Source organism: Sinocyclocheilus rhinocerous, unplaced genomic scaffold (assembly GCF_001515625.1).
Source record: "Sinocyclocheilus rhinocerous isolate Xijiao unplaced genomic scaffold, SAMN03320098_v1.1 scaffold246, whole genome shotgun sequence".
Taxonomy (NCBI): Eukaryota; Metazoa; Chordata; class Actinopteri; order Cypriniformes; family Cyprinidae; genus Sinocyclocheilus; species Sinocyclocheilus rhinocerous.
Genome location: NW_015661875.1, coordinates 264,492 through 335,361, shown reverse-complemented (window position 1 = coordinate 335,361; position 70,870 = coordinate 264,492). Strand labels below are relative to the sequence as shown.

Sequence of the window (70,870 nt, the reverse complement as noted above, 5' to 3'; positions counted from 1 at the left end):
TATTCCATCTGATCTTCACTGTGCAGGGCTCACGTGTCTCCATGTGGCCACGCTGCACAAGCATCAGCGTCTCATGCGGCTGCTGATGAAGAACGGGGTGGATCTGAACATCCAGGTGAGCTGCTCGAGGCTGATTCTGCTGTGTGACGTGAAAACCTTCAGTCTTGTGACCAAACATCTGGCTGATTTCCTCATTCAGGAGGGGACGAGCGGGAAGACGGCGGTACATATGGCAGTGGAGCTCCACGACGCGCCGGCGGTGAACCTGCTGCTGAATAAAGGGGCGAATGTAGATGCTGCCATGTTCAACGGCTGCACCGCGCTGCATCTAGCCGTGGGCCGACAGGACGCCGCCATCGCTAACCTCCTGTGCCAGGCTGGAGCCGACAAGATGATCAGAAACATGGAGGATGAAACAGCCCTGGATCTGGCTGACGGCAACGATGACGTAAGGAGATCGAAATTCCCTTGTTATCTAACTTCAGCGTTTAACAGACTCTTCAGTGTCGGACTGAGACAGAGACAACTCCGTATCAGTGTTGTTATTGTTAATTAAAACTAAAACTATTAAACCGTTTTTGTTCGTTGAAATAAGGCTGAAATAAAATATAAATATTAGATGAAAAACTTAAACTGAAAATAAGTTGAAGTACCAAAGTACTCAATAGGGACTTTCGCACCGCGGGAACCTTTTCATAGTTACATTTAGTTCTGGAACTAAAGCGGTGCGAAAGGCCCTAATATAACAAAAATTACTAACTAAATTAATAATAATATTTTTGTTACTTTTCTAACATGACACTATATGTTCATTGAGAAAAAATAAATAAATAAAAAAGAAGCCACTAAAATTAAATTTACAGTTTTCTAATGTTTAAGTTTTTATTTTTAATATTTGGTACAACCTTCATGTAAAACAACACAAATGCATTCTGATCTATGATTAGCAATATTGATGTTTTGTAGCAATACTGTGCTGTTGTAAACAAGACGAGCAAATAAAACACTGCTTTGCAAACTTGTTGCTATTGTTAATCAAAACTAAAACTATTAAACTGTTTTTGTTCGTTGAAATAAGGCTGAAATAAAATATAAATATTAGATGAAAAACTTAAACTAAAAATAAGTTGAAGTACCAAAGTACTCAATATAACAGAAATTACTAAATAAATTAATAATAAAATATTTTTGTTACTTTTCTAATATGACACTATATGTTTATTGAGAAAAATAATAAATTAAAAAAATAATAACAAAAAAAAAAGAAGCCACTAAAACTAAATTGACAGTTTTCTAATGTTTAAGTTTTTATTTTTAATATTTGGTATGCTTGATACAAAACATTCTAAGTATTGTAAATAATTATTAATTTATTATTAAAAATAATAATAATATTAACTTCCATTAAAAAGTACAGTAATAATTTGCAATAAAATGTGCAATATTGCAACATTTTATACAATTTTATAAATATATTTTAAAAACTAACCTAAATAAAATAAATTAAGTTGAAGTACCAAAGTGCTCAAAAAACTAAAATGACTAAATAGTACTAAAATGATTAAAACTAAAAACTAAAAATATTTTATAAAGCTAAATAGAAATGTTTAAAAGCAACAAAAATACTGCATAACAACATGCTCAAAAACTCCCTAGAAACTAATTGAAATCAAATAATTTAAGTTGAAATACTAAAATTACTAAAACTGAAAAAAAAATTAAGCAAAATGGAATTAAAAAAAGAAACCAATAAAAATGACAAAAGCACATAACAAAATTACTAAAACGAAAATGAAAACTGAAAATATACAAATAAACGTTATTAATAATAATAATAAATACTATAATGGTATATAAATAATACTAATGCTGTTTATATTGTCTTAGCTTGAGTGATAGTTAAGTCTTGATTATTAGTGTGCATGATGTTCAATACATTTCAACAGGTTTTTTAATTTAACTGAAACATGAAATCCTAAGTGACTCTACATGCTTGCATTGATTGTGTTATTGTGCGTGCCGTGTTGACTGTAAAGCAGCATACAGTAAATGCACTTGCTCTGTAAGCTGTACATTAGAAATGGGATGATGTGGTCACTGTTTCTCCTTTTGCTTTTGCAGATTTTGGCCTTGTTCCCCTTCGATGACATTCAGATCATGGGCAGGACTGTCATGAGCTTCTCCTGAACATGTCAGCAGCACGTTCTTTGTTCTTTTTTTAAATACTGATCTGAATTTGCAGGACTTTGGTCATAGTGATGCACAGCTTTTGGAAACGTCTGCCTGTAACCTCAACTATTTCTGCCCAGCGGTGATGGTGCTGGTTGATTTGTGAAGCAGTAACAGCTTCAAGCCATTCATGCAGAATGATGTGCTGCTGCGTGGTCGGGACATGCGGACGTAACTTGTATTGTTTGTAGTCTGTTGAACAACCTTCATGTAAAACAACACAAATGCATTCTGATCTATGATTAGCAATATTGATGTTTTGTAGCAGTACTGTGCTGTTGTAAACAAGACGAGCAAATAAAACACTGCTTTGCAAACTTGTTTCATAGTGCCAATAAAAGTAGTTTTAATATTTACGTGCAGCGTTTTCTTTCTACTGAAAATGCAAGAGCTTTTTACGAAACCTTTTTTTTTTTTATTATTATCTGCCAGCAACTGTTGTTTACTTCACAACCATATCATTTACATTTTGGTTTTCAATGTTAAACGCTGCATATAATGCAAACTAAACAGACGCTGGAGACAGATTCATGCTTTGGAGTTTTTAAGAGGAAAAATGTGCTGCAGTTCTCCTAAGCATTGATACTGGGAAAACAACAATGAGCAGAACATACAGGAAAAGCCACAAAAACAAGTTCCTGGTAGATTTGTAAAAAAGAACCGCATGTCGTGAAACCTTGTCTGTGTGTGTTTCCATCACGTGCCACATCACGCTTCCTCATAACTTCCCAAAAATGAGTCCCATTCATGTAAACTCGGACGGGTTAAAACATGCTTCCGCTTCATGTGAAACAAGTAGATTTCCTTGTAAATTAATATTAATTTCCTGTACAGCATAAGATTGCCATTGTATTTGGTGACTAAATATAGCATGAAATGCTTACTTTTAGAATAAATAAATTATAAAAAAATTTTTTTTACGATATTTGATACTTCTAAATATTGTTACTTTTCTAATATGACACTTTATGATTATTGAGAAAAATAATGAATTCATAAAAATAATTTAAAAAAGAAGCGGCTAAAACTAAATGTGCATCCTAGTAAATTTACAATCTTCTAATGTTTAAGGTTTTATTTTTTAATATTTAATATACTCGATACTAAATATTATAAACATTATCAATAAGTGTTAATGTATTCTCATTGATAAATTATAATGATTAATTTTGATATTTTTAGATATTTTATAATTATTATTCTTAATAAATATTAAAACCCATTAAAAAGTACAGTAAGTTACAATAAATACAATTTCAACATTTTATACAATTGTGTACGTATATTTAAATAATATTTGATATTTTGGAATTGCAGGAGTGTTGGGGAAACAATTTAATAATAGGAATTTGGGTCTTTTTAAAAAACAAATGTCAAGTAGCTGCAATTACTGTATAATATATGTATCTGTATTCTTGAGCCCTAATATATTCATGGTAATATAACGGTATACTGATTGCAAATGTATGTGGTGAATAAATATATAAATAATCATACTTTTAGAATAAACAAAATGTAAGTACTATTGTTTTTAGCTAAATTGTATAAATATATTTTTTCAATTTTTGATACTTCTAAATAATGTTACATTTATTTATTTTTTCTAATATTGTTACATTTATTTTTGTTCTAATTTGATTATTGAGAAAATGGCTTACAGATAATAAATTAATAAAAAGAATGCAGAAAAGGCAGCAGTTAAAACTAATGTGTACCCTAGTGAATTTACAATCTTTTAACATATTTCTTTTAAATATGCATTTATGCCTAGATTTAAGTGTTACAATAAAATGTGCAATATTGAAACATTTGTATACAATTTTCTAAATATATTTTAACAATATTAAAATAATATAGAAACAATTAGATGCTAAAACTAAACGTGTGTCCTAGTAAATTTACAATCTTTTAATGTTTTTAGTTTTTATATTTAATGACAAAAATTACTTTCCATTAAAAAGTACTTTTACTACATATAATAAAATGTGCAATATTGCAACACTTTTATTCAATTTTATGAATATATTTTAACTATTAAAATTAAAAAAATATACAGAAGTATATATAATTATTATTATTCATTATAATTAATGTAATAATTCTTATAGTTAATTAATAATAATAATAATAGTTTATTTTTCATCTCTTATGTCCACTATGTATTTTTCCTCACTCATATTTTCCTACTTATGTCCACTATAATTTTTTCTTTTTCCTTACTTATGTCCACTGTGTTTTTTTTCAACTTGTTTTTTCCTACTTAAGTCGACTGTAAGTTTTATTTTTTACCACATATTTTTTCCTACTTATGTCCACTGTAATTTTTTATTTCTTTCCCACTTTTCCAACTTATGACCACTATATTTTTTATTTTTCTGCCACTAATTGTGTCTACTTATGTCCACTATAATTTTTTTACCACTTTATTTTTTCCAACGTACGACCACTATATTTTTAATTTTTCTACCACTTTTTTTTTTTCTGACTTTCATTATAATTAAAAAAAATTACCACTTATTTTTTTCCTACTTATTTTCATTACCACTTTCTCTCAGTTAAGCAATACATTGTATTTCAACCTCAACATGTATGCATTATGGTTGCAGCAGATCCTGCGTTCAGATTAAAGTACTTGTCAAACCGTCCTGCTGATGTTTGTGTAGGTCGTGGGCTTTGTTTTCCTGTCATAAAGACGTGTGTGTTTGGGAATGAATCTAAGACTGGACTGCTGGATGATGCTTCATCGGCGGCCAGAAACGAGTCTGAATCCAGTTCATCTGCTCGGCAGGCCGTCAAACTCTTCTTCTGCGCTGCTGGACTCCAGGTTATACATTTATAGTTAATAGTCTTCACAATAACATCTACAATATCGGTTGTTGTTTTTTTTTCTATATGCACAAGTTAATAGTCGTCATTTGTTCACCATGAAGGCAGTACAATATGTTTTATATCTATATATTTTTATTTTTTTTAAATTTTATTGTTTAATTAAAAAAACAATAGTGAGATTCTCAATAGTGCAATTACAGTATTTTTCTTTTATTTAAAAATATTTTTATTTTTAATAAATATTTAATTAATTTAATTAAATTTAAGATTTTTAATACTTTATAATTTAAGTAATACATCTTTTTTTGCATTTCAGTAATAAAAATGTTTTTTTTTGCATTACACAGTATGCATACAGTATGCATTGTTATTTATTTGGATTTGTTTTTGTAATTCCCATTATTCTCAGTTTTAATACTCATTCGATTCTCACTAGTGTAATTACAGTTTTTTTTATTTAAATGCTATTTTTTGGTTTAAGAAGTTATTTTATTATTATTAATGTGTGCACAAGTTAATAGTTTTCATGTGTTCACAATAATATCTATTTATTTCATTTTTTTTTTCATATCAACTATTTGCACAAGTTATCAGTCTTCATTTGTTCACAATATCTGCAATATCTTTATTTATTTTTGTATTATTTATTGTTTAATTAAAATCACCATGAAGGCAGTATGACATTTCATGTATAGTTTTGGTCCATTTTTAAAATTATTTTATTATTTAATTAAAATCACCATGAAGGCAGTATAATATTTTTTTTTTTTCTTTATTTTTAAAAATTATTTAAATTAATTCCCTTTATTATAACTGCTTTAATTAGTTTTTTTTTATTTAAATGGTATTTTTTATTTTATTAATTTGTTTGATTACTGTGTGCTCAAGAGTTTTTCATTTTTGTAATTAGTTTTTCTTTGAACTCTTTGTACAGATTAATAGTCTTCATGTGTTCACAGTTATATCTACAGTATCTATATATTTTTTCCTCTCGCCCAGGCGTCGTACCTGACCTGGGGAGTTCTTCAGGAGCGGGTGATGACGCGCTCGTACGGTGCGACCGAGGTGGAAGGCAGCGGCGAGCGCTTCAGAGACTCTCAGTTTCTGGTGTTCATGAACCGGATCCTGGCGCTGACGGTGTCCGGTCTGTGGTGTGTCCTGCTCAAACAGCCCCGCCACGGTGCGCCCATGTACAAATACTCCTTCGCTTCACTGTCCAACATCCTCAGCAGCTGGTGCCAGTATGAAGCGCTCAAATACATCAGCTTTCCCACACAGGTACAGCACTGCATTCTGGGTAAACGAGCTGTATGGTCCAGCAAGTTATGTTTATATAGCACATTTCATACACAAAGGTAATTCAAAGTTCTTTACATAAAAAGGATTTTAAAATAATCATAACAGATGATTAAGAAATCAAATTAACAATAAAAAGTCAAAACTAAAGATTCTGATATGGCCACGTTTCAGTAGACCATTAGATGTGCAGTGTTTTTCATTTTTTTGACCTGTATATATATATATATAAGGATTTATTATATATAATTATACAAAATATTAAATGTAAGAATTTATTTAAATGTAAGAATACTTTTAACAGAATATAATTTAAATGACACATGAAAAATATTTTTTTATGGTATGCATTGCTATTATAATATGTTGATTCCTGGTTTCACTCCAGGAAAATTCCGCATTGGAATTTTTGTTGATTTTTTAAAAATAAATCCGTATAGGTCTATAATTTCCGTCGTGATGGTTATTGGTCGTCTGCATCCTACATATCAGTTTGGACATTTCTGGACACCTTCTCAAATCTTGATAGATTGATTTTCTCTGAAATCACTGCACGAGCAGCAGCAGCAGTGATTGACACGTCAGCTCGTGTCGCTGTCAAATCCGTCATAAATCCGATGCCCGATGTGTTTCCGTCGCAGGTCCTGGCCAAGGCCTCTAAGGTGATCCCCGTGATGCTGATGGGCAAGATCGTGTCGCACAAGAGCTACGAGTACTGGGAGTACTTGACGGCCGTCCTGATCTCGCTGGGCGTCAGCATGTTCCTGCTCTCCAGCTCCAGCAGCAAACACCCCTCCACCGTCACCACCTTCTCCGGCGTGGTCATCCTCGGCGGATACATCGTCTTCGACAGCTTCACCTCCAACTGGCAGGACAACCTGTTCAAGTACAAGATGTCGTCGGTGCAGATGATGTTCGGCGTCAATCTCTTCTCGTGTCTCTTCACGGTGGGCTCTCTGCTGGAGCAGGGCGCCTTCTTCGACTCGCTGGCCTTCATGATGCGTCACTCGGAGTTCGCGATGCACGCCGTGCTGCTGTCGGTTTGCTCCGCCTGCGGGCAGCTCTTCATCTTCTACACCATCTCTCAGTTCGGCGCGGCCGTCTTCACCATCATCATGACTCTGCGGCAGGCCATCGCCATCCTCCTGTCCTGCTTCCTCTACGGTCACGCCGTCACCCTGGTGGGCGGCTTGGGTGTGGGTGTAGTCTTCCTCGCGCTCTTCCTCCGCATCTACGCCCGCAGCCGCGTGAAGAAGAGCAGCAAGTGGCCGCCGCAGTCGCCCGTTCAGAAGGTTTAATCCAGTGTACAGAAGCCACATTTTCGTGGTTTGTTTGTCTTTTTTTGTTTGCTGCAGAACTGTGGGTTTGTGTTTCGTACGGTCGGACGCTACAAAAAGGGATTCCTCTTTATCTTAAAGGGATTTTGCCTGCGCGTCGTGTGTGTGTGTGTGTGAGAAATGACTTCACGAGCCATCGAGCGAACACGGACTTTGATATCTTTGTAATTTGGTACTAAATTCGTTCAGTTTTTCTATTTAAAGTTTGCTTTAAGAAGTTGTTCGAGAGGAAAATGAACTGTTGTTTAGGAGTGTTAGTTCACCCATCGTTCTGTTCGCATTATATCTGGGTCATATTTCACTCCAAAGTCCAAAGGAAAATATGAAATTAATAAAAAAAACACAATAAGAAATAGAAAAGACCATGTGGCCTTTTTTTAAAAACCATTATATTTTTTGCATAATGACATTATTTTCATCAAAACTGAACACATTTTCCACTCAAATGTTATTGTTATTACTTCAATGCAATAATAAAATAGCAAATTAATAATAAAGCGTAATAAGAAATAATGATATTATGTAATAAGAAAAAAAAACTTAAAAAACACAATAAGAAAATGAAAATTAAGCATGTTTTCTGGCCAAATCCACTTTTATTACAATTTTTTTTTTTTTCATTATTATTGTTACAATAAAATATTCAATAATAATAAAATGTTAAAAGAAATAAGACAATTTAGGCTTTTTAGGAACCATTACATTTTCTACATAATGACATTGTTTTCATGAAATTTAAGCAAATGTTCTGCCCAAATAATAATAATATTAATTATTATTATTATATTTTAATAGTTTATAATTATTACCATACAGTAATAAAATTCTAAATTAATAAGAAAGCGTAATAATAAATAAAGATTTTACATAATAAGAAAAAAAAACAAAATAAGAAAAAAATTATAGCATTATTTTCATGAAAATTAAGCATGTTTTCTGCCCAAATCCACTTTTATTACTATATATTTTTTAATTTCATTATTATTGTTACAATAAAAATAATAACATTTTAAATAATAATATGTTAAAAGAAATTAGACAATTTAGGCTTTTTAATGACCATTACATTTTCTACATAATGACATTGTTTTCATGAAATTTAAGCAAATGTTCTGCCCAAATAATAATAATAATAATAATATGAATTATTATCATATTTTAATAGTTTATTATAATTATTACAATACGGTAATAAAATACTAAATTAATAATAAAACAATAAGAATTAGATTTTCATTATTTTCATTAAAATTACATTTTATTACATATTACAGTACAATAATAAAATATTAATAATAAACCATGAGATGATAAAGGCTTTTTTTAAAAGAATCATTAACATTTTTTGCATAATGACATTGTTTTCCTTAAAATTAAGCCAATTTTGAGCCCAAATACCCTTTATTTTTTTAGTAGTAGTACAATACAATAATACAGCTTTATTCATCATATAACCATAAATAGGAATACTAGATTTGATGTGAAATGTGAGCTAGACTTGACATGGTTTTGTGAGATTCACGGGTCACCTCCTCGTTGATGCCAGTGTCTCGTTTGGCAGGTGAATGAAGCTCTCTCACATTTCTGCTGTCTGCCGTATCAAACCATATAATAGTGTTTGTTATATGACAAACAAACTGATTACACTCTTTAAAATACTGAATACTCTTCAGTGCTCCAGTAAGTGAATCTCCTAAAGAAATGGCTGAAGAAAAATTATATATATAAATATAGCATTGCATTTTGCATGAATAAAAAGCATATTTTTCATTTTCTTTTTGTTTCTTTAGTTTCTCTCCAGTTGTCTTAATATAAAACAGCTCATTCTTATTACTGTAATTTCAGTCATATTTATTTTTTGCACTGCAAAAAATCCTAACAAGTCACAAATTAGGTCTTTTCTGCAAAATAAATTTTTTTTTTTAATTTTTTCCGTTTGACTTTGGGCTGAAATATGAGCTGTTTTTGACCAGTTTTCTGAGATTCTCTCTGGAAGGAAACTCTGACATTCTTCAGGTAGTAGTTTTACCTCCAAGCGTCAGGTGTGACTGTATGAAGGAAGACCGTGTCAGGTGAGTTTCTCACGCATTTTCATAACACATAACCCTTATTATGACATTAGAATCAGGCATGTTAAAGGCAAATTAAAAATGTCCTCATTTAGTCTCCCTCATGTCATTCCAAACCTGCATTACTTTCTTAAAAAGAGCAGAATATTCATCACACCATCATTTATGGACGTTGTTTATGGTGTTTCTCTTTTCAGCTTTTGGAGCTTGACCTCCTCGTTACATTCTTTCATTGTATTAAATGAAAGAATGTAATGTAATGTAATAAAGCATGAATATTTTTATCTAATTCTGCCTTTTTTTGTATTCCACAGAAGAAATCTGTGGAACCGCAAGTCGTACAAGTTTGGAATAATGATGAGGGTATTTTGGTGCACTGTCGCTTTAAGAGTCTTAGGTTTGTGTTTTTCTGGTCCGATGAGGGAGGCACTGAAAAATGTCACCGGTTTTGTAAGAGCCAGAAAGGGAAGTTCCACGCTATTTATAATTTTTTTTATAAATGATCTACCATTTAAATATGTGCAGAAGTGATAAGACAGACACGTGCGTGGTGAAGAAAAGCCAGCAATCCAGTTTTACAGTGATTCAGTTCACACGTGTTCATTTTTAGTGTTTGGTAGAACAGGATTTCTACAGATCTGCTCTCGAGCTTCAGTTGACTTATACAATACTAATGACATCCGTTTCATTTATATTATTGGAACGAATATAGCTTTTTCTTTCATTATATTAAAGGTTCTTAGGGAACCTGTTTGTTGCTGATAATCACTTTTAGTCTTTTTAGTGGGTCTAACTTTTGTCTTTATTTTTGTTTAAGTTTCTTTTTCTGTTTCTGTTTTTGAATTGCCCGTGCAATAATAATCTGCCTTCTATTACAGTTTTGAGAATAGATTTGAGTTTTTCTGGTGTTAAAAGCAGCAGGATGGATTGTTCTTGGTGGTCTGACCATGAGAGAGGATGGTAGACGTGCTTGTTTACCTAAATATTTAGGTGAAATCTCTTTCGTTCTGCATCTACGTTCTTTTGCATGTTGTAGAATTATTTTTAAACTCTAATCAGGACTATGTACTTTCACTACAGGCTGTAGTTTTAGTTAGTTTAGTGTTTTTATTTTATTTTTTTTAATTAGTGAAGCATTACCAGGTGAATCTCATGAAGACGTTTACCATTCAGTGGCCGTAAAAATTACATTATGCATAAAGAAAATGATGCTTATTTTAAGACTTTTCATTTATTTATTCTTTTTTTTTTTTTTTGCATTGACATTTTCATGGCAATTACATCAGCAAAAATTAAATCATTCTTTTTTTTAATTATTATTATTATTGCATTGTGAAATTTTCATGATGTGTCTGGATATGTTTTGATTTTTTTCCTCATTATCAAAGGTGATTTTCGTATGACCAAGTTTTATTTAAATCAGCAAAAATGAACATTTTTAAAAATATTTTATTCATCCATCCATCCATCCATCCATCCATCCATCCATCCATCCATCCCCACAATTCTGGCTTTTTTTATTAGAATTGTGAGATTAAAGTTTACAGTTCAGTCTTTTTTTTTTCTCACAAATCTTAGAAAAAACTCAAAATTGTGAGATAAAAAGTTGCAATTCTGAGAAAAGTTAGAATTGCAAAATATAAACTTGCAGTTGTAAGACAAAAAGTCCAAACTATGAGATTAACAGTTGCAAAAATGCTTTTTATTTTATTTTATAGTATAAAAAAACCTATATGGAATTAGGATTTTATTTAATTTTTTACATTTTATTTCTGCAACCAAATTATGTGAAAAAGTCAGAGTTGTGATAAACTCAGAAGTATAAGATAAAAAGTCTCAATTCTGAGGAGAAAAGTTTGAATTGTGAGATATAAACTTCCAATTGCAAGAAGAAAAGTTTAAAAAAAAATCAATTTTTTTATTTTATGGTAGATTAAAAAAACTATGGAACTAGCATTTTTATTTCATTTTAATTTAATTTTTTCCCACCTTAGAATAAAAGTATTAAAAAGGTAGTTGCAAGTTTTAGTTCACAATTCTGACTAGTTTTCTTACAATTCTGAGAAGAAAATGTTAGAATTGTGAGAGAAAAAGTTGCAAAAAAAAAAAAGTTTTTTTTTTCAAATTGCAAGATGTAAACTGAGCATTCTGACACAAAAACAAAACCAACAACAACTCAACTGTGAGATAAAAAGTTGCAGTTACGGATCTATCTATCTATCTGTCTGTCTATCGATCTGTCTATCTATGTACAGTGATGCACAATGAAAGAAGAATGAAAAAGATCAGCAAAGGGACGTTTTAGGACACATATTATTCTAATACCACAAGTCACCTTGTGAATATCTTGTAAATACCATGGTAGATGAATCAGTCTGTACCATGTTGTTTATCAAAAAGTAAGTGTGTAACTGTGCCAGGCTCTCCCAAAGCAGGCTGTACCTGCATTAGACTGGCGTGCGTCTTTGTGCATCTGTGCTACACGCACTTGCAGTCGAGTTTCCAGGTCGATCAGTATCTCTGCGGTCGCTCCCCACACTCAGCCTCTCTGAATGACTCGATGAGAAGCAGTGTAGTAAGACACCCACACGGACAGCAGCCTTTATCAGACATCCTCTACAGTCACCTGGGCTGAAATGAATGTTAAACCCCTCCTCAGCAATGTCTGTTACTGCAACACATGTGACTTAGAAGAAATCGAGATGCAATGACTGAGTGTTTGGACCATTCAGCAGAAGAACTGAAAAGGTTAAATGTTTCCTTAATACCGTGTGAGCAAAAAAACAAACAAAAAAACAGATGGTCTTGATGGAAGACACTCATCTCTGATAATAAAGCAGGTCAGACCACTTCCAATAAATGCCATGATTAACATTTTCTGCTGGGTGAAGGAAAAATGTTTACTGACACAGTGTTTACTGTAAGGTCCACTTCTCGTATCATAGTTGCTTATGAACCTAGTCTTTTTTTTTTTTTTTTTTGCAAACATAAACTAAACATGTACGTGTCAAATTTACCAGAACTTCAACAGGGAAATAGGAAAAAAATATTTTGAATAAAGAAACTGAAGAACAATTTTATGACCATAATAATAATAATAATTAATATTATTCATTATTTTCATAAATAAAAACATTCCTACTCCAGTGACTAAAAGTCTTATTATAAGTCTTGGAAAAATAAAAATACTTTATACTTTAAATACTTTAAAATATATATATATATTTTTTTTAAATGTGAAGTACAATAGTATTTGCTCTTTATGCAGATTTTACTAAAATTGTGTTGAAATTATTTGTGTGTTACTTACAGTAATAAGAATTTGATGTGTTTAAATAAAAAAAAAAAATTAAAAAAAAACAAAAAAAAAAAAACGAAACAATATTTGTCTCTTAAAACAGCTTCCTTTCCTTTATGCAAAGTACTTCCTATTGTTTGACTCTGCGGTGAAATACAGGCAGAACACAGAAACAGATTTAACCCTATAGCGCCGCTGTCTGAGGTTGTCAAACAGAGACACCTGGCGGATAAAAGCGGAACTGTCGCTATTGTTACAGAACTACAACTACAACTCATATATTCATCCGCTTATGTTTATTTATTTATTTATTTTTATATATTTATTTTTTCCCCAACAGTGGAACACAAAATAATTCAGCTGAATGTCAAAAACATCAAAACAAGCGTTTAGGCATATAAACATTTAATACATGTTTGCCCATATGTAACGTTCATCCCGTCCCCAGACTTATCTAATTGGTCCATTGTTACTAACATCGTTCCATTGCGTTTTATAAATTAACATATTTTAACTCATCACAACTTATTAAACAGCGTTCATGGCGTGAGACGCTTAAAATACGGCAAACTCGTCGCCATATAAAGAGGAATAAGGATAACAACATAAATGTCCTCATAAAAAGTTATTGTACTTTTATATAGTGTTTCTGGCAGCCGTTCATCCTTTGTGTTCTACGGTGCATACAAGACCAAATGAGGGTGAGTAAATCATTTTAGGGAGCATCTGACAGAAAAGGCTATCAAGAATGTAAAAATGTCATATTTCACCCCCAAATCAAATGTAAAAAATTTGCCTTAGCATCGAAGGTTTTAAACAATAATTTAGCTACTGGGTCAGCAGAGGGAATATCATTTACTAACCGTCTAATGCACAGTTTTTTGCAGGTCTTAAAAAGTCTTAATTCCTGCTTTCACAAATTAAGGTCTTACAGGGGTCATATTTGTGTGACGTCACACAGACAGGCATCTGAGATCGGCTGGATTTGAAAAAGGGGAAAACATTTAACCAGATTTTAAAAAAACACCTGGTGGATTTTTATCATTATAGGGTGGTTGTGTACACGCACTGCCAACACACATTTCAGTTCAAACAACTTGTAAAAGTGCATGTAGCATCCGATGACCCCTTTAAATTGGCACAGAGTCATAAATTAACCCACGTCAAAAAATACTATAGTAATTTATAGGAAATACTATAGTGTTTTTGAACCATACTATAATAAAGTGTATTATACTGTATATATTATAGTATTTGCTATAAATTACTATAGTATTTTTTCATGTGGGAGGTCATGGCATTAAATGTTGCATGCGCTGCAAAATAAATGCATGAATGAATACATAAAATTCTTTCTGAGTATTTTTGTTGTTTTCCAGTACAAATATTGATTTTTCTGAGCCCATTGGCAGATATTTGTTCTTGTTTTTTTGAACTCACTTCATTTTGATCAGTTTCTCAGAAAACAAGACTTCTTATTATAAAGTAATGGAGATATGTTGGAAGTTGCAAATTTTGGAATTTCAAATTTGAAGCAATGCTGAGACGTTTAAAGACCTTTTTGTGTTCCATTTAGTTTATTACTTAAATTTTCTTGGTCTTAAGTGTCTTAAATTTACCTTCATAAAAGCTGCAGAAACCCTGAATCCAATGCATCTGTTTCTATGTTTTGAACTAAATAATGTGAAGAGAATCAGTGGCTAAAGATCGAACAGAGAAAATCTCACTATATTAATTAATCCCATATAGAGTAGTGGTTCTCAAGGGGCCTCCAAGAAGTCTTAAAATTCTTCAAATCTAGTTATATTAATATAATCTTAATTAAAATGCAATAAAACATTAAAAATAATAATATACAACAGTACACCGACATAATATTAAGTTTATTTTTATTACCAGAGAAGTACTTCGATAGGAGTTTCTTTAAATATCCTTTTGGACAAACGTTGGGCCTTGGTGTCAAAAAGGTTAAGAGCAACTTTATCAGGGAAATTGGCAAAATGTTTTTGCATACAATTTAATCTAGGAATAGGCTATCTGAAGAAATTTTAGGAATGCTGAATAAAGTTAACTGGGAAAAGAAGGCAAAAGTATCATACTAATACATTAAGTATTGTTAGTCAGTGTATTTTTAACTAAAGCATATCTAGTTCATGTGAGCTAATGCATTATTTACAAATGAGACCTTATTATGAACTGTTACTATGTTGTGCCAACTTGACTCAGTTTAATAAAGTCTGAAAGTATATTCACAAGAATCATTGAAGTTGTGGTGCAGACTTCGCTAACTGGCCTTTAACAGAACTACTAATTCATAAACTATATACTTTAGTCAGGGTAGAGCCATATTGAATTTAATAGGAATGAAAACGAGGCTGTGAGGGATAGAATTGTTCAATGTACTGTGTAGCAACCTACTGAGGACTTTCAGGGATAAATTCTGTAGAAAACTACATTTGTTTCTAAAGTTGTGAAAGTTACATGATCTAGTACCTATATTCAGTGCATGCGGTTTTAAAGACTAACAAGTCTATCCCTCACTGCTTAGCTTTCATTGAATGATTCTAGTGTATTCGGTTAAACCTTTATTAAACCAAACAAGTAAGGAAGCAAGAGACAACGCCAAAATTCAGGTTTCACGTGTTTTAATTTCTGAAAAACAAGACAACACATGCCTGCAGTCAGGCAAAGGTCCTTCCCCTTCCATGCAGAAAGAAACCATGCTTGATTCAATCCAGCAGACTCAGTATCAGAGAAACACAGTGCTTATTGTGCTCAGACAATACTGGAGCAACCCATTGATCCATGAACATCTCATTACGTAAAAAAAACAAAAAGGTACATTACGGCTCAAAACAGAGCAAAAGTTGACAGTATGCTTTAGTTACATTGATTCTTTCAGGAATCATTACTGAGATCAGGTCAACCTTCTACAGGTCAAAGAAAAGGACAGGATGTTACGGAATGATTACGGAAAAAGTGACTGGGGAATTTCAGACAGATGGATTTAATCGACTTCCTCCATGCGAGAAGCGTCATCTTCTCCTTCCAGAGGTGGAATGTCTTCGGGAGCAGGAGCGGAGCTTGGCTCTTCCACAGGTACGTCTTCATCTTCATCAATACCTGAAGACAAAATAGGAGAATTAGTAACCGACCCAACTATATCAGGACTGAAACAAGAAATAAAGCTAGATCTGTCATGACAACTCTCGGAGGGATTGGCATGGTAATGTACATGACAATGTTATTGTTTTTGGTCTTGGCGGAATAGATCTGCTACGCTGCTGTGGCAGAGCAAGTACCGAGACTTGCTACTGCCAATATATCCACAACATGCTGCTGTGAGCATGTAAGAAATATTGCTGCTGCAAATATAACATGCATGAATCACCTCGTAGCAAATCTATACAGGTGGAGCTGGGGAAGGTGGAGAGTTTCTGAAGCAAGCTGCAACTGCAAGCACTAGTCATATTTAAATGTTGAGCAGCGAGCTCATTGGCTATCGATACAGGAGAGGACCAATCAGCTGTGCCATGTGATAATGATGTTATTAGGTCAGATTGAGTTAGACCTATCGGACTGCGCCATCTAGAGTTTCATTCCAGAACTCTGTATTTAAGCTTACCCAAACCCAGCTTGATCATTCTGTAGATGCGGTTCGAGTGTGTTTGAGGATCGTCCAATGAGAATCCAGAGGAAAGCAGTGCGGTCTCGAACAGGAGGATGACCAGATCCTTTACAGCCTTGTCGTTTTTATCCGCATCGGCCTTCTGCCTCAGGGTCTCCATGATGGGATGATCGGGGTTGATCTCCAGGTGTTTCTTGGCCATCATGTAGCCCATGGTGGAGTTGTCCCTCAAGGCCTGGGCCTTCATGATCCTCTCCATGTTGGCTGTCCAGCCGTAGGTGCTGGTCACGATACAGCAGGGAGAAGAAACCAGCCTGTTTGATACGGTGACCTGGAAGAAGAATCGCATCGGCATGAGAAAGGCAAGTTCTGGCTGATCACTTACAGTTGCTCATCACGGTTAGATCATACAGAAAACTCGTTAGTCACTCAACACCAATGCATGTCATTTGAAGAAAAAATGGTTACGAAGACTCAAGGAACACGCAGTAAAACTGGAATCATGTTTTTTTAACACATTTGAGTCTGCAAGCGAAACGCGAGGACACATCCGTTACATAAACTCACCATCTGTGCAACTCGGATGAGGAATCCTGTTTATAACACAATTTGGAAGAATTCATGCCTAATAAGGGTGGATTAAGACCAAAATAAACTAGGTTTCAGTTTGGTTCTTATGAACAGCTGCATTACGCAAAGACACACCTTCTCTACTTTCTTGTCCAGAATCTCCTTCATGAGCTTGCAGAGGTTCTCAAACTTGGCCTTGTCTTCCTCCATCTTTTTCTTCTCGTCTTCATCCTCGGGCAGCTCCAGACCCTCCTTGGTGACAGACACCAGAGACTTGCCGTCGAAGTCCTTGAGTTGCTGGATGCAGTACTCGTCGATGGGCTCGGTCATGTACAGCACCTCGAAACCTCTCTTGCACACGCGCTCCACGAAAGCGGAGTGGGCGACCTGGTCTTTGCTCTCGCCTGGGGAAGAACGACAACATCGATAGGAATAACTAAGTATATTTGATTCTTTAAAATAGGATTTAAGGGGGACAAAAAAAAACAAAAAAACAAAAAGGCAAAATCTATTAAAAAGTTTAAAAATATTTTATTTGGTAGTTAAGATTACTATTATGAGCCAAAAAAAAACGACTAAAAACAAATAAATGTTGTAATTTCACTGCTAAATAAAATAAAACAACATTACAACTGTAAAATTATTAGTGCTGTCAAACGATTAATTGCGATTAAAATCACATCCAAAATAAGTTTTATTTACATAATATATGTATGTGTACGGTGTTTATTATGTATATATAAATACACAGTGTATATTTTGAAAATATTTACATGTATATATTTATATAAACGTAAAATTTTTCTTAAATATATACATGCATGTGTTTGTATTTATATATACACATAATAAATATACACAGTACACACTCATATTACGTAAACAAACTTTTATTTTTGATGCGATTATTCGTATTTCCAAATGTTAGTCCCAGAAAACCCGTGAGCCCTTAAATCTTTTATGAATCGCCAACTACAAGTACAGGAAGATGGTTGGCGCATGTTGAGTTCCCAAATGCACGTTAATGTCACACTAAGCCATATTGTGGTTTTGATTTTTTTTTTTTTATTAATCGTGCAGCCCTACTTTAAATCACAGGCTGATGCTGATGAAGTCTTACCAGTGATGTAGTAGATGGACTTCTGGTTGTCCTTCATCCGGCTGACGTATTCTGTGAGGGAGGTCATCTCGTCGCCGGACTGCGAGCTCTGATAACGCAACAGTTCTGACAGCTTCTTGCGGTTCTGAGAGTCCTCGTGGATGCCCAGCTGGAATTCACAACAAACGTGTTAATACCGCTTTCTATCACGTTCTTAGAGGAAGTAACAGGAACAAAGTCTTGGATTCTTACTTTCAGATTCTTGGAGAAACCGTCGTAGAACTTCTTGTAGTTCTCCTTGTCCTCGGCCAGCTCGGCAAACAGCTCCAGGCACTTCTTGACGATGTTCTTGCGGATGACCTTGAGAATCTTGCTCTGTTGCAGCATCTCTCTGGAGATGTTGAGGGGCAGATCTTCAGAGTCCACAACACCACGGATAAAGTCTGGAGGGACAATTATTGGCTGTTAGTGAGACTCTGCACCATTTGAAACCTTCAATCCCACGATGTTTAGCTGCATTTGCAACGCATTCAACTTTAGTAATCATGCAGAAAGTATCATCAGCAGGAAATATTGTGGAGCAGGACCTTTTATAATGGACTGGACCATGAATAGACTATTATTCGACAACTTTACACAGAATTGATTATGTCAGCAGAAATCCAAAAGCAAAGGGGCAATTTCATGTTGAATTTAAGGGATAGTTCACCCAAAAATGAAAACTGCCATGTATTCATCCTCACGCCTTTCCAAATTCTTATGACTTTGGTTTATCTTTGAAACTCAAATTAAGGCTTTATTGAAAGCAGAGAGGTTTCGGTCCATTGAAAGTCCAGGTAACCAAAAAGGTCATAAAGGCATCATAAAATGTATCCATATGAATTGATCGGTTTAATCTAAGTCTAGTAAAGAACTATGATCGCTTTATATGATTTAATTTAGGCTTTTTGGATCTTTAAATTCGGGTCACCTGGACTTTCAATGGCAAAACCTCTCAAGTTTCATTAAAAGCATCTTATTTTGGGTTTTGAAGATGAACCGAAGTGTTATGACTTTGGAACGACATGAGGGGCGAGCGAATGGCAATTTTAATTTTTGGTGAACTCTCTCTTTAAATGCAAAGCTACTTACTCAGATACTCTGGGATGAGCTCCTCACAGCTGTCCATGATGAAGACCCTTCTGACGTACAGCTTGATGTTATTCTTCTTTTTCTTGTTCTCGAAGAGGTCGAAGGGGGCCCGGCGAGGGATGAAGAGCAGAGCGCGGAACTCCAGCTGACCCTCCACGGAGAAATGCTGCGGGACAATGCATAAAAGTCAGTATTTCATCAATTCTCTCAACACTGTTCTGCAGAATCCATTGTTACCTTGACAGCCAGGTGATCTTCCCAATCGTTGGTCAGGCTCTTGTAAAACTCTCCGTACTCTTCGTTGGAGATGTCGTCAGGGTTGCGGGTCCAGATGGGTTTGGTTTTGTTCAGCTCCTCCTGGTCGATGTACTTCTCCTTGATCTTCTTTTTCTTCTTGTCCTTGTCTTTGGAGTCCTCTTCATCATCTGAGCCGACATCTTCAATCTTGGGTTTGTCTTCACCTTCCTCCTTTTCCTCTTTCTCCGGCTTCTCCTCCTCTGCCTCGTCGTCGCTGATCTCCTTGTCGCGTTCCTTCTCCACCTGCATGGAAATTGGTATTTTACCATCGTTCTTTGCAGCACTCAACTACCAGAACAATTTGATCAGAAAAATTCAACTCCACTAATTAAACCGAATCCCACTCACGAAGAGGGTGATTGGGTATCCGATGAACTGCGAGTGTTTCTTGACCACTTCCTTCACTCTCTTCTCCTCAATGTACTCTGTCTGATCTTCTTTCAGGTGAAGAATGACTTTGGTTCCACGGCCGATGGGCTCACCTGGAGATCGACAGGTGTGTGAACAAAAATCACTCTTGATATTGCACTTGTGTGATCAAAAATGAGTTTGTAACGTACCATGGTCCACCTTGACCGTGAAAGAGCCGCCAGCGGATGACTCCCAGGTGTACTGCTCGTCATCGTTGTTTTTGGTGATGACCGTGACTTTTTCAGCCACCAGGTAGGCGGAGTAGAAGCCCACTCCAAACTGCCCGATCATTGAGATATCTGCACCAGCCTGGAGAGATGAATAGGGAACATTAGAGACTAAATCCAATGGAGAAATGCTGATAAATAGGGATGCAGCTAAGGTGGCATTTTCGGTTTTCGGCCAAAAGAGAAAAAATACGAGCTGAAAATATATGGATATATATTTTATTGGCTTGCATTTATTTTTAAAATTCAGTATCATTAAAATTATTCAGTTAAATTAAAGTCGGGACTTACGTCAGAGGCATTGGAGATGAGCTCCCTGAGGAAGATCTCTTTGTTGGAGTAGAAGGTGTTGATAATGAGAGACATCAGCTGGGCGATCTCTGCCTGGAAGGCAAAGGTCTCGGCCTCCTCCTCTTGGCGCATTTCTTCAGGCATCTGAGAAAACCAATTCAGTTCATCTTTATTATATCCGTCAACATGATTTAACATGACTACAAACTATATACTTTAACATAAGTGCACATTACGGATTCATTTTGGTTTATAAATGTCTAAATTGGACAAAATGTTAAATGAAAATGAAAGCATTTATCCACTTCCATCAGTTGTAGTACAGTTACACAAGAAAAACCGGCGCATAAAGGCCCCGGATGCGGAAGAACATGGCGCAGAAGGACAATGAGCTGAACACGTGTTTTACTGCTGAAATCCTTGAAATTAAACCGATTTAGATACGTATTGCTTTTTTTTTTCTTTTTTTTTTCAGCGGAATAAATCCCATTTCATGACACTTTTTCCAATAACTTTAAACGCAAAACGACTAACTAAAGAGATTTGATTGTATTTGATACACCAACACCCCATTCGGAACATCTGCGGTTCTTGGCAGTGTGGATGCAAGTATATATAGATATGAATTATAACGACAAATTGAGAAAAAGATGCTTAACTATAACAAGCATCGGTTATATAGCATTGTTCAACCACTGCACCTGCTCACCAACTCCTTAAATAGAAATAAAAACAAATAAACATTACAAACTACAAAAACGTACGATTTATTTCAAAAGAAGAAAAAAAAGAAAGAAATCTTATGAAAAGATGACCGCGTCTGTAGATCGGAGATAAGTGCGCCGGTTAAATAGTGAATGAAATAAATAGATTAAACAACGTTCTTTTAGTCTAGATTAATTCCTGAAGTTATAGGGAATCATTTCAAATGGAGATCGATGGCTTACCTTGGTTAGTTTCGTTGGTTTTTGATGGTTTATTCGCCACAGAAACAGCTGATCTCCCCTACGCTGATACTCAGGGAAGCAGAGAGGAGAGAACCCCGCGTGCGCGGCTCTTTTCTTACTTGCGCGGCTGTATCCCTCCGCGCTGACGCACTCTGCAGTGTTGCCAGGTCCGCTTCTTTAACACTGTAGGCGCAGTTGTTTTTCATGTCCGTGGGTTGAAGCGACAGCAATAATGTGATATTTAGCACCTGGAATGTTCATTTACCAGGGGAACCCGCCAAAAAACCCGTGTATTTTACCCTCGGAATGCGATTTGCACCGGTGGAACCCCCAGAAACGCTATTGGGTTAGATTGGGTAGTTTTGTTGTGAAAACCTGGCAACCCTGACACTCTACACTGTTTTATTTGTGTAAATCGCATTTATTCCCAGCCACAAATGCAGTATTTTACTAGCTGCATCAGATATAAATAACGTAAAAATTACGGAAATAATATAGTAATACATTAACTATAACTTAACTTATACATTAACTTATAACTTAAGAAACGCTTAATAAAAAAAACAATAAAAACAAAATTTAGAACTTAAAATACTTCTAGAGTCAGTTATTTTAAGATTCGTATTAAATTTTCCTGCAAGAAAGGACCCGGAATTAGTTAAACAATTCCGTTTCGTATTAAAAGCCAACGATTTCCTTGCACATTATTATAAATAAACAGTAAGCATGTTTATATGACTCTTTGTAACTATATTAAAATCTGTGATATTTAATAAACGCTAGATTGTTCGACAGGGATTGATCGATCAGGCTGATTCGGTGGAACAGTTATAAAAACAGGTAACGTTTGGTAAGATGCGGGCAAAATGTGTGCTTCCCTGATTGGAAACTCTTTATACAATTCTCACGTTGTCAAAATAGATATTTTTATCATTAAAACATGAAGTAGTCAAATAGTCAGTGTGAGAAATGCACATAACAAGGCGTAATCGACTGCACTATGTTCTGCATCGGAAGAACATCAGTCGTTGGAACTAGCGGTGCTTTGTCTCTTTCCAGCACTTTCCATCAAAGTCCCGCCTTCGCTGACGTCACCTGTCACTCAAATGCAGTTTGCAGCGTAGAAGGGCGAATCTGAAGAAACGTCTGGTTAAATTTCACACCAAAATCAAAAGAAAAACAATACGAAATTATTTCTGAATGTCAGCGGTGCTTTGTCTCTTTCCAGCACTTTCCATCAAAGTCCCGCCTTCGCTGACGTCACCTGTCACTCAAATGCAGTTTGCAGCGTAGAAGGGCGAATCTGAAGAAACGTCTGGTTAAATTTCACACCAAAATCAAAAGAAAAACAATAAGAAATTATTTCTGAATGTCCCTAAAATACGTTTAATTCCCCCCCCTGGAAATTTATTGACCGTTTTGTGAGATTCACAACTGAATTTGAATATTTTCTTGGTGTTGTTCCATTTCATGCGCAATTAATGAAATACAAATATAAAACCTTGGAAGTGAATGAACAATTCTGCTGTGGCACATTCTGAGTTCATGTTTCATTTAGAATCAACAGAGAATATGGTTTGCAATAACACGCAGTAAAACAATAATAGAAAAACTATTTATAGCCAAATGACTACAATTAAAAGGAGAGGAACTAAATACTTCTATCATACTATTTCGAAATTATTTCAGAATGTCCCCCCCCCCCTATAAATAGAAAAACTATTTATAGCCAAATGACTACAATTAAAAGGAGAGGAACTAAATACTTCTATCATACTATTTTTTTTACATTTGCGATAAATGTGCAATTGTTTTGCAGACTTTTATGAAGTACATGCAGAATCTAATTCTAATAATTGTGAAAGATCATATTATCATATCCGACACCAAGAAATTCTAAGAGCAAACTTGTTGTATATTTTCATTAAATTTGTTATTTGTTTATTTAATTTAGATTTTTTTTTTTTTTTTAATCAGAGTTCTTTTAACTTGCCCGTTATTTTCCCACAATTCCATTTCACCGGAAACGGCAGGTTCGATTGCGCGTTGCTTTTACCACGGATCCGGTGAACTTTCCGTGCGAGAAGCCAGTTGATATCGATTTGGATTGAGTGAGTACTATTTATTCAAGTATTAGTTATCTTTTTGAGTTCATATTGTCATAGTCTCGTACAGGACTTTGATAAAACGAGTTAATCCGTTGATAGAGGTCAGAATAAAGGCTTTTTATGAACGTTAGCTCGCGGCTAGCAGTTGCCCGGTCTGACACAAATGTTTCCCGCTGCTATTTTCTGACAAACCGGTCTGATTTATGGGTTTAAAATGACTACATTTCATATAAGCAACACAATTTCCGCGATTAAGCGCGTTAGTTATCATACACCTGCTTATTTGGTTAGCTAACGTCAATGGTTAGTCACGTTGGGAGACGTTACACCAACGTGAAATCGGCCTTTAAGTAGTTTTAAGATCTTTCGTCTGATTTCAACACTTTCAGTTAATCTCAGATTGATTTCAGTCCTTCAAGTTCAGTTCAGGTTGATTTTCAGTCCTTACAACATTTCAAGTACTTTCAGTTTGATCTGTCAGTGCATTGTTGCTTATTTAGAGGACGATTTATTACAATTTAGGTAATTTCATGTCTTTTAGAATTACTTAAGCTTTATTTCAAACCTTTAAACTGATTTCATGTTGATTTTAGAACTTTAAGCTGGTTTCAGGTCGAATTCAGGCTGATTCAATCATCCTGAAATCACCTGATTGGTCTGTCAAGATTTTCTGTTTTGGTGTATATGTATTTATGATTTTTAAAAATGATTATATGCTATAAATTAAAGGGATAGTTCACCCAAAAATAAAAATTCTGTCATTAATTACTCACCCTCATGTCGTTCTAAACCCGTAAGACCTCCGTTTACGAAGATGTTACAGAATTTTCATCTTTGAGACTTTAGTCTTTGCAAATTTACAGATCTTCTTTATGCACCAAGAGCTTGTAACACTCCAAAAAGAAAGGAAAAAATGAAATCGCATCATATGACCCCTTTAAAGTCAAATTTAACTGCTTTAAACATGGGCTCAAGTAATAGTACTATAGGTACTTACTATTGCAGAACTAACTTACGAGAAGATCTTGATTGTGTAAGCGGAGCAGTGTGTGTATCATAGCAGCCTAAACGTTATGTAAACCCCTGTTATTAAAGTTGTTAATAATGTGTTTCTCTTCTGTGTAAGGTGGGTGCTCTGCCCAAGATGTCTTTCCCTCCTCATCTCAACCGGCCACAAATAGGCATCCCAGCGATGCCGCCAGGAATCCCTCCACCACAGTTTGCTGGGTTTCCACCGTCGATGCCTCCCGGTAATCAAGATAAACTAGATATGTCATACATATTAGTGCTGCTGTAGCTCAACTATTAGATCATAGAGTTAGCAACAGCGAGGTTATGGGTTCGATTCGTAGGGAGCATGAACTGGCAAAATGTATCTACGGCTATGTGTAGTAAATGCTGCTCCATCTGAAAGCACGTGATGATGATTTCCTGCTGATTACAGAACCGGCTTTTTTAACAAAATGCGCATGACAATCGCATTCGATTAATCGTGCAGCCCTACCTGTAAGTTGCTTTAGATAAATACGTCAGCCAAATGCATACATGTTGATTATAATGGCAGGATTCATTGGAGTACAGAGCATTCAGTGAGCTTTTATGAAGGTGTCAACTGTTACAGCTTGATTATAACAGCATGGTGTTGCTTGCTTTGAGTATTCAAAGTTTGAATAACAGGTTTGTTGTCATACTGCTAAGTAAGTGTGATAAAGTTAATTAACTCATAACCAACCAATATGTATTTGGAGCCCTATTTGAGTTAATGTAATATTTTCAAGCTAGATAATGGACTCTTCACTTGTTTTTGAGAGGCCACATAAGATCTGTTAAGCATTGCTAGATGAGCAGTTTCTATGCTAAATGGTTTGGGCCTAAATGATTTGCATTATAAAATGTGACTTGCATGAAAAATTCAAATTAGAGTGAATATTTTCTGATGTTGTTGATTTTTCTCCTTTCTAGGAACCCCAATGATTCCTGTCCACATGGGGATTATGACTCAAGCCCCTGCGGTAATGTTATTTAATTCTAGAACAATTTAGTTCTTTGAGTTAGTTTAGTCATTTCCAGTCTAAATGTATGTATGTAAGGAAGTATTTATTATCACTATAAAAAGTATTGCTATATTATAGAGCTGGGTTAAAAATATTGATATCCAAATTTTATTTGATTTTCATCATGAAGAACCTATATCGATTCTTAAATCCCAAGAATCGATAATTTAGTGTGTTTTTATTTTATTTTTCAGTTGATGCATGAATAAAACGTCACTAGTCATTGTGTGCACATCCCATATAATAATCGCAATAAGCTTTGTGCTTGGTTTCTTTTGATATGAAAAAGTCTCAGCTTTCAAATCCTGTCAGTTTTATCACAAAATAAAAAAAATAGTTTTGTGTGCGCTTTAATGTGGTGTGACAGAGCGCTGTATCTGCCTCAGTTCAAGCAGCACGTGAACTCATCTCTTCCTGTTTAGTACAGCACAAAATAAACATCAATGAACATCAGAAGGTTTTTAAAGAAACAGAACAACTTACTGAAATGTATCCAGTTTCATGTAATCGCTCAGTGTTTCAATGAAACAGCTTGTAAGCAATGTCACATGACATCACATTTATTTTAGCAAAGGCATTCAATGTCCATAATTTTGTTAGTTAGCTAGAAAAATAACTCTAGAGAGGAGCCTTTTGCTAAATCTGTGCAATGCATAATTAGAAACATAGTTATATCATTACAATATACAGTGAAAAACATTCTATCATTACAAAATTGATCTAAAACATAAATGTAAAATGTCTGTATTCAGAAGTTTTTCTTTGAGTGTTTTATTGTGTCTAATATAAACAGATATTGAAATTGGTACTCTGTTGTTCGTTTTAACCTGACAGGCATCTCTATAGTTTAAAGCATTTGTTGAGAGATTATTTTCTTTAAGAAAATTTCACATGTACTGTACCTGATATACAGTATATCCAAATGAATTGATATTGAATTGAATCAAAATCGAATCAGTTTGTGAAATCTGTGTTAATACCCACCCCTAGTGTTTTCCTTTGTTTCTCAAGTATCTATCTCTATTCATGTATCTGCTTAGATTCCATTGCTTTGAAGTAAATTCAAAGTGTTTAAAACCGTAGAATTAAGTAATAATCTCATTAAAACAAGGCATGTTTTTCAATAAATGAACACAAGGAATAAAGATATTTAACAATTTATTTATATGCAACCATGCACAGTAATAAACAGCAATATTTACTTGCATATGTTTGTACAAAAATATTTTAATATGCAAAAAATACTATGCCGATGCTTTCTGTTGAATCAGATTTTCATATAGAAGCTAAATCTCATTTTAATATATGTCACCATCATGTTTTTTGTCACATGGCTGCATATTAATTGTGATATGATGTATCAGGTTCTCGTGCCCACGGCGATGTCTGTGGTTAGTAAAGTTGCTGTTCCTAGGAAGGAAAGCGCTGCTCAGGCAAAAGACAACCATGACAGCAGCGGCCCCACGACCACCGTGTTTGTGGGCAACATCTCTGAGAAAGCGTCTGACATGCTCATCAGACAGCTGCTGGCCGTGAGTAGCACATCAGATCCAGTCACTCTAGTCTCAGAGCTCAACCAATAATAATCACAGTTCAGACTTATGCATTCTCTATGCATTCAGCAATGTGGAGATCCTTGCGTCAGAGATGGGAAAAGCTTCACTTGATAATAGTTTGAGTTTTGCTCTAAAGTGAAATTTAATGTTTAGTGTTATTGATATTAATTGATATTGGATTGAATATGAATTGATATGGATAATAATCACTTGTTTTTCAGAAATGTGGTTTGGTATTGAGCTGGAAACGAGTTCAAGGTGCCTCAGGGAAACTCCAAGGTAAACATTTTTTTAACACCTAGACTCATTTCTTTTCAGCCCAGTTAGTTTCACTCAAAATCAATATTGTGATAAGGTTTAGTGCGAGTTGATTGAATTAATGCTTCACTGGTCTCAAGCATGGTATTTACACGCGTGTTGTTCATGATTCAGTGACTCAGTGTTCCAGTGTCTGAGAACGGCTTCGTTCATTCACGTTCTGAGCTGTTCTAAGTAGGGTTGGGTATGTTTTTTTTTTCTTTTTTTCTCGATAACGGTGCCAAATCAATACTTGTTAAAAAATAAATAAAATAAAAAAATCCCCCCCAAAAATGATGGATTGGCCAATAGCACTATAAACACATGATGTCTGTTTCATTCATACTGGACGCCAGAGGGCACACTCGCACAGAAAATCCACATATCCAGTCACAGAAGTAGAGAACTGTGACTCTCCAGGAAATCCCTTATAAATGATAAAACAAAGACAATAAACACTCGACTGCGACAATATAGTTTATCTGTGTTATGTAAGCCATCTCTGGTATTTTCACAATAATTAAGTATATTTATAATAGGGTGAACATTTTAGTTTAGGTACCGGTGCCATATTGGTACCGGGTTTCGGTACCCAACCCTAGTTCTAAGACACTGATATCATGAACTGCTTGCATGTAAATGAACACACAAAACTGAGCTTCACTATGAGATCAGCAGTGCATATTTTCATTTGCCTGTCGAATCTAATCAAAATAAAAGCTGGAGGATGGTTTACTGTTTGAAAATGAAGAAATTAAGTCATAAATATTAGTGTTGTAATTTTACAGTAAAATGTCAATTTTACATTATTGTATGTATTACAATAAATTTCTTTATTTTAATATATTTATAATATCTCAATATTATAATCAATAATCAAAATAAAATCATGACAATTATTATTTTAGTCATATTGAATTGGTCAAAAACGGCGAGAAGGAGGCCTATGAAAACTTGAGTGGAAATATTTTTAAAACTGAAAACTTTGGTTACTGAAAGAGGCTTGAATTGGTTCTTGTAAAAGGTAAATCCAAGTATGAACACCCAAATTTATAAATTATTTCCCAAATCTTGCAGCCCGAAAAGGATAAAAACATTTAAAGTAAAGCCTTTATTTAAAGTCATTTCATTTTCAATGCAGATACACTCCCCAACACTAACTTTAGAACGATTCATTCTTTCTGAATATAGCTATTCAAGTGATCTGCTGAAAATTCCTGCATTTTTTCAAATTGCAAATTATCTAGCAGAAAAAGAAAATATTGCTATGTCAGGTTTTTTTTTTTTTTTTTTTTTTTTTTTATCATATGGCCCTAGTTGCATTGCCTGTGAATTGTGAATATGCCAGACTGGCTCCTCACAGACATCTTTTTTGTTCTTTGCTTTCAGCGTTTGGTTTCTGTGAGTACAAAGAGCCTGAATCTACTCTACGATCTCTACGGCTGCTGCATGAGCTGCAGATTGGAGAAAAGAAACTTCTGGTCAAAGTCGATGCCAAAACCAAAGCACAACTGGATGAGTGGAAAGCAAAGAAGAAGAGCATCAGTGAAAATGGAGTAAGTGTAACAGTTTGATGTCAGGTTGATACTAAAATAAAAACGTACTGTTCACTTGTTGAGAAAAATGTTATATAAAATTTTCAGACTGCTGATTTTGTGACTGTCTCAGATGCTGAGTTTTGATCTGTGTGTCTGGCAGAATGGCAAGGCAGAGGATGGTGCTGGTGAAGAGGAAGAGGAGGTTCTGGCTGAAGAAACGAAGAAGCGGGACCAAATTGTCAAAGGTGCCATTGATGGCCTGATCCGGGAGTATTCAAACGAGCTCAACGCTACATCACAAGACGATGAGTCGAGTCGCCGCAAAAAGAGGAGAGAAAAGAAGGACGAGGTTGGCTTTAGTTCATCTTGGCCTTTTGTTCTTGAATGTTTTTGCCGGTTGTTTGATGTACATGTGTGTTTAAATATTTGTTTTATTTTATTTTTCTTGTGTGTGTGTGTGTGTGTGTGAACAGTTTGATGTCAGGTTGATACTAAAATAAAAACGTACTGTTCACTTGTTGAGAAAAATGTTATATAAAATTTTCAGACTGCTGATTTTGTGACTGTCTCAGATGCTGAGTTTTGATCTGTGTGTCTGGCAGAATGGCAAGGCAGAGGATGGTGCTGGTGAAGAGGAAGAGGAGGTTCTGGCTGAAGAAACGAAGAAGCGGGACCAAATTGTCAAAGGTGCCATTGATGGCCTGATCCGGGAGTATTCAAACGAGCTCAACGCTACATCACAAGACGATGAGTCGAGTCGCCGCAAAAAGAGGAGAGAAAAGAAGGACGAGGTTGGCTTTAGTTCATCTTGGCCTTTTGTTCTTGAATGTTTTTGCCGGTTGTTGATGTACATGTGTGTTTAAATATTTGTTTTATTTTATTTTTCTCGTGTGTGTGTGTGTGTGTGTCTATATATATATATATATATATATGTATATATATGTACACACACACTCACATTTAATTTTTGAAAATACTGTGTACGCAATTTTACACGAAATTTAAAAAATGACGTATGTTTTAAAAAATATTTTGGTTGGACTTTATTTTACAGTACATGTACTTTCAGTGTACTTACCCAAAGATAGTACTGTTAGTAGAAGGTAACTACATGGGTTAAGGTTAGGTTTAGAGGTAGAGTCAGGGTTATTACCTAGTTGTTACCCAGCTATTGTGATTGCTATAATAACAACATGGTATGTACACGTGGAACAGGACTGTAAAATAAAGTGCTACCTATATAGGGTACATTACAAATTTGAACCATGTTCTCCATTTCTTTAGGATGACATCAGTGCCATGGAAATGGAAGATGATAAAAGAGATCTGATTTCCAGAGAGATCAACAAATTCCGCGATACACACAAGGTAAAATACTTGCTAATTTACTCCATATCACAGGTAGAGCACAACAGCCTCTTACACCTAGTTTAATTTGACAACATACCAGCATGAGTAGATGCTATTTAGCCTGTCAATTCCATTTAGCTCAGCAACACTTCTATTACATTTAAGCTTTAAATTATATGATATAGTGCAGCAATATATTAGTTTAAGACTAGGCCTCATTTGGGTCCACAGCATTTATATCAGTGGTTTTGTAAAAACTGTAGTGTGGCCTTCATGTTAAGGGTGGGAAATGTAGTCACACATACAATGCATGGACGTTCTGTGCACTTCCCTAAAAGCTAATCTATTCATTAAACCCCACCATTATGATAGAGATCATATGGTGACTAAACCAAGATGAATCTCTCAGCTTTGGAAAAAGTTGCAAGGATAGGATGTAAGTATGAGATTTCCATTTTTCTCTACTTGTACTGGGCGCCCCCTTCTGGAGGACTCGCACAGGGGCAACTGCACCGACTCGCTCTGAAATTCAGCTCATTCGTGTGGTTTTAATATCAAAATAGATATGGGGGTGTTCGGTCAACTCTGCAGTGTTTACTAAGGGATAAACTGCTAAACGACACATTTTCTGGTTCTTTGAGACATGGGTGGCCAGTGAACCTGTGTGGGTCTGCTAGTAAAAGTGATGTTGGTGCTATAATAGATCATGCTGACTTGAATAACAGTGAATTGGCCGATTCGGCTCTTGTGAAAGTAGGGGGCGCCCCTCCACAGCACACGGACTTTCTGAAGATTCTACAGGTATGAATTTGCTTTCATTTTTGCTCTTCATTCCTGCTTGCTTGCACTATTTTATTTTATTTTTATTTTTTTCATTTTAAGTGTTTCTTTGTTTGTGTGTGTGCTCTCTCAACGTCATCTTAAAGTATTCTTTTGTTGTAGAATTACTACAAAACCCAGAAAATAGAGGCTAATATTTAATTCATAAAGTCGGTCTCATAACACTAAGTATTATACTTTTACACGTCACGGACACAAATGAGTTCTCAAGTCATACAGCTTGAGGAGAGATTACATTTATCAAAAGTCCCCATATCTAGAGACCAGAATAGACTTGTCATGAGCTCTTTTGAATTGAACCATTTAGTGACCACCCACATCACCATAGCAAGTGCGTAGCAACATTAAAGAAAGAAAATAAATAAATAATAATTTAAAAAATAATTTTACACACAATTTTAAAGATATTAAAAATATTTTTTATAATATATATTTCAAAGTATTCAGAATTGGTGGGTGAAAATCTGTAGTTCTTGGTCTACAACAGTGCTATTTTATTTATATACTATTTATTAATCTTTTGGATTAGATATTAAATATTTGGAGTTTCCATTTTAAGCTTTAGAAATGTGTGCTTTTGTAATTTTTATTATTTATTTATTTAGCTTTAATTTGTTTTTGTTTCTAATTTTAGGAATTTTATAACTTCAACTTAATTTTTCAATTATTTGCCAAGGCAACATAAAAAAAAATAAGTTTAAGTTTTTCAACTTAAACTTAAAATTACTATCTATATTTTATTTTATTTCAGCTTTATTTCAATTACTTGGACCATTAGTAACCACCCACATCACCCTAGCAAGTGCATATACATTGTATAATATATTTTACAATATTTAAAAAATGTTATATAATATAATTTTTTGAATTTAATAAAAAAAAAATGTTGAGCTACAAAATATATATATACCAAAGTATTCAGGTGTAGTGGGTCAAAACAACATAATTTATCAACTATTATAGTTTTTTTTTATTTATTTTTTTAATAAGTTGTATTTTTGAGTTTTAGTAGTTTGAAATTTTAGTATTAGTAGTTTTTTTAAATATGCTTTTCTCATTTGTAATACTTGTTATATTCTGTTTAGCTTTATTTTTGCTTTTAGTTTTAGTCATTTTACTTAAACTTATTTTATTTCAGTTAGTTGCCAAGCAACATTTCACATTTTCTAAAGGTTTTTTTTGTTCATCTACTATCTATCTTTCTATCCACATAGCAATACTTTTAAATGTGCAGTAGTTTTCATGAGATTGAAGACTTCATGTAAAATGTGATTCATTTTGCTGATCTAAAGATTTGTGTAGCTTACCAAACTATCCCGTTTAATTCACCAGCAGAAATGTTATTTAAAAGCAGCATCACTTGTAAATGACATGCGTTTATGTAATTATTTTCAGCGAAATGCCTGTATCCACAGTTTTTGTTTTCCTGTCTCGTCTTCACCTCCTGTTGTACATGTTTATTTGCTGCTGCTGCTCACAGTTGCGTAACACCCACGGTTCAGCGCTAATGAAATAGTTTCGTATTAAAATTAGACTTTTACATATATTTACAATGAATTCAGGAGACTTTAGTTTTCTGGGAAGTAGAAGCTGTTGATAGATGACACTCAGTTGGATTGAGTCTAAAGCGGTGGGTGTCATGCTGCTCTTCAGTGCATTTCACAATCGCTCAGTCTGATCCCCTGAGAGCCTGTCATCTGCAGTGGGGTAAGCAGTCTCTACACCTTCATTTGTTGCCTTTTCTGTCCAAACCACAAAGAAAAAGAAGCAAATCTAACAAATACAGTATGCAATGCTCCTGTCACAGCGTTTTCAAAATGTCTGGAAGTTGTCTGTGAGATTGTTGCAAGCAAAGAGAATAGTTTGTTTTTTGTTTTTCCTTGTGAATCCTTTGACCTGCTTTTCCTCCCAGGCCTAACAATAAAGGCTTGTAGGGCCACGGAAGCGCTGTGAGTCGCTAGTCAACACCTGTAAGTGCACAAACAACTAGTTTCACAAGGATTGAAGCCTCTTTCTGTTGATCATGTGATGAGACGGAAATTACAGCGCCCTTAAATGGTCTGATCTTATTCATTTTGCAATGTCTGATTAATATCTCGAAAGTGGTTTCCAGGCTTCCTTTTATTAATTGCTGAACAATTTCTTGATTTACTCACTGTTTCGTCTAGATACTGTCCTCTGTCATCATGCAGGGCGATTCAAAAGTCATAAAGAGTCTGATTCGTTTAAATTAAGTTTTAGGAAACTTTTAAAATAAAGTCATGACATGCATGTATGCAAGCCCGTTTCCATTGTGGAATATATAAAAGAAAAGGTAATCACAGTTTTAATTTTTTTTCTCGTAATTCAGTTTATATCTCAATCCAGATTTTTTTTCACGCATTTATTCTAGATATATAAGATTGTGGAAGAAAAAAAATTCTGAATTGAGGGGAAAAAAAGTCTGAACTCACAAACCTATGAAATAAATTTATGAGATAGTTCAGCATATTTCATATTAAAATTAGACTTTTTCTCCTCATAATTCTGAATTTATATCTCACAATTCTGACTTCATATATATATATATATATATATATTGTGAGATATAAACTCAAGTAGTTTAGCATATTTGTTATTAAAATTAGACGATTAAATATTTTTAATGAAGCACGGAGACTTTTTTCTCACAATTCACAAAAGTTTATCTCTCACATTTCAGACTTTTTTTTGCAATTATATAAGATGTGTATAAGATAGCGAGATAAAAGTTGGCAAGTTTATGAAATCAAATTGATGAAATAGTTCAGCAGACTTTATGACTTGCAATTCCAAGTTTATATCTCGCACCTTTTTTTATTTTTATATTCTATTTTTTTTTATTCTCAATTGAGTTTATATTTCTAAATTCAGACTTTTTCTCGCAATTATAAGATGTATATATGATTGCAAGATATAAACTCTGAATTTGACTTCTCGCAATTCCACGATTATATTTTGCAATAGATTTTTTTTCTCTGAATTCTGAGTTTCAGTTTTTTTTTTTCACCACAAACTAAAAAATAAAAAAGGTAATTGCGACTTATTTCACAATTCCGACTTTTTTTTTCAGAATTGTGAAAGTTGCAGAAGCAAGCCCCGCCAACAGGAATTGCAAACTTAAAATTAAAAATCAAAATTACAGACTTCACTTTTAAAATTCTGCATTATTTCTCTGTTTCTAATCAAATAGGTATTTAATCATGTGGCTCTTTGTAGATGTTTTTGCTTCCATTGAAGCTAAAGATGCTCTTGATCTCAGATCAAGCTGGAGAACATGATCATAAGGTTTTGTTCATGTAGTGCTGCTGGCATTACAAAAATCAAATACTGAGACGTTCTCAAATTCATGTTCATTTCTCAATTCAAAATTTGACTCGTTGTAATGCTGATAATATAATTATTATAATTTAAATACTCTAGTGATCTCAGACTTTAGGTGGCTGTATATGAGTGCATATGTGAATGAACTGTAAACCACTTCCTCATAGAGTGATGTTGTGTCTTGGACTCTTGTCTTGTGCATGAGCAGTCGCTAATCTGAAAACTTCCCTCCCCGTTTTCCCACAGAAATTGGAAGAGGAAAAGGGGAAGAGAGAGAAGGAGAGGCAGGAGCTGGAGCGGGAACGCAAGGAGAGAGACAAGGACCGCGAGAGGGAGCGCGAACGACGAGACCGCGAGCGGGAGAAGGACCGAGAGAGGGAGCGGGAGAGAGAGCGGGAGCGCGAGAGGGAGAGAGAGAGAGATCGAGACCGTGAGCGCACGAAAGAGCGCGAGAGGGAGAGAGACCGAAGCCGCGATCGCAGCGAAGACCGCAGTCAATCCAGGTACACGAAACGCCACGTTGTCAAGTGCTTGTTGTTTTCTGAATATATTCATGGGCTTCACATTTTCCACCCATTTCCCCATCAGTCATCACTTGTGCTCAATGGTCTATACATTACCTTTTAATAATTGTTTATTTTTAAATATATTAACATATTTTAACTTAATCTTAACATTTATATTTATCTTATTTTATGAACGCACACATATATACACACTTGTTTATAAATATTTATATTTATGACTATTTATTATATTTATTTATTGTTGATCTGTATTTGATATCTTTCACCAAGGTATTTATTCAAATTTTTATATTAACATTTTCTCAATTATATTCATCTCAATTTATCAACATTTAAATTTCTATTTATTTATAAATGTCTGTTTACTTATACAAATCAATTGAAATATTGATACCTTTTAGCAAGGTATTTATTCATAAATGTATATTTCTAGTGACTTTTCTCATTTATATTCATCTCATTTTCTTTATTAGCATTTCTTTTTCTATATATTTTTACATTCATATTTATGAATATTTATAAATAAAAACAGACAAATTGCTGAACTGTATTTGATAACCTTTTAACAAGGTATTTATAATAAATATTGATGCATTTATATTAACATTTTCTCCTTTATATTTTAATATTTTATTTATATATTTTTATATTTATACATTTATATTTTTGAATATTTATTTATCAGTGTAAATATACAAATTGTTGTATAAAATTGTAAATTTTTATTTATACTAACATTAAATTATATTTAATTTATTATTTATATTTAATTAGATTTTATCAACATTTTATACATCTCATTTGTACAACATTGAATTTATTTATATTTAGACATTAATAAAACATTTAAATAAATACATAGATATACAAAATGTTAAGGTATTTATGATCCTTTTGTTTACAACAATTTTATTATTACTATTGTTTTTTTTTTTGTAGAGCTACAAAATGTATATGCCAACATATTCAGTTTTAGAGTCAAAAACTGAAGTTCTGTGTCTACAATAAATGTCAAACTTCAGATATCACGTGATTGGGCGCTGTCTGCTTTCAGAGAACAGAGTCGCGATAGAGACCGAGATAAGGAGAAGAAACGTGATCGTGAGGAAGATGAGGAAGAGGCGTACGAACGGCGTAAACTGGAGAGGAAGCTGCGAGAGAAAGAGGCGGCGTATCAGGAGGTGAACGACGTCTCTGACTGTATTCAGTCTCTCTGATCACATTATTGAATGATTAGCTGTCTGGATAGATGATTTACCTTCTTTAACTACTCAACAGCGTCTGAAGAACTGGGAGCTCAGAGAGAGGAAGAAAGCCAGAGACTACAGCAAGGAGATGGAGAGGGAGGAGGAACGCCGGCGTGAGATGGTAAACTACTTTTTTCTTAATCTATTTAAATCGGCATTTCAGCCTGATCTAAAATATATGGATAATATGGAGAATGTTTCCAAAATAAATTGATAACTGTATTCAAATATTGCATTTAAATATTACATTTAAATATTTAAATATTATAAATTTTATTATTCTAATTGTATTAATGAATAATAAGTTGATAAATATATTCAGATATTGCACTGTATTATTGTATTATAATGTATGCAATGTATTTTAATTATTTTGGTAATTATACATTTTTTTTATTGATGGAAAAAATGGATAAATATATTCAAATATAGTATTGAAAAGAATTATTTTATTTCATTATTTGTAAATTATTATTTTTATTCATGGAAAAGTAAATAGATAAATATATTCTAATATATAGTATTTAAATTAATTGTATTATTTCACTATTTTCATTTTAACATTTTTTTCATTAATTGATGAAAAATAAGTTGGTAAATATATTCAAATATAGTAATTAAATGGTATTTAATTGTTTTTCTTTTTATTATTTATATAATGAAAAATTTACGAGAAATATATTCAAATATAATAATTGAATTATTTAATTTAATTGTTTTTATTACATTAATGAAAAATAAATGAATAAATATTTTCAAATATAGTATTTAAATGAATTTTATTATTTCAATATTTTATTATTTTTTATTTAATGAAAAATAAGGTGGTAAATATATTAAAATGTAGTATTTAAACGAATTATTATAATTTTTTTTAACGATTAAGTCTTTTTTATTATTTAATAAATGGAAAAATAATGTGGAGAATGTTTGTGTTTAAATTACTGAATGTTTCTCTCATATCGTTTTCTCAGGCTAAAGAAGGGAAGCGGCTGAAGGAGTTTCTGGAAGACTATGACGATGACAGAGACGACCCAAAATACTACAGGTGAGTTCTCTGCACCACATGTATGCTTTGCATCGGTCGATTTCAGTCGTCTCTTGACGTTTTGAGTACAGTATGGTGCAGACTGTCTGTGAAACTGAGACTGTGACCCAGATGGTTTGTTTCTCTGCTCTGCCTGCAGGGGCAGCGCTCTTCAGAAGCGTCTGCGGGACAGAGAGAAGGAGACGGAGCTGGATGAACGTGACAGGAAGCGGGAGAAGGAAGAGCTGGAGGAGATCAGGCAGAGGCTGCTAGCAGAAGGACATCCTGATCCAGACGCTGAGCTGCGCAGGGTGAGTCCACGAGACCGCATTACTGCTCCATCCAGATATACTTCAGATATTCAGATGCATTTATTGAAATGCACTTTAAATACATATCAATCAGATAAAAATATAAATTGATACATATATATTCAAATGTAGTATTTAAATGATTTTATTTCATTATTTTCTTATTATTGACAATTTGATACATAAATTCAAATGTAGTATTTAAATGAATCACATTATTCATCTAAATTATTTTAGTAATTTAGTAATAATTTATTAATGAATGAAAAATAAATATTCAAGTGTAGTGTTGAAATAATTTAATTTCATGTTTCAATTTTATTAATTGCTTTTATTAATTATTAGCTATTTAGTTGATACTAATATTAATGTGTAGTATTTAAATAAGTTATGTTACTTATTAAGTTATGTCTTCTGCTTTTCAAATACTTGTTTCAAATCAAAGTTTGTTTAGTGATTCATCTCAGTGCTGACTTGTGTATCGTGGCTTAAAGCCTTCTTAGTACCTCTGGAGCCAAAGTGCTATTCATCTAAATTATTTTAGTAATTTAGTAATAATTTATTAATGAATGAAAAATAAATATATTCAAGTGTAGTGTTGAAATAATTTAATTTCATGTTTCAATTTTATTAATTGCTTTTATTAATTATTAGCTATTTAGTTGATACTAATATTAATGTGTAGTATTTAAATAAGTTATGTTACTTCATTTAAATTATTAATTTGTTATGAATTAAAAATAAATTAAATCTAATCAGTTATTTTATTCAATTGTAATTTTATTGTTTTAAGGATTGAAAAATAAATTGATAAATATATTCAAGTATAGTATCTAAATGAAATAATTAATTTTATTATTTTTTAATTTATGAAAAATAGATTGATAAATATAATATTTAAATGTTATTATTTCATAAATCTTATGTGTGTGTGTGTATATATATATATATATATATACATACACACGTTTTTTCTTTTTTTTTGTCATTTCCAGTGTTTCATGGGACTATTTGTCGTCTTCTGCTTTTCAAATACTTGTTTCAAATCAAAGTTTGTTTAGTGATTCATCTCAGTGCTGACTTGTGTATCGTGGCTTAAAGCCTTCTTAGTACCTCTGGAGCCAAAGTGCTCACTGTTTTGCTTTTGTGTTTGTCAGATGGAGGAGGAGGCAGAGCGTCTGCGGCAGCCGCCCCTGAAGCCCGAGCCCGAGGAGGAGAGAGAGCACAAGCCCTCTCGAGAAGAGCTTGACAGAGGCAGGGAGAGAGACCGGCGCAAGGCTCACGCTCACGCTCACGTTCACGCTCCCGTCCCCTCAGACGATGATGTAGAGGAAGGGGAGGAGCTAGAGGACGAAGAGGAGGTGAAACCCTGCCTCAAACCCACCATGCGGCCCATCATGTCCGCCCCCTCTGTGTCTTCAGCGAGCGGAAACGCCACGCCCAACACGCCCAGAGAAGAGTCGCCCTGCGGCATCATCATCCCTCACGAGAACTCGCCGCCGGAGATCCCGCTTCAGGAGGAGAACCGGCCCAAGATCGGCCTTAGCCTCAAACTAGGTGAGTTTGACTTCACAAAGGTTTCTGATCCGGATGTTATGGCCAATAACAAATACGAATTGTGCAACTGAGTCGAGTCACTCTCTTACTTCTGTTTTGTAAATATACGTCAAATATTCATTTATTTAATTGCAATTTGTGTTTAAATACATTTTAATCAAATGAAAAATATAAATTAAAAATAAGTATATTCAAAATTAAAATGAAAAAATATATTCAAGTATAATATTTAAATTAATTATTTTATTTTCCTTTTTTAAATAATTTTTATTAATGAAAATTAAATTGATACATTTTCCAGTATAGTATTTAAATGAATAATTTATTTATTTTTCTAATGATAATTAAAAAGAAATATATTCAAATATCAGTACTTAAATGATTTATTTTATTTTCCTTTTTTAGTTAATGAAACATAACTTTATAAATCTATTCAAATGTGGTATTTAAATGAATAATTTTTTTCTAATGAAAATTAAAATAAATGCATTTTAAGTATAGCATTTAAATTAATTTATTTTTTCTTTTTTTTTATAATGTTTAATTAATGAAAACTAAATGGATAAATATATTTAAATATAGTATTTTAATAATTTTTTAACATTTATTTTTGTAATGAAAATTAAAAAGTTAAATATGTCCAAGTGTAGTATTTAAATTTATTTTTATTTTCATGATTGATTTATTTTTATTTATTAATGAAAAATAAATTGATAAATGTATACAAATATATTATCTAAATGAATACTTTTTTGATTTTTATTAATGAAAAATAAATGGATAAATATCTAAATATTGTATTTAAATTAATCATTTTACATAGTTATTTTTTCATTGTGCATCCATAATTTTCTGAAGACTGTCGGTTTCCTTCAAAAATACAGTGATATAAAAACACCCGCACCGGGTTTCGACTTTGACACGTGCAGTGCTCATGTTTATTCAATGAAAGCCTTTTGGAAAATCTATTTGTGGCGGTTTTTATTACCACCTTGAGGTTCCAAGTGAACCGTACCGTTACCAAAACGTGACGTGTAAACTCTGCTGATCACGGATTGGCCGGAGAGAATCGTCACTACCTGCGTCACTGAACTTGCGACAAACACAACAGAACCGCTAGATTTAAATCAGCACAGCCAGCGAAGGATCGAACGCAACTGTTTTGAACAAGCGCACCTTTTTTAACAACCAAAAAGTGGCTGTTTCGTTGTCTGTTGAGGAAGTACAGACGTTCCTCTCGTTGATAGCAGAGGAGCGGATCCAGCGAGAGCTTGATGGGGCGACGCGGAATGAAAACGTTTTTCAGGAGTCGCGGCAGTAGAGGCGGCGCAACTATAACGACATGTGAATAATCCCGCCCACTCTAAAGCGGTACTGAACTGCAGTGGAAACGCAAACCGAGCCGTGCCGTGCCGTGCCATACCGTACTGAGCCGTGCCGAGTCGTACCACGCAGTGGAAAAGTGCCATAAAAAAACCTGGTACCGTAACGTTTTCATTTTTTTGGTACAGAAGTACCGGGTCTTTTGACAACAAATATATATTATACAACAATATATCGTATAACAAATAAAACTAGTTCTTAGTGATATTTGGCTCAGTTTGTTTTTATCCCATCATAAGGTTCAACCGGTAGCCCAGGACAGCCCAGCGTAGCCAAGCGGAAGAAGCTGGCGGTGGAGAGCGTCTTCAACCGCTTTGACAATGACGAGGTGGACGAGGCGCCTCGGAAGAGGAAGCTGGTGCCTTTAGACTACGAGGATGAGGAGAAGGGAGTAGACATGAGCATGGTGGCCGGCGGCAAAGGAGTCAATACAGAAGAGAAGCGCAAACACATCAAGAGTCTGATCGAGAAGATTCCCACGGCTAAACCAGAGCTCTTTAACTACCCTCTCGACTGGTCCGTCGTCGACACGGTGAGAGTGATGCTTGTTATTAATCAAAAAGCACATCTGATTGTTAAATCATGAAAATTAAACAACTAAACAACAATTAAGTAGAAGTTTAATATCAAAAATACATTAAAAAGAGTTTTATAAGTCCTGTTTTATATTTTCCCATATTCTGTTAGTTTTTATTTAGTTTTAATAGTTAAATATAACTATGCCCGATAACCGATATGCAGAACTGATATTTATTTACTGTTATAAAGTAAATAAATGACTGAGTGAAGTAAGAACATACTTCACTTTGGTTTTTCCTCCTTTGTCATCTTTTTTTTTTTTTAAGTGTTGAAAATTAGCAGTCAGTCATGTTAAATTTAATCTTCATATTACAACAATAAAAAACATTTTATTTATAAAAAGCATCAACAGCAAAAACACTAATATTAACAATAAGCAAAATAAATGTAGAAGGTCTAATGTTTTCAAATGGAGAAAATAAATAAAGGACAGGAGTCATATCAACTTCATTTTAAACTACAGTTTAAGTGATTATTACGTTTTGAATATGGATATTTTTCTTACAAAAACGCATCGATTCGCTACAGGAGGCCTTTGTTCACCCCCCGGAGCCGTGTGAGACACTTTTTTTTTTATGGAAAGGTGCTTTTTATTTCACTGTCTTTTGGACAGAAGCAATGCAACACCCGCTGAGTGCAACGATAGAGCTTGAAAGATCAAAGACGATTTTTAATATAACTCCGACTGGATTCGTCTGAAAGAAGAAAGTCATATACACCTAGGATGCATCGGGGGTGAGTAAAATGCAGCCTAATTTTCATTTTTGGGTGAACTAACCCTTTAAATAAAGTTTACTAACTACAGCAAATCAAGTACCTGCACCATGCAGTTGTTGTCTCGTCTCCCCTCAGACGCGCTGCAATGGCGATCCTGCGCGCAATTCTCAAAACACCCACAAGATGGCGGAGTTTATCGGTGAATCCAATATTACAAAACCGATATACGATTATGGTAAAATGCTTAAATATCGGGAAAGATATCGGTAAATCGATATATTGGTCGATCTCTAATTAAAATTTTTACAATAATGGGATATTAAAATTATACAATTTAACAACAATTTATTAAAAGTGTAACAAAAAATAATAATTTTTAGGTCTCTAATAATTTTTTTTATTTTTCCCAAATTTTAATTTTTCAGGGTTTCATTTTAATGGTTTAATTATTTTTTTAAATAATCAAAAGGGCATTTGTAATAACTTCAACAGCTTAATAATTAACTTTTTTACAAATGTAATAGGGCTCTATGAATATTTTTTTTCTTTTTTCAGAAATTCTGTATTGTCTTGTTTTTTCAGGATTTATAATTTAATACTAATTTATTATCAAAAACTTGTAATCAAGTGAAGGCATAAAACATTAACAGTTTAATCTTTTTAAAGGTAATCAAATTAAAATTGAACAGTTCTTTTAATTTTTTCATAAAGTGGGGCACAACAGTTTAAACATGAAACATTTCACATTAAAACATGAAAGAAAATTGTGAAATTCCTAAAAAAAAAATGCAGATTTAATTTTATTGTTACTATTGCATAAAAATGTATTTTTTATGACTGAGTTCCAGGATTTAGTCTGTTTTCTCCACATCGTGGAAATCATAGGGCCATATATTTGTGTTTGTGGGCTTTTCTTCTTGTTTTAATGATTGTTTAATGTATAACTTGTGTTTTTGAATATTTCCACCGTTCACAGGCACTTATGGAGAAGCGTATTCGACCGTGGATCAATAAGAAGATCGTAGAGTACATTGGTGAAGAAGAAGCCACATTAGTTGACTTTGTTTGCACCAAGGTAAGATGTTTTGTTCGGTTTCTGAATGAAGAAAGAGGCTGAGCGCTGAAGAGGAATAATTGCTACATCTTTCAGAATGATAGTGCACAGAACTACTCCGTCATACGTCCAAATCGTTTTTTGAAACTTTGGTCATGTTCAGCATGAGAATCCAACTCTACTGCATGAAATAGCATTAGACCTCCCCTTTAAATGCTGTAGTTGATTTATAAAATAGTAAAAGAATTAAAGAATTAAATGTATACGAATGGTATTCAAATGAATTATTTTATTTCATTTTAAAAATGCGTTTACTATTTATTAATGAAAAGTAAAATATAGTATTTAAATTCATTTAAAATAATTTTTATTAATGACAAATATAGTATTTAAATGTATTTTAAACATTTTTGTTAATGAAAAATAAATTGACAGCGTGTTTTCACAGTATTTAATTGAATAATTTTATTTGATTATTTAAATGGTTTTTATTAATGAAAAATAAAATAGTATTTAAATTAATTACTTTGTCAATTTATTTTTCATTAATCAATAAAAAAATTAAACATTAAAATAATTCATTTAAATACTCTTATTTTTCATTAATAAAGTAATAAAATAATTAAAAATAAATATTTTAGATACAATATTTGAATTTGTTTATTTTAATAAAATAAAAAATATATATAATTCATAATAAATTCATTTAAATACTATATTTGAATACATTTATGAATTTAATTAACATAATTGCTAATAAAATGAATGAAATTTTGAAGTAGAAATACTGAAATTATTTTGTTTAATTTAGTGTTACTTGAATCAGTTTTGATTCAGAATGAGCCTTAAATCCAGTAGATGTTTGAATCTCAGCAGCAGATGAAGACTGTAAGACTGTCGCTGCTGTGTGTCCTCAGGTAATGGCCCACAGCACACCTCAAGGCATCTTGGACGACGTTGCGATGGTAAGTTTGCTCTTTCGCAGTTATTAAGGCATATTTCCACAACTACACAATCTGAGCTCTTTACCTCCGTCTCCTCAGGTGCTGGATGAAGAGGCTGAGGTCTTCATAGTTAAAATGTGGAGGTTATTGATTTACGAAACTGAAGCCAAGAAGATCGGCCTCGGGAAATGAACAAGCAGCGAACGCCCATGAACTTTGCTTTTTACTTCCCCTTTGGGCCGGACAGCTCATCTAGGTTTCAAAACAACTTGGGAAACTCGACCATTTGTGACCTGTGGAGTTAATTCATATTGAGCCGCGTCCCAGACGCCTCCGTAAGAGCAGCAGCAGCGACGAGAACCGAGAGGAAGAGGTTTGGTTTCTCAGGGCCTTCCTGTTGAATCCGTCTTCAGCGTAGTGGGCCGGACAGCTCATCTAGGTTTCAAAACAACTTGGGAAACTCGACCATTTGTGACCTGTGGAGTTAATTCATATTGAGCCGCGTCCCAGACGCCTCCGTAAGAGCAGCAGCAGCGACGAGAACCGAGAGGAAGAGGTTTGGTTTCTCAGGGCCTTCCTGTTGAATCTGTCTTCAGCGTAGCTACGTCTCGGCCGCTTAGCGCTTCTTTCTGTGAGGAAGTCATTGTAAATTGTTACTGTAATGATTGCCAATCTCGTCTGGGTTGTGATTTTACCGTGTCTGTTCTTTTGGTCGCTCTCACCAACCGAACCAAAGAGTTTTCCCCAGTTGTTTCGCTAAAACTAAAGCAGTTGTGATTGGACCCCGACTCTGTTCAGAAGCTCTCGCTAAACTGATTGACATCAAAACGATTGATTGTCTTTGTTTTTGTACTTATCAGTGGCTGTGTTTTGAATAAAAGTGATTCATTTTTTTTTTTTTTCTTTTGGTAAAATCTTTGTGTGCATTTTAATGTGTCCTGGTTTCAGCTTGAAAGCTGCGCGTCAGTCCATGCATGTTTACTTGTAACGGTAAAATTATTGAATATTAACTTTGGCATAAAAATTGACACTGCATGGTTTATTTTCAGGGTGTGAAGTGATTAATTAGTATACTTAAGGAAGATTTGCATTTTACACACGTGAATTCTTAATTTATATGCCATTTTTGCATTTGTTTCCATAAAAAAAATTATTTGTTTCGACTTATAATGCCATTATAATTTTCACTATTTTAAGTATTTTTTACTATTTATATCAGTTTTAGTTAAGTTCAAGTTCAAATGAAAATTACAAAAGTTGCCTTTGCAACTAGCTGAAATTTTAAGTTTATATATATATTTGATTTTATTTGTCAGTATTTATTCCAAGTAAAAAAAAAATGATGGTCTTAGTAAATTATAATAAACGTAAAAAGCACAGGAAAATCTTGCAATACATTAAATGGTTTGAAGTAAAATTTGTGTTTAAGTGAACATGATTAAATATGAACTAATTATGAATTTAACATTTTGTTTTTACCTGTGAGTGGATTATAATTACAGTAAATACTGGGTAACAATTAGGGCAGTCAAGCAATTAATCAAATTATTAACATTAGATGCTGATTTAATCACAAATATTTGCTGGGAAAAAATTTTTCCTGCTCAACCAAACCTTGGTTTTGTCTAACAAAACATTTTAATTCATTCATTTTGCATTTGAAAATTTAAAATGCTTAATTCCGAAAATGCTCTAGTTTTTAGTTTTGCTAGGTTAGTTAAAAAAAATGCTGAAATGTCACTTAGATACTGTATTTGAAAACTTTTAAAATTAATATATATTATAATGTATAAATTATTTGAACTAATTATGAATTTAACATTTTGTTTTTACCTGTGAGTGGATTATAATTACAGTAAATACTGGGTAACAATTAGGGCAGTCAAGCAATTAATCAAATTATTAACATTAGATGCTGATTTAATCACAAATATTTGCTGGGAAAATTTTTTTCCTGCTCAACCAAACCTTGGTTTTGTCTAACCAAACATTTTAATTCATTCATTTTGCATTTGAAAATAATTTAAAATGCTTAATTCCGAAAATGCTCTAGTTTTTAGTTTTGCTAGGTTAGTTAAAAAAATGCTGAAATGTCACTTAGATACTGTATTTGAAAACTTTTAAAATTAATATATATTATTATAATGTATAAATTATTTTTAATTGGATTTTTATTTTTGCTAAGTACAATGAAAAAGTTTAACAACTTTTTTTTTTTACTTTCATGTTTTTGACTAGATATTTTGAATAAAATTTTCACTCGGTCCATACTTTCAAGTATTATTAAACAGTTGCTTTGCAGCATGTCAATATGTAAATACAGATGCAAAAGAATACAAAACTTCCAGCAACTTTCCAGTATTTTACTGAGATTGAAGCAGAGCGAGAAACAGGTTTTACTTCAGAGAACATCACAGTCTTCACTCTGCATTGTTGAATCAGCTTAAATGTTAATATTCATCAGAGCTGTGAAGGGTGAAAAGGCCACCGGTTCATAAAATCAGCTTTATGATGTTTGTGTACAAGTGAATTCTCTGCAGCATCAGTTCGTCTGAACGGGTTTCTGTGCTGAAGGAGTTGTTGATCTACTCGTCTGTTTTGGCCTCCATCTCCTCAGCGTCGTCATCGCCGTCCACCTCTGCGTTTTCTCGCTCCAGACGCTCCAGCTGCCGCTGCAGTTCTGTCTCGTCTGTGTCCGTCACCACTTTGGGCTGAAGAGAAACATCCATGCATGAGAATGCATTCAGAGTAAACACTTTAATAAAATGTGCTTATATATTGCATTGGATTTTTGTGCTTTTTCTACTCGCTATAGTACTGCACTATGTATTAATTTAATTAAATCCAATAAAAAACAAAAAAAGGACAAAATACAGTTTAAGAAAGCATTGCTTCATACAGTGTTCAATGGATCTGAAAGAATAAAAAAAATATATATATATAATTATTACACTGTTTTCTCTAAATTTTCTCTATATATTGCATTGTTTTTGTTTTCTACTCACTATAGTACTGTACTATATTTATTTATTTTAATCCCATTTTTAAATTGTTTTAAGTTAATCATTTATTTAATTAATTTTTGATGTATGCATATATTTTGCATTGTATTTTTTGTTTCATTAAATTTTTTCTACTCACTATAGAACTACTATACTACTTTATTTTAATCCATTTTTAATGAATCCATTTTTATTTTTATTAATTTTATTATTATTTTTAACCCATTTTTATTTTAACATGTATTTTGTGTTTCTTATTCATATTTATTTATTATTTTAGGTATTTATTTTTATTTAGTTTATATCATAATCATATTTTCTTTTCATTTATTCATTACACCGTTTTCTTTACATTTGGTCTTCAGGTGCCAGTTTGAAAACCCTACTGTATTCTGTGTATTGTAAATAATATCTTGTATACTGCATGATGAGAAACATTCATGCATGAGAATGCAATTAGAGCAAATACTTTTATACAATGCGCATATACAGTATACTGCATTATATTTTTGGTTTTTTGGTTCTAAACTCAAAAACAGTGCAAAAAGATGACGTGTATTCAGTGCGATTTAGTACATTTACGAAGCTCTAAAGTGTCTGACCTCCATCTGGACATTGAAGACTCCTCGCTTCTCCTCGATGCGCTCCTTGATGGCGGTCATGGCCTGGTGGAGCACTGACAGACCCTCGGTGCGCTCCAAAGTGGTGGTGGTCATGACGTATCGCGGCGGTGCAATCAGGTTTATCTGAAAGCAAAACGACGCACTTTTAATCACAGAGTCTGCAGCACATGAACCTGGCAGAGCAGAATATAAAGGAAGCTGATCGCACCTTGATTGGCATGACCTCTGTGGAGCAGTTAAGCCCCGCCCTCAGAGCGTCTTTGACAGCATCAATGCCTTCATATCCATAACACGCCACCTCAATGTCTGTCCACGGGATCAAGCAAACATCATGCTAAACATACATGAACGTATATATGGCACATATGAAAGGGAGAACAAAATAGTTTTTTGAACTTTGTACTATGTCTTAATTTTAATCATGTTTTTTATTATTTTAATCCATTTTAATTTTAATTTTATTTATTTAAATCTGCTTTTTATGTATTTTAAATTTGTTCTTCTTTGAACCTTAAAATACATTAAAAAGAAAAGCAATTAATAAAAAGCGTGGCTTTGTAGAGTATTTAATGTATCTGAGAGAATTGTTTTTTTTAAAGAATTAATTATTTATTTTTTATATGTATTTTTATATATAAACACTTCTGTTCAAAAGTTTGGGGTTCAAAAATATTTTTAAGTAATATTGTGAAATATTATTACAATTTAAAATAGCTGTTTTCTATTTATTATTATCAGTGTTGAAAACAGTTCATATTTTTGTGGAAAACTTATTTTGGATGCAATTAATCGTTTGACAGCACTAATAATAATATAAATTATTATTAATAATAAATAATTATACACATAATTGCAAAATAATTAAATAAAAGTTTAAATTAAATTAAATAAAAAAGTTTTTAAAAAATTTTAATAATTAAATAAAAGTAAAAAAATGTTAAAATACTTTTAATTACTCTGCACTGGAATTATCTGCATTGTGAAAAGTGCAACAGATTTTTATGATAAATACCCGCTCTGATTTTGACAGCCTGTGGAGTGAGGCGTCTGTTGATGTTGTCGATGAGCACGTCCCTCTCCTCCTCTGTCAGATCCAAACCGTCCAGGATGGAGGGATCGCTGGAAATAAAACAAGAAAATAAGCAAAACATTTTCATGTTCACTTAAAAGTCTTTCTCCGTTTAGTGCTTGAACACTCACGACACGGCCTGTTTGAAGACGTCATAGGCGCCGTATCCAGGCTTCTTGTATTTCTCGTCAAACACCCAAGCGGTTCGCTGGAACAAACTCTCCAGCTGTTCGTCCTTAGTGTACTCCAACACTTCCGCCACATGTCGTAAAATACTGTACACCTGCAGCACACGACCACAACATCTTCAAACCACAAAAAAACAGCATTTTACTTCCATTTTCTAAAAAATGCATACTCACGGTTTTAGATTTGGTGAATTTATCCTCACACTTGATGGCTTCTTCCGGAGACACTCTTCTCTTGGACAAATCAATGTATCCTAAGGAACAAGAAAGAAAAACACCTCGAAATGGTCAAATGTGGGGGCATACATAAATGTGGTCAAATTAATGGGGGCTTGTGACAAAAATGCCACACAAATACAAGATAAAGGGGCAAAAATTGACCCTGCACAACTGAATTAAATCTATTAGGACTGTCACGATTAAAATGAAATATGAAAATGAATGAAAACTGTCAATTTGCGGAATTACATTTAGATATGCGCACGTTGCATTAGACTGGACTAACAACCAATCACACGTGTTTCTGTTGAGCTTATGGATGCAATGGCCAATCAGAGGCGTTCCGGTTAGTCAGCGATGACAATGCGCTGTTTAGTTTGGTCAAAGTCCCTTTAAGGCAAGTCATTTCACTCGGCGGCCATCTTTGGGAATGCAAGTGCAGCTCCTATCGCTTTCTCATCTCCTATCTCATCAAATTCTCCAAAACTGTTCACCAAGCTTACAATTAAATTTCATATTTGAAATCACCAATGAAATCTGACAACAACTGTTGTTTCTTTTGCTCAAATAGCGTCAAAAAAGCGTATTTTTCTCAGAACGCTGACGGTTCCTATAGCAACCGGGACTTATAACGGCAGCTGCAGTGACGCGATGACTTTACCGATTAGTGATTGGCTCTTTTACTCAGAAGGCGGGGCCATATTGAGCGTTGCATTTTTCCCCATTCGAAACTATACGACTGACACGCATTGAGTATCGCATACTTCCCTACTATATAGTATGTGAAAAACAGTATGTGAGGCGAGTAGTATGTCCGAATTCATATATTTCCAAAAACAGTAGGCAAGAATTAGCTGGTTGACCTACTAATTCACCTGGATTCTGAAAAGTGCATTTGATGGACACTTTAGAGTAGAGTAGAGCAGAGCAGAGCAGAGCAGAGCAGAGTATAGTAGAGTAGAGTATAGTAGAGTATAGTAGAGCAGAGTAGAGTAGAGTATAGTAGAGCAGAGTAGAGTAGAGTATAGTAGAGCAGAGTAGAGTAGAGTATAGTAGAGCAGAGTAGAGTAGAGTATAGTAGAGCAGAGTAGAGTAGAGTATAGTAGAGCAGAGTAGAGTAGAGTATAGTAGAGCAGAGTAGAGTAGAGTATAGTAGAGCAGAGTAGAGTAGAGTTTCTTTTGCTCAAATAGCGTCAAAAAAGCGTATTTTTCTCAGAACGCTGACGGTTCCTATAGCAACCGGGACTTCTAACGGCAGCTGCAGTGACGCGATGACTTTACCGATTAGTGATTGGCTCTTTTACTCAGAAGGCGGGGCCATATTGAGCTTTGCATTTTTCCCCATTCGAAACTATACGACTGACACGTATTGAGTATCGCATACTTCCCTACTATATAGTATGTGAAAAACAGTATGTGAGGCGAGTAGTATGTCCGAATTCATATATTTCCAAAAACAGTAGGCAAGAATTAGCCGGTTGACCTACTAATTCACCTGGATTCTGAAAAGTGCATTTGATGGACACTTTAGAGTAGAGTAGAGCAGAGCAGAGCAGAGCAGAGCAGAGCAGAGTATAGTAGAGTAGAGTATGAATTCATATATTTCCAAAAACAGTAGGCAAGAATTAGCCGGTTGACCTACTAATTCACCTGGATTCTGAAAAGTGCATTTGATGGACACTTTAGAGTAGAGTAGAGTAGAGCAGAGCAGAGCAGAGCAGAGTAGAGTAGAGTAGAGTAGAGCAGAGCAGAGTAGAGTAGAGTAGAGTAGAGTAGAGCAGAGTAGAGAAGAGTAGAGCAGAGCAGAGCAGAGTTGAGCAGAGCAGAGCAGAGTTTAGCAGAGTAGAGTAGAGTAGAGCAGAGCAGAGTTTAGCAGAGTAGAGCAGAGCAGAGTAGAGTTGAGCAGAGTTTAGCAGAGTAGAGTAGAGCAGAGTAGAGTTGAGCAGAGTTTAGCAGAGTAGAGTAGAGTAGAGCAGAGTAGAGTTGAGCAGAGTTTAGCAGAGTAGAGTAGAGCAGAGCAGAGTAGAGTAGAGCAGAGTAGAGTTTAGCAGAGTAGAGTAGAGCAGAGCAGAGTAGAGTTGAGCAGTTTAGCAGAGCAGAGTAGAGTAGAGAAGAGTAGAGCAGAGTAGAGTAGAGTAGAGTTGAGCAGTTTAGCAGAGCAGAGTAGAGAAGAGTAGAGCAGAGCAGAGTAGAGTAGAGCAGAGCAGAGTAGAGTTGAGCAGTTTAGCAGAGCAGAGTAGAGTAGAGAAGAGTAGAGCAGAGTAGAGTAGAGTAGAGTTGAGCAGTTTAGCAGAGCAGAGTAGAGTTGAGCAGAGTTTAGCAGAGTAGAGTAGAGTTGAGCAGAGTTTAGCAGAGTAGAGTAGAGTATGTCTTTATTGTCCACCAAGTTGGAAATTTTTCTTTGGCTCACCAATACATAAAAAGACTAAACAGACAGTTTAAAAAATATATATATATTGATAGACAGTTCATGCCACTATCAGTCACTTGCAGAGTTGAGGATTTTAATGGCATTAGGCATAAAAGACCTCTTAAGGAATTCGACAGCACCTTCCATTCTTCAAAGGCTCAAACTGACTAAAGAGAGGATGAGAACCATCTGCTAGAATACTCCTCACCACCTTCTTTGTCCTTTCAGCGTAGAGTTGTGTTAAGGGCTTCTGTATTCTGTCCTACTATTTTACTTTACTATCCCATGAGGCCACGGGAGAGGATTTATGAATGGCAGTGAAGCGACGCAGCTGGCGCTGTGGTAGGTCATGTGACAGTAACAACATGGCGGATGTAGTGCCAAAGCCACCAGAAGGCAAGCCTGCAACCTTTGGCAGTACGTGGGAAAGGAGACCAGAGGCCGTTTTTTTTTAATGGATGTCAATGGAGGAGAGGCTTCACTACGCTGAATAAACAGCTTTTTAGATGAAACAGCTTATCATTTAATGAATCGACAGCCTGTTGGCTAATCTTCAACAATGCTTTTGGATTGAACGATTTTTAGAGTTTACACCGAAAAAAATGCGGTTTTATAAGAGAAGTCACTGACTTTTTGCGACAGCTGGGATTCAGCTTACGGCATTTCTCATTCATTCCTATGGGATCCGTAAACGGTGATTGAGTGTCGCACAACTCTGAAATTCAATGATGTCAAAGCTGTAATGTGATTGGTTACTAAAGCACACGTGATCCAAGTTGACGTTACGCTTTCTCCAATAGTAAGTAACACAGACCCTCTCATCTCCCTATAGTAAAACAATCTCTGGTACCCTCATTCATACTATATAGAATGTACTTTTTTAACGGTTGTGAAGTAAATTCAAATTCAAATGTAGTACCTTTAGACAGTACGTGGTTTCGGACGCACCGACCGTTTGGTTTGGTCAGCTCTGAAAACGAGTCAACCGTTTAAATTGTTCAGCACTGAAATGTTTTGTTAAATGCGCGCGTTCACTGTCTGAATTCTGCGCGCTCGCGAATTCTCTCATCATAAACAACGAAGTGCAGCTATGATGCAAATAATAGATTTATTTCGAGTGATTATTACGGGATTTTTTGCATAACTTGCGCTAGACTAGACTAACGTCATGAACCGACGTTAGCCAGAATATGACGTGCCGTTTCTACATATGTATTCTATTAATCAACATTAATGAGCATTATTACACCATCAAGAGCAATAATGATTTTTATCATAATATTGTAGCCCTGTGAGCTCCTGCTTTTTAAAAGTACAATTTATATACAGTTTTAAACAGTTGTTTGTTGTTATGGGTAACAGTTTAAAGTATTCTGATGGATTGAAGGAAGTGGTTAAAGGGGTCATATGATGCGATAGCTGGCCAATCACAGCACACCTCGCTTTTTCAGACCGATGAGCTTTGTAAAAATCGACGCGTTTCAGAAAGGCAATGTACAGTATGTGGAAAATAATGTGTTTTTTGAACCTTAAACTGCATAAACACATTTCATTACACAAAATACTGTTCTTTTTAGCAGCATCATATGACCCCTTTAAAGAAAGACAGCACATCCTCACCCTTCTCTTTGTCCACTCTGATGACCACCACACATTCGTTGCGTCCGATGCGGATGAGTTTGTTGATGGAGCGGATGCGTCTGCGGGACAGTTCGCTCAGCAGGATCATGCCCTCGATGTTGTTGTACTCCAGCAGACTGACATACGCGCCCATCTCAGCGATGGAGCGCACGTTCACCATCACCACATCCTCCACCTCCGGGAAGCGGTGCTGATAAAACCTACAGCTGAGGCCCGGCATCTCTACGCAACACAATAAATGCACAACATCATACCTACACTTTGATTTGAGATATTTTCATTTATTTTATGTGTTGACGTGTATTTTTTATAAATTATTTTTATTCATTTAATTTAAAATTATTTTCAAAATAATATTTTTTGAGGTTTTTGAAATGTGTATATTTTTGTAAACGAATTGCAAATATTTTTTGAGTTTGAAGAGCTTGTTAAAAATATACAATGAGAGCATATCAAAACAATGCAGGTGATAACTAGCAATGCTTTATTGAGCACGAGACTGCATTCATTTTTATCAGATCTGATGTCTGATTTATTTCCATTAGTCCTATTAGATATACAGTCAATTGGTTTTTAGTCTTTTAGATGCCACAGAAACCCAAATATGATCATTCTGAAGTAAGGGACACCCATTCTAAAATTTAAAAGGCGGCTATATATTTGCATCTATAAAGAACCAATTTATACTGTAAAAAAAAATATTTATATTATAAATATGATTTGGAAAATATTTAGTTTGTATTAAGTTAAGGTATTAAGTTTGTTCCTATCCTACACACTATCAGAGTTATTATAGTTAACAAAAATGTTTTTTAGTATATTTAACTAAAAATGAAAATGAAAACCATAAAAAAAAAACATTTTCATTCTTTTTATTTCAGCTAGTTGCCAAGGCAACATTACTCATTTTAATTTAGTTTAACTTGATGTACTAAAATAAAAATTTATAAAACTATATTACACACACACACACTAAATTACTAATATATATATATATAAATTACTAAAAATGTAACTAAATGAAAAACAGAAAATATAAAAACTGATTCAAAATATTAATAAAAACTATAATAGCATCTCAATTAATCTGAAATAACACTGTTCACTATAGTACAGTACTGTGCATTATTTTATTTCAATCGATTTTTTTATTTATCCATATTCATTTTTTATTTGTTTATTCTAATCAATTGTATTATTTATTTTTATTTTTTTTAATGTCTTTATTATTTTAATCTCAATTTTATTTGTCAATATTTTTCTCTAAACTTGAAAACCCCTGGTGTACAGTATTCTGTGTATCCTCCTGAAAACCGTAATAAACAGTTTTGTAAATTTTGTTGTTTTTTATGTCATTACATTAGTTGGAGCATTAAAAAACAAATGTAGAAAAACTATATTTAAGATATTTTATTCATATAAGTTATTAAAAAATATATATATATAAATAAATAAAAATATAAAATGCATGTATAGGCAAAAACAATGACTTATTTTTTTCATTCACCAATCAGTTTTTAGGTTTCAGGCTATTTTTAGCCAAACTTTGTACAAAGATGATTCTCAACTATGTTATGAAAGATATAACAGAATGATTTGATATACTGCTATACTTTATGGAATATGTGCGTAAAATGTCCATAAATTGGTATTCCGATGCATCTATACATTGCATCTAATTTGCACATTAATGTGTTCTTGAGGCAAACCATAATGAAAAAAGAAGTGGTATAATGGGAGTAATAAATTTTCATAAGAATATCTCATATTTCATAGGAATATTGTTCTATAATTTCTTGTTGTGTTTCCCCAAAATGCCTGATTAACAGCCGTTTGTCCTGGTGTCCTCTACAGAAGACCTGTATGAAAATTATGCCCTGTTTCGTAACAAAAAATCATATTCCGATTTGAAACCCAATCACATTTTTCTGAGATGTTTATTCACGACAAACAATTTGAAAATTAGCCAGATATATATGACAATTGCTAAATATTACCATATTTCCCTAAGAGTGCTAAATTTGATCATTCTGTCAATATCAGTCATATTTAAAGACCAAGCAGATAGAGTGTTTATGATCAAACCTCCAAACATTTGATATCTCTAAAAAGCCCTGAATGTGCTCTGTACAGGACATCCAGACCGAAAACTGTGGTCTCAGGGAAATTCACTAATGTCCTAGTCTACAGAGAACAGAAGTATATGCCATTGCCTGGTTTATAATGTATTTATACTGTAAATAATATGTTGTATTATATGTTGTATATCTTGTATATTGTATAATGTGTAGTTTATGTTCAATGTTGCACTGTTCACCTCATTTACACAATGTTTACATATTTCCCTGAAGATTTCAAAAAGTACATCTAGCTAGATATCAGTTAAGGCATCTATTGTATTAAGCTGTTTATTGCTCAGTCTGTCTGATCTGATCATCAGTGAAGAGCGCATGCGGCACATGCTGTTTGACAGCAGTCATTCAAACCCTAGTTTCATCTCAAACACGAGCTCCACATGAGCCCAACGATCACAGAAGAACAGGTAACTCATTCCCACCTGACACTTGTCACAATCGGCTCACTTTAGACCCTTTAAATGACCAGAAACTGTAGTTTTCAGCGAGCGTTAGTTGCCCATTGATCCTGCGAGCCGAGAAAGAATGAAGTAGCAGCGACCAGTGAACACAGCAGGATGTTGCGTCACCGCGGCCGCCGTCAATCACACTTCAGAATAAAAGTCACGTATGCACGTTTTTAAGAGGAGATTTCACAAATAAAGTTATATAGAAACAGATTCTTTACAAAGTAAAATCATCTCTGGCAACATTTTCATAAGAATATCTCATATTTCATAGGAATATTGTTCTATAATTTTTTGTTGTGTTTCCCCAAAATGCCTGATTAACAGCCGTTTGTCCTGGTGTCCTCTACAGAAGACCTGTATGAAAATTACGCCCTGTTTCGTAACAAAAAATCATATTCCGATTTGAAACCCAATCACATTTTTCTGAGATGTTTATTCACGACAAACAATTTGAAAATTAGCCAGATATATATGACAATTGCTAAATATTACCATATTTCCCTAAGAGTGCTAAATTTGATCATTCTGTCAATATCAGTCATATTTAAAGACCAAGCAGATAGAGTGTTTATGATCAAACCTCCAAACATTTGATATCTCTAAAAAGCCCTGAATGTGCTCTGTACAGGACATCCAGACCGAAAACTGTGGTCTCAGGGAAATTCACTAATGTCCTAGTCTACAGAGAACAGAAGTATATGCCATTGCCTGGTTTATAATGTATTTATAATGTAAATAATATGTTGCATTATATGTTGTATATCTTGTATATTGTATAATGTGTAGTTTATGTTCAATGTTGCACTGTTCACCTCATTTACACAATGTTTACATATTTCCCTGAAGATTTCAAAAAGTACATCTAGCTAGATATCAGTTAAGGCATCTATTGTATTAAGCTGTTTATTGCTCAGTCTGTCTGATCTGATCATCAGTGAAGAGCGCATGCGGCACATGCTGTTTGACAGCAGTCATTCAAACCCTAGTTTCATCTCAAACACGAGCTCCACATGAGCCCAACGATCACAGAAGAACAGGTAACTCATTCCCACCTGACACTTGTCACAATCGGCTCACTTTAGACCCTTTAAATGACCAGAAACTGTAGTTTTCAGCGAGCGTTAGTTGCCCATTGATCCTGCGAGCCGAGAAAGAATGAAGTAGCAGCGACCAGTGAACACAGCAGGATGTTGCGTCACCGCGGCCGCCGTCAATCACACTTCAGAATAAAAGTCACGTATGCACGTTTTTAAGAGGAGATTTCACAAATAAAGTTATATAGAAACAGATTCTTTACAAAGTAAAATCATCTCATATCCTCCGATAACACATGGATGTGCTGAAATCAGAAAAGACAACGACAAAAAGCAAAGTAAAATTAATAATAATAAAATAAATCATATTAATAAAACATTAAAGGGGTCATATGATGCCCATTTTCCACAAGTTGATATGATTCTTTAGGGTCTTAATGAAAAGTCTGTAACATAGTTTGGTTAAAATTTCTCAATGGTAGTGTAAAAAACAATTTTTTTACCCTGTCAAAAACAGCTCTTTTCAGATCAAGCCGTTTTTGTAGCATTTCCCTTTAAATGTTAATGAGCTCTGCTCCAGCGGTGAAACAATGGAGGACTGATGACAGCTCACTCAGAGCGGGTCTGAGGTAAGACACCAGTCCAGTCTGTGCTGAAACGCTACTGTCAATCAAACTATCGTGGGAGGGGCCTGTCTGTGTGACGTCACACATACAGGCATCTGAGATCAGCTCGATTTGAGATTTAACCAGATTTTAAAAAAACACCTGGTGGATTTTTATCATTTTAGGGTGGTTGTGTACACACTGCCAACACACATTTCAGTTCAAACAACTTGTAAAAGTGCATGTAGCATCCGATGACCCCTTTAAGCAAACTATATAAAATAAAAGGTCAATTTCTTTTTAGGGAAACAAAACAAGAACGAGCCCTTATTCCACGGATAAAGTGAATAATCTCACGATGACCATGGGATACTGATATTACAGTTGTCTCTAGCTGGAGACTCAATCGGGTTACAAAAAATGACGTCAGGAAACGACACTGGCCATTTCTTTGGGTCGTTTGTAATGTCACAGATACTGTACGGACAATACAGCTCAGTTTTTTTATGTATCTTGCTCTGTTAAACGGAAAAAGTGACTTTACGTAGGCCATACTGGATTAACATGCATTTCCTGTCAGCGGAAAAGCCGCGCCCCCAGCTATGACATGACCCCGACCAAGTCCATGGTTGACACCCTCTCATTAGCATGCTGCTAATATGGATGAATATGGAAATATGGAACTACATTCAGAAATAAATGAGTGATCAAAGGATAATAAATAGGATGAGTTTAGCATTTCCTTAAACATTTTCCATTTGTCCACCAATTTATTTTATTTATTTGCCTACTTTAATCACATGTTTAATTATTTCTATATGTATTTAAACAAGAATTTGTGTATTTATACAGACATTTATTTATTTATTTGCATATTTATTTATTTATTTGTGTATTTATTTATTTATTGTTTTTGCAGGTTTCGTCCTCCATAGTATGTGATGGAACTAAAATGATAATAATAATAATAAAAAAAATAAAAAGCATTATTTTGAAATGTGAAAACCGCTACGTACGGATATACACGCACGGAAGTGACGCGACCAATCGCCGCGTTCAGGAGGAATCACGTGACCTCCAGTCAGCTGATCAAATCTTACGTCTTGTATCCAGGGGTCATAGCGATGGGATTATAATCATTTAATCGTGATATTAAATAAACTGTCACTATATTTAAACTGTCTATTTGACGATTTCAACAGCAAAGCGTCTCAGTAGTTTGATACAGTGTTTAAATAAACAAGAAAGATGTCCGGAAAAGATCGGATCGACGTATTTCCCTCTAGAATGTGAGTATTACGGCTCATAAAGGCAAATCAGATTCAATATGTTTAATCACGCATGAAAACAAGAGAGTGACAGCATCTGATTCATACATATTTGATCAGTTTATGGTTTTATAAAGCAGGTACGATCTCAAAGCACGAACTAAGATCATATTAAATGCGTAATATGATAAATAAATAAATAAAATCGTGCATCTTTAATATTTGTATAGAATGTGTTGCTTTGTTGTGATGTAGTTACACATTTTAAATATATGATGTATTTTATATACATTTCGTATGTGTTTAAATATCGCATAAACACGCATATCATATTTGTCAATATATTATAATGCAGATGCATTTTGTCTAATACATATATAACTCTATATGATGGATGACAATATTTTGGATGTGTTTTGGATGCATATAAATAATGTGAAACTAAATCGTGCAGTAATTCATAAGAGGAAGTGATATTATTCACAGTCATGCGAGCCCTTCTATAACTGAGAGATACTGAACAAAAATGCATAGTATATATATAACCTATAATAATGCAATTTATACAATTAAAAAAATCACATAAGAAAAATAAAATAAAATGTAAAAAATATGTGCATATTTAGGAAGTATGAAAATTTAATCGTATGCAAATTGCATGGCTAAAATGTCATACTTTTCCCTTAAAATGTATGGCCTGTATTATATAATTTTTTGTTGCATCAGGGCTCAGACCATTATGAAAGCTCGACTGAAAGGAGCTCAAACTGGCCGGAATTTGCTGAAGAAGAAAGCCGATGCTCTGTCCATGCGATTTCGTCAAATTCTTAGGAAAATCATTGAGGTATAACATCATACCTGTGCTTTTTAAAATGTATTTTATATGTTGTATATATGGTGTGTTTTTTGTCAGTTATAGTTTTTTAATTGAATATTATTTTTCGAAATTTTTGAAATGATGATGTGACTATTTTAATCTTTCAGACTAAGACGCTGATGGGAGAGGTGATGAGAGAAGCCGCCTTTTCATTAGCGGAGGCCAAATTTGCTGCTGGTGACTTCAGGTAGTTAAAAATCACATTAAAGCAATGCTTTTCATAAATATGATGCATCACAGGACGAACCTGGCACCAGATCTCACCAAATTTTGTCCCATCAGTACTACAGTCATTCAGAATGTGAATAAGGCCCAGGTGAAGGTCAGAGCAAAAAAGGACAACGTTGCAGGTTTGCGAGCTAAATGAAGTCTTATGTGAAAAACTGGCCGATTTCTTCTTTAATTGATCGCCTTGTCATGAGCGTCACCTGTGTTTGTTCTCAGGAGTTACTCTACCGGTGTTTGAGCATTATCAGGAGGGAGGAGACAGTAAGAATCATATTCCGTTTATGTTCTAAAGGAACAGTTCACCCAAAAATGAACGTTTGCTGAAACTGTGCTCACCCTCAGGCCATCCAAGATTAGTTTGTTTCTTCATCAGATTTGGAGAAATGCAGCATTCCATCACTTGCTCAGCAATGGATGCTCTGCAGTGAATGGGTGCCGTCAGAATGAGAGTCCAAACAGCTGATAAAAACATCACAATAATCCACAAGTAATCCACACCTCTCCAGTCCATCAGTTAATGTCTTGTGAAGTGAAAAGCTGCGTGTTTGTAAGAAACAAATCCATCAAGGCAATTTAACTGTTGCTAATATTATGGATTATAGACTCGTATTTTGGCCGGAAGCAATGGTTTGATGTTAAAAGCGTCTTAATGATGGATTTGTTTCTTTTGGCTTCAAAAGACATTAACTGATGGACTGGAGTGGTGTGGATTATTGTGATGTTTTTATCAGCTGTTTGGACTCTCATTCTGACGGCACCCATTCACTGCAGAGCATCCATTGCTGAGCAAGTGATGTAATGCTACATTTCTCCAAATCTGATGAAGAAACAAACTCATCTACATCTCGGATGGCCTGAGGGTGAGGACATTTTCAGTAAAAGTTCATTTTTGGCTAAACTATTCCTTTATTAGCATATACCTGTGAAACTGGAGCACGTTTGAACACTTTCAGGTGTCATTTCAGGCATTTTTTCTTGTCTGTAGGTTATGAGCTCACTGGTTTGGCCAGAGGTGGAGAGCAGCTGTCTCGGCTGAAGAGGAACTACGCCAAAGCAGTCGAGCTTCTTGTAGAGCTGGCCTCACTGCAGGTATGAATATATTTATTCATATCCATAAAAGAAAATGGATTTTCTTTGAAAAAAAAATCCAAAATGAATTTTTTTTTTTTTACATTTAATACAAATTTCTCAATGTCTTATGTGATTCATTCACACACAGACCTCTTTTGTGACGCTGGACGAGGCCATTAAGATCACAAACCGCCGTGTGAACGCCATCGAGCACGGTGAGATCTCACAGCCGCCTCGGAATGAGAATGAAACCTTCAGGCTTCTTGTAAAGCAAAAAAAACTAGATAATGTGACTCTCGTGTGTTTTTCCTCTCAGTGATTATTCCCAGGATCGAGCGCACGCTCACGTACATCATTACTGAGCTGGATGAACGAGAGCGAGAGGAATTCTACAGGTGAGACTGTAGTGCAATATAGCCAGATCATGTGACAACAATGTAGCATACTACTGCTTCAAACGCTTATTGCTTTATCTACATCAGTGTTATTTTAGTATCATTGAGATAATATTATAGCTTTAAATTAGTTTGTTTTTATTTTGTTATTTTTTATTTTAGATAAAGTTTTAGTAATTTTGTTGTGTTTTTGTAATTTTATTTGTATTTTGTTTCTTTTTAAATATATTTAAATATATAGTTTTTTATTTAGGTTTTAGTTAATATATAAATTAAAGTGAGAAATATTGCCTTGCCAACTAGTTGAAATAAAATAAAATACATTTTTGTTATTTTATGTTTTTTCTAGTGCTGTCAAATGATTAATCGCATCCAAAATAAAAGTTTTTGTTTACATAATATATGTATGTGTACTGTGTATATTTATTATGTATATATAAATACACACACATACAGTAAATATTTTGAAACTATTTACATGTGTATATATATATATTTATATTATATATATAAATATATTTAAAATATAAACATAACATTTTTCTTGAATATATATATATATATATATGTGTTTGTATTTATATATACATAATAAATATACACAGTACACGCACATATATTATGTAAACAAAAACATTTATTTTGGATGTGATTAATCACAATTAATAGTTTTTTCATTTAACATTTATTTCAAGTAACTGAATTTTTTTATGGTTATGATTTTAGTTTTAATTTACTATAATAACCCTCATCTATACATGAAATTGGTTTATGTATCAAAATATCAATACTTATTAGAGGTCGACTGATATTGGAGTTTGCTGATACAATAATAATTAGTTTGAAGAATTGTAATAACCGGATTATTGTGCTGATACAGGTAAAATCTATATATAAAACATGTTAAATAATATTCTTATTCTTTCCTGCCCTGTTAATGATAAACAATCCCAAAATGCAATGGGACTCTTATTTTGAAAAGTCATTGTCTCACTACTTCCAGCCGCTCATTCAGAATGACCAGGGAAATAATATATGCAATCTTACAGCTATCTACAACAAATTATAATAAAAACATAATTTATCATTTTAATAATCAAATTAGCCCATATTGCGATTCCTGTTTTTCCGTCCCCAAATTTAAGACTTCTTAAAATTATTAATATTTATTGTTACTTCTGTTACCATTTATTTAAGATTTTTTATGACTTTAAATGTAATAAAACTTGACTTTTTAAGGAACCTGATACAAAGAATGCCGCTCTTAGCAGTCCAAATGAAATATTATATTTTAATATAATATTTATATTAACATTATATAAATAAATATATATTCAGAATATCCACCAACCCTTCATCATCCTGCTTTCCCGTCGCAGGCTCAAGAAGATCCAGGAGAAGAAGAAGCAGCACCGTGAGAGGACGGAGAAGGAGAACGCCCAGCGTAAGGCTCAACTGGGCCCGATCGCCGAGCCCCTGAACATGCTGAACGATGAGGCCGACGAGGACATGCTGTTTGAATGAGATCTGTGCTGAACCCACAAACCACATCATATTTATTCTTTGTGCCTGTAAGGCCGAGCTTCACGGGAAAAGTGGAAGATCTTGTTTTGTGTGTATGTTGGTGCCGTGTCACTTCTTTTGTTTAGGATGAATAGTACATCACAGATGCTGCAAAAATGTGCAGGTGGATCATCTGAATCCAAAAACCATTTCAAGTGGAAGTTTTTTTATTTTTTTATGTCTGAACAGAAAAGAAAACCTGTAAAATAGTTCAAATGAATTAAAATGATCATCCCATTGAATTGTACTTATAAGCATGCGTGTTAAACCAGTGCAACCTTCTCCGTTAGCTAGTGTGTGATAACCGAGAGTATTCTGTGGTCAAATAGTTCAATGTTGACATAATCCTTACCGAACATCAGCCCAGATTCTTCCTCATGCCCAGTTGCTGGTTCTCCATGCAAATGTGTACTCAAATCTCACTTCCTGTGAATTTAATTTCAATAAATGTTGTACATGGTCATTTGCTTGGTCATTTGTTGATTAGTTAGTGTGATGAACACAAAATGGGTTGCAAATGCAACTTTTAAAATCAAACTTATAGCTGAAGCTTTTCAAAGCTTGTTTCTGACACGGGATAAAAAAAAATGTAAAAAGGTAATAGCCCCTTTTTTAATATCACAATTGTGACATTTTTCTTTTATATATTCTAGAATTGCAGTATATATAAACTCACAATTCTGAGAAGTCGCAACTGCGAGAAAAAAAAGTTTAAATATATATTCTGTGGCAGAAACAAAAAACTCAGGCTACAATATTACATTACTGTAATTTACTTCAAAAAAAAAAAAAAATCTAATTCACATATTCACTAAATTTCAATGTAGAAATAAATGTTAAATCACGAAATGAACATGTGCTTCAGTGGTTTTGCACTCAAACTGTTAAGCGTTGCATATATACCATTACGCCAACTTTTTTAATGAAAAACAATTTTAACATTAGTTTTGGCTTAGGTATTGTCAAATCATACATTCAACACGTTTTACATTCAATGTCAATGTGTAACATGTTACCTTACTGATATAAGAACACTGAAACAGATTTACAGCTTTATGAAACTGCTCACAAATATCCTTTATGATGAGGAAATACTTTAATATGTATCTATATTTAGAAAATAATTTCAATGCTTTTTTTTCTTGAAGGTGAAATACTTCAAGCACAAAATATGGTAAAACAATATTGCAAAAATCTCCACAAAACTTATGGAAGTCCATATTGCAGCAATTCAGGCCTGTTTGGAGTGAAAAAATACTGTACTGCATACTGTGCACAATGTACAGCATACTATATTTATGTGAATACATCAATTGAATTTATGTATACACATAAATAAGTATGTTTAAAAGAATAATTCACCCAAAAATTCAAATATGCTGAAATGTACTCACCATCAGTCCATCCAAGATGAAATGTAGCATTGCATCAGTGTCTCAGCAATGGATGCTCTGCAGTGAATGGGTGCCGTCAGAATGAGAGTCCAAACAGCTGATAAAAACATCACAATAATCCACAAGTAATCCACACCACTCCAGTTTTTGCTTGTAAACGGTGCTTGATCTGTGCAGATTTCTCTCCTGATTCAGACCAGATGACTTTTTAACTGGAAGAAGCAATATTATGGATAGAAGCAACAGTTTGAAGTTAAAAACGTCTTGATGTATTTGTTTCTGTCAAACACGCAGCTTTTGTCTTTTCAAGACATTAACTGATGGACTGGAGTGGTGTGGATTACTTGTGGATTATTGTGATGTTTTTATCAGCTGTTTGGACTCTCATTCTGACGGCACCCATTCACTGCAGAGGATCCATTGCTGAGCAAGTGATGCAATGCTACATTTCTCCAAATCTGATGAAGAAACAAACTCATCTACATCTCGGATGACCTGAATGGGGAGAAAATTGTCAGCAAATCTTCATTTTGGGGTGAACTATTCCTTTAACAAGTAGACACACACAAAAAGGAAGCACACTGTGCACAATATCCATACTGCAAAAACAGTATGAGCAGTATGGTGGCCATTTCAAACATACCGCTTGTTGCTCCTCATCAGAGCAATTCTAGCCTTCAACAGTGAAAACACATTTCTTCTGAACTGAAAGTGTTTTTTAGCTGACCCAGGCTGAAGGGACCCACTGCGGCTCGATGTCCAGTTTGTCAATGAGTCTCAGCAGCTCAGAGACACTCTTGTCCTGCTCGATGTTTGTGATGACTGCATCGAACAAGTGACCGTAGCTGTGCTCCATCTCACGCGCTTTCTCCAAGGTCTCTCTCACATCCTCGGGCTGCGCAAAGAAAATTACATGATAATAATTGGTTTGTCAAATGCTCAAAGAGAAACCTAATGTGAAATATGATTTAAGTGTTTTCCCATTATACACGTCTCTATATGCAACTGTACATCTAGCAGTCAAAAGGTTTGGACGCACTTAATAGATTGATATTCCTTGTGTTCTCAAAAACCTTTTGATCTAAAGGCTTTTACTTAAAAGCTTCAAATATGAAAAAATATATCATTAAATGAATAGTGCATGCATTTTATTAAAAAAAATATTTTTTTGTTTTTTGAATGAATTGGATCAGATTAAATTTAAAGCAGCATTTTTACTTTATATTATATATATATATATATATATATATGTGTGTGTGTGTGTGTGTGTATAGTTGACTGCTAGTGTAAATTATCTAAATAAAAAATGTGTATCATGAAGACCATGTGTTTCTTCACTCCTCTGGTCAGCAGGGTGGAGAATCGCTCCTGAGGAGGAGGAGGAGAAGGCCTGATGAAGATGATGTACGGTTTAAGATCTGAGGAACACAGCAGTCGCAGGGACTGAGAAATACAAAACACAAATGAAATGTAAACCAGAAAAAGAAACAAATACAAAACAAGCTCAGTACGGATGGTCTAAAAATCTTAATGTACTGAATATATTGTAATGTTCACTGTCTAATAGTCTGAGACGGATCTTTTTTTCAATCTGCAACAAATACCAAAATCCTATGAATGGACATCATAATTAAGATTTCACAACTAAGATTATTTTCCTGGCAATTAAGCACATTAGCCTACAAATTCACATTATTGTATGTCACGTTGTTTTAGGTGTTCTGATTATTATTATTTTGTAATTAGACTTAAGTTACATTTTTTATATTATATTACAGTCAGGGTCACAAATTAATGGAGAAATTAATTAATAGAAATTAATGGAAAAATTCCAATAATTCCCACTGTTCTAGATATAGATTCTGATGTTGACATAAAATGAATTTTTTTATATAATTTTTCATATTTTTTATAAGATTTTCTAGATCATCTTGTGCCTCAATAACTTTAAATTGAAGATGAAACATCACTACTCAAGTCTCATCTTTTATAGCACCATTAGGTATTTTCTGCAGGTTATTTTATCCCCAAATAGTACATAGAAATCTCAAACTGCAATTGTTTTTTGAAGTTTGGAATGAGCGCACAAACTGTATTTAAATCAGCAAATATCAACCTTTAAAAATGAACGATTAAAGTCATAATTAATGCTGTCAAATGATTAATCACATCCAAAATAAAAGTTTTTGTTTACATAATATATGTGTGTACTGTGTATATTTATGTATATATAAATACACATGCATGTATATAATATATGTGTACTGTGTATATTTATTATGTATATATAAATACACATGCATGTTTATAAGAAAAATGTTTTGCTTATATATAAAATATTTATATATAATTTAAATTATATATGAATATAAATATATATACACATGTCAATATTTTAAAAAATATATACATGCATGTGTGTGTATTTATATATACATAATAAATATACACAGTACACACATATATATTATGTAAACAAAAACTTTTATTTTGGATGTGATTAATCGTTTGACAGCACTAGTCATAATACAATGTATTCTGTCATAATGTGTGCTTTCTCTACAATTAAGTCTAACCTACAGTTAGAATACTGTAATTTTTGTGCCACTAATGTCACCAAACACAATTGCAAAAAGAATGATTGTTTTCAACCTCAAATTGATCAATTATTCGATAACACCACCATGTTACACTTTACGGGGGAAACATCATGCTTATAGTAGATCAATTTGGACTGGGATACCACTATGTATTTTAACATACAAAAAAAAAAAACACACTTCAAGTAAACATTTCTTTTGATGATGAATATTGGATTTCAGCAGTGCCCTTTTGGTAGAAAAAGCACCTGATAAAAATGTACGCAAAGTTGCAAACAGAAAACAAGACACTATATCAATTGTAGTTGTATTTAATATAGTCATAACTATACAAGTAACAAGTTCATACAAAATGTAAAAAAATAAAAGGCCCCCAAAAAATCCAAACATGCAACATATCTACAAATCTTCCAGGTGATAATCTATGTGCCATTTCTTAAAGCAGTTACGTGACGACACAAAGCACAATGCCACCTTGCAGTGGGAGCAGTATATGGGAGTCTTGACTTTATTTCCCTGCAGTTTGCACATGACACAAACTCGCCTCCCATGCGTAGCATCAGAACCGAAATACTCAGGATAGCATTGCTCCGTCTGGGCGGGCGAGGCTGGGGGAGACGGCTCCGTGTCGGACGGCGAGTATGCATTCGTTTCATTAGGGGTTGAAGGCACCTGTGCTGACATACTTATGGAGACCGGCGTGGCGGATGTTGAGGGATCTTTGGCAGCAGACGAAGAAGGATTCTTATCTCTGCCGGCACGTGCAAGTTCTGAAACAAGGGTTTCCCTAAACAATTTTTGGGTGAGTGGGACCTTGTTCTGAGCTTTCGCCAATTCTTGGTGAAGGATGAAACTGTTGACCACTGCGATGTCAAGAAAATGGAAGAAGAAGGTCTTGTACCATTTTGTGGTTTTGTGGAGGACATTATAATACTCTATGAGGGAATCCGAGAAATCAACACCTCCCATGTATTTGCTGTAGTCCTTCACAGCAGATGGAACAGGAATTAGACGTGTTCTCCAAACCCCATCGGAACCCTTGGCATTCCTGGTGACCGTATCCCCAGTAAACGCCTTGTGAACTGAGGAACACATGAGGACTTCTCTCGCGTCCATCCATTTGACGAACAGAAGAGGACCTTGCCGATACCAACGGATGGATCCTAATTCAGATCTTCTGCTCAGGTCGTTGGCCTTCGGTAAACTGGAAGTATGGCGCAATGTGCCACAAGCGAGGATGCCGTTCTGCAACAAATCCAAGAAAAGAGTCGGGCTGGTGTAGAAATTGTCCATGTATAACCTATAACCCTTGCCGAGGACCTTGTGATCCAGTAGTCTCATTACTGAATCGTACCCGGCACCTTTACCCGACGACGTTGAAGTCTTTCCTTCGTATACAAAGAAATTCCGTGGGTTGCGGCATAGCTTCAGAAGTGGAAGTAGGTTCGGGATTGGGTTCAGAATTGGTGGAGATGGCGGGATTGGGAGCGGGATCTAAACTTGATGCAGGGATGGGATCAGCGGAGGGATCGGAGATGGTTACAGGAGTGGAATCAGCTGCTGGTAATGAATTAGTTATAGCTGTAGCGCGATCAGGGGTTGGTTTAGGTGTGAGGTTGAGTTTTAAAGCATGCTTTCGTGGCCGGCCTCTTCGTCGTGGTAAAGTGGGTGCTGGATTAGGGGTAGGTGTGGGAGTGGAATTGTGGTTGGTTGTGGGAAAGGCTTCAAAAGTGGGCGTGGCTTCAGATGTGGGTGTGGCTTCAGGAGCAGCTTCAGACGTGGATAGAGAGAGTTTGTCTATCGGTCCTGATGATGTGGGTGTAGGGGGGTTGCCTCCTTTTGGTGACTGAGCTGATTTTGAACGATCCGGACTTTCCAGAAGAGAGTTCCAGTCATCACCAGAATCAAGACTGTAATACAAAATAAACATGCTTTATATGCATGGATTCAAAAAAAATTGACTCAGTGGCTACAATAACAACAACTGAAAACTAGTATCAGGACTAACCGTATAAAGCCTTCCATGAAATTAGAGTCCAAAAGAAAAAAAAAACATTTAAGTTTAAGGACCCTTTAGATGTAATTCAAAAAAATAAATAAAGTCTGCATGTGTTTTTATTGAGTATCATATTTGATACATCAGGCTTTTATTGAAAATGGGATTCATACTTAAGGTAAAAACCACCTCAAATTTATTCAAGGGGTCAAACTGAGCAAAAATATGCAAGGTACAGGTTCTATGGTCCAAAAAGTAATCTGAAATGCATATAAATATCAGTTGTCACTCTTTCTCCCAATAATATGTCGATGAGATTTAAATGCTTGGTTTTATTGACTGTATTGCTGCACATTTTTAAGTCAAATTTAAGGCTTTTTAAGACCTTTTCAGAACATGAAAAAATGAAATTAATACTGTACACTAGGGGTGTCTGTGCAATACTGACAAAAAATTATATTTCCATATTTTTGGGAATTTTGTTGATTAGACAATAGACAATTAGACAATATTTTACTGAGCAAGTTTTTGAATGCATTTACAACTGCCTAAATAATGCTATGAGGCTGGTTTTAAATTATTTAAATTAAAAGGTACCAGTACTTTAAATATAAAACCGCCAGTTGGTGGCAGCAAGTCACTGTCTTTTGCTTGAGTTGAGTGAGTCATTAATTCAGCCGATTTGTTCAAATGGCTGATTCATTCAGGAACGAAGAAAGTGACAGCTGTCTTTATGAACGGATCACTGAATCATTAATTAAACTAATTTGTTCAAAACGCTAAGACATTCTGTAATGAAGCACCTCTGTGTGTTGCTCTGAGACGCACAACAGTTCTGCTGTGGTTTCATTTGGAAAATTTCCTTTCACAAAATTCTTTGAAAATATATTTAATATACACTGAATTTATTTAATGACTCTTTATTGAACTGTTAAATCAATATCACATTTGCAGTCGTGCTAATATTTAGAAAAAGCACTCTCACAAAATCACAATACATCATTTTTTCATTTTTTGCTAAATGTTACGTATGTAAACAAGACTACATACAATAACATTGAGTTGTAGTAAACTGCTATATCTTCAATCAGATTTTAGACCTCAACTCAAAATTTAATGCCTATCAGAAAAAAATACACATTTAAGAGATTTTATTCAAATCTCAGATTTTTTTTGACTTTTTAATGACCCACAGGAACCCTTTATGATTGAAGCGCTGTCATTTTTATTGTGGAGGGCAATACATATAATGCAATCCAATACAATGATGACTGAGAGATGCACAAATAAACGTTCCTCAAAAACCCGATGGATCATATTTGATACTCACATTTGAACAAAATGTTTCTAAAAATGATGCATGGATAATCAAGTAAACCTAGGTAGCTTCAGTCCAGTAAGTGTTCACCTGACATAACCCTATTACTGACATAACCCTTCAAGAATCTGCAAGATTTTGACAGTTTTTTTTTTAAATAAGAGAGAAACATGAACAGAAAGCAGTGGTTTTCATGGCATAGAATTTTATTTTGTATAAAAACACAACATGTTTTTGCATTCTACTAGATGGATGCCTTTGACCACTGCGATCGCGTCTTGCATCTTTTGCAAACAAATTCAACATATCTCGAGAACTTTTTATTAAATGCAAAAATGTTTTCTGCGTTATTGACCCTGAATGACAAAACTCTACCATAAATGCAAGACTTCCTTACTCACTCTTCTTCCCACAGTTCCTCTTCCCTCCCCGAATCACTGATCTCATCGCTGTCGCCATCAAGGTCGCTGTCGGCCCGAGGCCTGGTGGGTGCAGGATTAGGTTTGGGATCAGATGTGGGTTCAGTGGTGGGTACTGAGGTCAATGGTTCATCAGTGGTTGTGGGTTGAGAGGTGGGTACATGATCAGAAGTGTCTATGGGTGCAAGTTCAGGCAGGGGACTATGGGTAGTTTTTGAGGTGTGCTTCAAGGGCCCGTCTGTCCGTGGAGGTGTTGTGGATTGAGGGATCGGGGAT

The 70,870-nt window shown here is 34.3% G+C and overlaps 7 protein-coding genes across 10 annotated transcripts in view; 4 read left to right on the top strand and 3 right to left on the bottom strand.

Moving 5' to 3' along the window:
- LOC107726706 (NF-kappa-B inhibitor epsilon-like) overlaps positions 1–2,585 on the top strand; it is an 11,235-nt gene extending 8,650 nt beyond the window's left edge. The window contains exons 4-6 of the mRNA XM_016536396.1: positions 27–115; positions 200–448; positions 2,122–2,585. Coding sequence (XP_016391882.1) covers positions 27–115; positions 200–448; positions 2,122–2,187 — 404 coding nt within the window. The 3' untranslated portion in view covers positions 2,188–2,585. The remainder of the gene's footprint in view (positions 1–26; positions 116–199; positions 449–2,121) is intronic.
- A 2,240-nt stretch (positions 2,586–4,825) lies between these two features.
- LOC107726699 (adenosine 3'-phospho 5'-phosphosulfate transporter 1-like) lies at positions 4,826–8,126 on the top strand. Its single transcript, XM_016536389.1, has 3 exons — positions 4,826–5,053; positions 6,058–6,336; positions 6,996–8,126. Exons 1-3 carry the CDS (start codon positions 4,826–4,828, stop codon positions 7,650–7,652), a joined length of 1,164 nt encoding a protein of 387 aa, XP_016391875.1. The 3' UTR covers positions 7,653–8,126.
- A 7,560-nt stretch (positions 8,127–15,686) lies between these two features.
- LOC107726698 (heat shock protein HSP 90-beta-like) lies at positions 15,687–21,865 on the bottom strand. The gene is made up of 11 exons (XM_016536388.1): positions 21,779–21,865; positions 20,713–20,856; positions 20,344–20,617; positions 20,132–20,265; positions 19,724–20,026; positions 19,487–19,652; positions 18,608–18,798; positions 18,377–18,524; positions 17,392–17,660; positions 16,684–17,017; positions 15,687–16,181 (listed from the first exon to the last, which is right to left on the bottom strand). Exons 1-11 carry the CDS (start codon positions 21,863–21,865, stop codon positions 16,066–16,068), a joined length of 2,166 nt encoding a protein of 721 aa, XP_016391874.1. The 3' UTR covers positions 15,687–16,065.
- A 1,790-nt stretch (positions 21,866–23,655) lies between these two features.
- On the top strand, positions 23,656–45,004 carry rbm25b (RNA binding motif protein 25b). 2 transcript variants are annotated; one of them, XR_001638294.1, is made up of 19 exons: positions 23,656–23,770; positions 24,894–25,017; positions 25,730–25,779; positions 27,186–27,353; positions 27,599–27,656; positions 29,064–29,230; positions 29,373–29,561; positions 30,497–30,580; positions 34,991–35,247; positions 36,326–36,452; positions 36,550–36,639; positions 37,493–37,566; positions 37,706–37,856; positions 39,014–39,413; positions 41,036–41,328; positions 43,069–43,167; positions 44,064–44,111; positions 44,190–44,346; positions 44,530–45,004. XR_001638294.1 is itself a non-coding variant. In XM_016536394.1 (18 exons), the coding sequence occupies exons 2-18, from the start codon at positions 24,912–24,914 to the stop codon at positions 44,280–44,282; spliced, it is 2,454 nt and encodes an 817-aa protein (XP_016391880.1). In that variant the 5' UTR covers positions 23,656–23,770; positions 24,894–24,911; the 3' UTR covers positions 44,283–44,502. The 2 variants fall into 2 exon arrangements, 1 of the variants encoding a protein (XP_016391880.1); XM_016536394.1 differs by lacking the exon at positions 44,530–45,004 and having other exon boundaries at positions 44,190–44,502.
- Positions 45,005–46,409: 1,405 nt separating this feature from the next.
- On the bottom strand, positions 46,410–57,051 carry LOC107726707 (eukaryotic translation initiation factor 2 subunit 1-like). Of its 2 annotated transcripts, none has more exons than XM_016536399.1 (8): positions 56,879–57,051; positions 53,222–53,464; positions 49,147–49,226; positions 48,916–49,067; positions 48,728–48,834; positions 47,924–48,021; positions 47,695–47,838; positions 46,410–46,801 (listed from the first exon to the last, which is right to left on the bottom strand). In XM_016536399.1, the coding sequence occupies exons 2-8, from the start codon at positions 53,460–53,462 to the stop codon at positions 46,676–46,678; spliced, it is 948 nt and encodes a 315-aa protein (XP_016391885.1). In that variant the 5' UTR covers positions 53,463–53,464; positions 56,879–57,051; the 3' UTR covers positions 46,410–46,675. The 2 variants fall into 2 exon arrangements, with proteins under 2 accessions (XP_016391885.1, XP_016391884.1); XM_016536398.1 differs by lacking the exon at positions 56,879–57,051 and adding an exon at positions 55,800–55,971 and having other exon boundaries at positions 46,411–46,801.
- A 1,480-nt stretch (positions 57,052–58,531) lies between these two features.
- On the top strand, positions 58,532–63,330 carry LOC107726702 (V-type proton ATPase subunit D-like). Its single transcript, XM_016536393.1, has 9 exons — positions 58,532–58,754; positions 59,460–59,577; positions 59,718–59,797; positions 59,893–59,960; positions 60,055–60,099; positions 60,824–60,927; positions 61,058–61,124; positions 61,226–61,304; positions 62,684–63,330. Exons 1-9 carry the CDS (start codon positions 58,714–58,716, stop codon positions 62,826–62,828), a joined length of 747 nt encoding a protein of 248 aa, XP_016391879.1. The 5' UTR covers positions 58,532–58,713; the 3' UTR covers positions 62,829–63,330.
- A 1,441-nt stretch (positions 63,331–64,771) lies between these two features.
- pals1b (protein associated with LIN7 1, MAGUK p55 family member b) overlaps positions 64,772–70,870 on the bottom strand; it is a 32,190-nt gene continuing 26,091 nt past the window's right edge. For both annotated transcript variants that reach the window (XM_016536392.1, XM_016536391.1), the window contains 2 exons: positions 65,585–65,704; positions 64,772–65,156 (listed from right to left, as the gene is read on the bottom strand). In XM_016536392.1, coding sequence (XP_016391878.1) covers positions 64,980–65,156; positions 65,585–65,704 — 297 coding nt within the window. In that variant the 3' untranslated portion in view covers positions 64,772–64,979. The remainder of the gene's footprint in view (positions 65,157–65,584; positions 65,705–70,870) is intronic.

Bases quoted from the DNA above. Each gene is read 5' to 3' on its own strand.
- LOC107726699 (XM_016536389.1), top strand. From the start codon at position 4,826: ATGGTTGCAGCAGATCCTGCGTTCAGATTAAAGTACTTGTCAAACCGT. The intron at 5,054-6,057 runs GTTATACATTTA...CCTCTCGCCCAG, and splicing joins TCTGCGCTGCTGGACTCCAG to GCGTCGTACCTGACCTGGGG. The intron at 6,337-6,995 runs GTACAGCACTGC...TTTCCGTCGCAG, and splicing joins ACATCAGCTTTCCCACACAG to GTCCTGGCCAAGGCCTCTAA.
- LOC107726698 (XM_016536388.1), bottom strand. From the start codon at position 21,865: ATGAAAAACAACTGCGCCTACAGTGTTAAAGAAGCGGACCTGGCAACA. The intron at 17,661-18,376 runs GTAAGACTTCAT...GTTCTTCCCCAG, and splicing joins GTCCATCTACTACATCACTG to GCGAGAGCAAAGACCAGGTC. The intron at 16,182-16,683 runs GTAAGCTTAAAT...TTTTGTCTTCAG, and splicing joins AATGATCAAGCTGGGTTTGG to GTATTGATGAAGATGAAGAC.
- rbm25b (XM_016536394.1), top strand. From the start codon at position 24,912: ATGTCTTTCCCTCCTCATCTCAACCGGCCACAAATAGGCATCCCAGCG. The intron at 35,248-36,325 runs GTACACGAAACG...GTCTGCTTTCAG, and splicing joins GAAGACCGCAGTCAATCCAG to AGAACAGAGTCGCGATAGAG. The intron at 36,640-37,492 runs GTAAACTACTTT...TCGTTTTCTCAG, and splicing joins AGGAACGCCGGCGTGAGATG to GCTAAAGAAGGGAAGCGGCT.
- LOC107726707 (XM_016536399.1), bottom strand. From the start codon at position 53,462: ATGCCGGGCCTCAGCTGTAGGTTTTATCAGCACCGCTTCCCGGAGGTG. The intron at 47,839-47,923 runs GTGCGATCAGCT...TTTTGCTTTCAG, and splicing joins CAGAGGTCATGCCAATCAAG to ATAAACCTGATTGCACCGCC. The intron at 46,802-47,694 runs GTCAGACACTTT...GTTTCTCTTCAG, and splicing joins TCTTCAATGTCCAGATGGAG to CCCAAAGTGGTGACGGACAC.
- LOC107726702 (XM_016536393.1), top strand. From the start codon at position 58,714: ATGTCCGGAAAAGATCGGATCGACGTATTTCCCTCTAGAAT. The intron at 58,755-59,459 runs GTGAGTATTACG...TTGTTGCATCAG, and splicing joins GACGTATTTCCCTCTAGAAT to GGCTCAGACCATTATGAAAG. The intron at 61,125-61,225 runs GTGAGATCTCAC...TTTTCCTCTCAG, and splicing joins TGTGAACGCCATCGAGCACG to TGATTATTCCCAGGATCGAG.